The sequence below is a fragment of the Emys orbicularis genome, chromosome 7 (genome assembly GCF_028017835.1).
Source record: "Emys orbicularis isolate rEmyOrb1 chromosome 7, rEmyOrb1.hap1, whole genome shotgun sequence".
Taxonomy (NCBI): Eukaryota; Metazoa; Chordata; order Testudines; family Emydidae; genus Emys; species Emys orbicularis.
The window spans coordinates 3,725,057-3,797,145 of record NC_088689.1 but is presented as its reverse complement, the minus strand read 5'-3'; the positions used below and the strand labels follow the sequence as shown (position 1 = coordinate 3,797,145).

Genomic DNA, 72,089 nt, shown 5'->3' with positions numbered 1-72,089 from the left:
CGAACTCGGAAGAAACGCAAACCAAAAGCATAGTTTCTTAGGTTACAGCCCTAAGCCTTTTTAAACAGAACCAAAAAACTCTCTCTGGCTTCTTCCAGGTTGTACACCATGCTTAAAGGCTGCGGCTTGGCTGTCTTGCTTTTTGTCTCTGGGGCAGGTCTACACTACAGCTTAAGTTGATCTAGCTTACCTTGCTCAGGGGTGTGAAAAAGACATCCCCTTGAGTGACGCAAGTTACAGTGACTTAAGCGCTGTCTGCACTGGCGCTATGTTGGTGGGAGATGCTCTCCCACTGATACAGCTTCCACCTTGCACAGAGGTAGAGTAATTATGCTGAGAGGAGAGTGCTCTCCCATCAGCATAGTGTCTTCACCAGACGCACTACAGTGGCGCAGCTGCGCTGATGTAGCACTTTTAGTGTAGACCTGCCCTAAGTCTGTCTCTGTCAGTCGGCCTTCCCTTCCCACACATACGCTTTATCCAAAACAATGCACAGCGAAAGCTCCTCCGTCCACTCCGTCTAAAACTCATGGGTGGATTCACAACCCCTTTTGTGGAGCTGGGGTCTTGTGATTAACTTGTACTGACCGTTTCATTAATTGTGACACCCAATCTTAGAGATTCGTGATCCATACAGGCACCAGTATTGCTTAGCATAACTGTATTAACTGCAATAAAATCTACTTTCCTGGACTATGGAAGAGGGTGTATTTACTGCTGTCTGCCCTCCCTGTAACAATTACTAAGGAGATACTAATAGTCTCTTGAGATCTTAAACAAACAAACTTAATCACCTGCTGCTCTGGGGTGAGCTTACCTTTCTATGTGGAAACTTGTTCCTGCAAATAGGAATTGGAGGAACCTTTTGGCCTAGGTGAATGAGGTATAACCTAGTTCTAGGTTTTCCCACTCTTGTGTATTTTACTTCTGGCCTAACCAAAAAAGCATTTAACATGTCACATTTTTATATGGCTCAACTCTTCTAACTTGGATATTTCTTAACAAGGGAAATGTTCTTTGGATGTTGTGCATATATTACATTACACAGATACAGAATTTGAATTCACTCAAGCTGCTACCTGAAAATAAAACTTTCATAATGGAACAAAGACTGATGACTAATGACTTAAAACATGATCTGTAAACTATGTGAACCATTTTTACTGAATCTGTCTTAAAACACAAAACTGTTTAGAAATTGGGGTGCGCTCTCTTTTACTTACACACACACACACACACGCACACAGAGAAAAGCATAATTGGACTTTAACATGCTCAGTAATTAGAGCTGAGATGGAGCTACATTCCTTAGTCATTGAAATAAATTTAACAAACTTGTTAAGTATTAATCTTGTACATGAAAACTGAGCTTCTAAAAGTTGCATATTATTCAGCATGTAGTTTAGAGTCTCACTCAAATGTACAAAGGTTTATTTTGGAACTGTACCAGTTCCAATCAGCTCAGTATTTGAACTATGGATTGGGTGGATCAGAACAAGAATGCTATCTGAATAGTGATATCAGAGTCTGTAGTTCATTATCAGTTTTAGATAAGTAACAAAGAAAACATCGCAGGCATCCTCACGGGTTCTCACAACAAAATTTTTGGTGGCCTCAGAGTGCGGCCACTGCTGCTATGACAATTTTTCCTAAAATACTTTAACTTTAGGAAAAACAAATAAATATGCACATAAACATGTCCAAACCAGTGTAATTTATTTATGTAGGGTTTTTTGCAGAATCAATAATAACATACAGTTGTCTCTATTCTTTACTGGACCTAAACAGAATAGAAACACAAATAAGGTGCTTTGCATGTTCTTCTCTTTTTGTTGGTTTTTTTTGCTTGCTAGGTAGTAAGCCGCTTCTGTGAAAAGTGATATTAACAATCATACAAGAATCACTTTTCACAGCATCAGACTTGCTAGCTAGCTGGGAGGCAGTGAAAAATGATATTAACAAACATACACATCACTTTTCATAGCAGACTTACTCAGCCCTGGCAAGCCAAGGCTTAATTTGTTCCCTGGATGGCAGAGGTGGGTATGGAGGCAGCAGGGGCTAGGGGTGATCAGGTGAATGGGTGAGGGGCCAGGGGTGGTAGTAGGGGCCAGGGGCGATGAGGGGGTGGTGAGCCCAAAGTCCAGAGGCCGGGGTCTGGAGCCCATCGTTGTGCAGCCAAAGCCCGGAGCCTAAAACCCATGGTCGGAGCCTGCCACCACATGGCTGGAGCCTGCTGCCTGCCACCCCAGAGCTGAAGCCAGAAGCCTGAGCCCCACCACCCTCGGGAAGGTGGGGAACTCACACTGGCTGTTTGTGCCTCTGTCTTTTGTGGCTCCAGAGGGGGCAGGGCCCAACCTCTCCTTGCAGACCCAGGGGAGGGGCCATGGGTGGCGGGTATCATAGGCCAGGGGAATCTAAGCCTCCCCTAACCCAGACCATGTCCCTGCCCACGCTCTGCCCCGAGGCCCCACCCTTGCTCCCCCTCTCCCATGAAGCCAATGAGTGCTCAGCTCGGGCCAGCATCCTGGAGCTCGGGGTTCATCCAGCTGGGAGTCAGGCCAGTGCTGGGGCCAGCCAGTGGCCAGGGGTTGGCCTGGGTGTCGGCGTGGCCGGCAGCTCGGGACTCAGGGCGGCTGGGGCTGTTTGGCCAGAGCTCCTCTGGCCATGGGGGGGCGAGGGCACCTCAGTGCTCCGGGGGGGAGGGGGGGGCAGAAGGGTAGGGGCAGGACCTCAGGGGGGAGTGGGGGGCTAGCCTCCCTGAAGTGGGGGGTTACATGCTGCCCATAGGAAGGGCCGCTGCTTTGCAATTTCTTCTCTCTCCTTCCACCCCCCCCCCCCGCCCCGAATCACTGTCCAGGAGGCTATGGCTGCAAGAACAGCCTCTGGTGGCTGTGTTTGAGAAATACTGCCCAGTAACCCTTTACTGCAACCCTGTGTCTCAAAAGATGACTGCCAAAGAAATTGATGCGAGATCCTGACATGAGTGGAAGTGGGGAGGACAAAGGGGCCCAAGCCAGCTTCCCCTTACAAACACGAAATGCAACATTACGCATTCCTGTTCTCTCCGTTCTGCTCACTGGCAAGGGTGGAGTACAGTGAGACTGCAGGGGAGGCAAAAGGCAAATGCCAATCAAAGCCATTACTGTACCATACGAAGACATTGTACACCAGCTGTTTTCATGCAGTAGTGCTTGCATTGTTGGCCTTAGTCACTTGTTTTGGATATATACATACCTCGTAACTGGTTTCGTTTTATTACAGTTACCATAGGAGTAACCCAGTCATGGTTACTGAATCTATTCAGTAAAATCTAACTTTTACCATCCAATGAAGTTCAGGTTTTACTGAACCTCTGTGTTAAAGGGACTCCGTATCCATGTAATGGATGAATTAAGGATACAATACCAGTCCATTAAACACCCCATCGTATGCTTTAAGAATCTTTCTGTTGCGTCTTGGTTTAGTCGATAAGCTATACTGTACATAGATGATTTGCATTTATAGGCTACTCTTCCACACAAGCACACACTGGACTTCCTGTTCAGTTATTTCAAACTCTACCCAGTGGCATTTGTCCTTATGCAAATATGCCAGTGTGGCTTTGCCACATACACTCATGTTGGGATCGTTCTATAATACTTTTGTGTGTGTTTGCTGTTATCCTTTTGCACTCAGTTGCAGTATCCATTTTGAAATTCACTTTTTTTCATTTATTTCCAGTGTTACAACTTGATCTGAGACTCAAAGATATATATTTTTTGGTGTCCTGAGAGATTTCTCCTTAAGATGTTTAATTACTGTATTTTGCTTTCATATGTCTTTGCAGTTTGTGAAGACTGATAGGCTTTTGCAAAACACATCAATTAAAAGCAACCCTGACTCGACACCCTTCATGCTGGACACCTTTGTGTTGCAATTATCTCCATATTCACTGCAAATAAATCTGGTCTTCATGTGCCCTTCTATCTTTGCCTTTTTAATTAGATGTACTTCTGGTTCTTCACTGATTGCTAACACTTTCATTAGGGAAATATGGTTTTCACTAGTCCTACAAATATCCACTGTTAGCACAATTAGTTTCTTGCAATAATGTTGCTTTGACTTGTTATGAATTTATCACATAACCTGGTTTCTAATTAGTCTATATGATCAAATTCACATCTTATTTTACTTTATTTCATTGCATAGATTTTGTTTGCATCTTGTAAAGCAAACAGTCCAAATCCTCTAAAGTGTGGGAGTTAGATGCAAAAATAGCATTGATAATCTGGGACAATGAGCCTTTTCCCAGTGGAATCCTTTCACGGATGAGTGTTCTTAAAAATTCTCAGTGACTATCTAGCTGTCTCCCTCCACATTCCAATAGAATGTATTGTAGATCTCATGTGTCTCTAGGCCAGGGGTAGGCAACCTATGGCACGTGTGCCAAAGGCGGCACGTGAGCTGATTTTCAGTGGCACTCACACTGCCTGGATCCTAGCCACTGGTCTGGGGGGCTCTGCATTTTAATTTAATTTTAAATTAAGCTTCTTAAACATTTTAAAAACCTTATTTACTTTACATACAACAATAGTTTAGTTATATATTATAGACTCATAGAAAGAGACCTTCTAAAAAAAGTTAGAATGTATTACTGGCACGCAAAACCTTAAATCAGAGTGAATAAATGAAGACTTGGCACACCACTTCTGAAAGGTTGCTGACCCCTGCTCTAGGCCTTCCACATGTAAGAGTATGGAGGAGTTCACCCCATACTCCCACAGCTTCTCTTCAATATCGCCATTCTTCCAGGGAAAACTTGGAAGCATTGCAATCACTTCCTCTAGCTCTCTGACAGGTTCCCTTCCATACTGAAAGAGTTGAGTGACTTTATTTGCCTCACTTTTGCCATAAGTCATTTTTCTTCAGACACCACATAAGAATATGACACACACCAGTGCTAGGACAAGACTGATCTTTGTTTCTTGGCCCCAGTCATGTGACATGGTTTTACTTGTCACATGGCAAAGAATAACCACAAGCTGCAGTGGTTACTGTTTTACCTGATGAAGGGCCTATTAGGATTTAGGGTTGGCAACTTTCTAATCGCACAAAACCGAACATCCTAGCCCTGCTCCTTCCCCGAGGCCCCGCCCCAGCTCACTACATTCCTCCTCCCTCGGTGGCTCACTCTTCCCCACCCTCACTCACTTTCACTGGGCTGGGGCAGGGGGTTGGGGTGCAGGAGGGGGTGAGGGTTCTAACTGGGGGTGGGGCCAGAAATTAGGGGTTCTGGGGGTGGGAGGGGGCTCTGGGCTGGAGCAGGGAGTTGGGGTGAGGGCTGGGGCTGTGGGCTCTGGGGTGGGGTCAGGAATGAGGGGTTTGGGGTACAGGAGCAGGCTCCAGGCTGGAAGGTGAGGCCAAGGGATTTGGCGTGGGGGAGGGGGCTGTGGGTTGAGGCAGGGGATTGGGTGTGGGAGAAGGTATGGGCTCTGGGATGGGGGTGTGGGCTCTAGGGTGGGGCTAGGGATGAGGGGTTTGGGATGCAGGAGGGGGCTCTGGGTTTGGGGGCGGCCCCGGGGTGGGGCATGGGGTTGGGGCTCAGGCTTACCTCAGGCAGCTCCCAGTCAGTGGCACAGCAAGGCTAAGGCAGGCTCCCTGCCTGTCCTGGCACTGTGCTGCGCCCTGGAGGCGGCCAGCAGGTCCAGCTTCTAGGCGGGAGGTCTAGGAGGCTCCACACACTGCTCTGGTCCACAGGTATCGCCCCCCGCAGCTCCCATTGGCCGTGGTTCTTGGCCAATGGAGTGCAGATCCAGTGCTAGGGGCAGCATGCAGAGCCCCGTGGCCCCCCTGCCTAGGAGCCAGACCCGCTGACCTCTTCTGGGGCACAGCACGGTGCCAGGACAGGTAGAGACTAGCCTGCCTTAGACCGAACTTTTAATGGCCTAGTCGGCAGTACTGACTGGAACAGCCAGGGTCCCTTTTCGACCGGGCGTTCTGGTGGAAAACTGGACACCGGGCAACGCTAACTTAGGATAGTAGTGATTGCATACAAGGGCGAAGGTAGCTATCTTTCAGGTATTCTCTGTGGAAGTCTTCCACCTGCACCCTCATTCCTCTATCACTGGTTCTGTCCTTTTGTCTTTTTAAAAAAAATTTGCTTTTTCCATCTCAGACCTAAACATTCTGTGAGTTTCCTGTTCCTCTTCAGGTTAACAAAAGTATCTGCTCTCATTTTGTCTGATTTCCTTGTTGAAATAGCGGGTGGTCTCTTCTGGATGCCAGGTCCCTCTCTTGATCTGTGATGGCTTTGGTGTTGTAGTTCACATCAAAACCAGGCTTATTAATGATACAAACAACCCTTGGAATAACAAAGAGTATGATTTAAAAGCAAATCTTCTTGTGTACTCGGGGATATAAACCAACACTGTCTTAAATTCAAAATACAGTTGGAGAGGAGGTTTGCATTAATGGCTGAGTGGGAACAATGAGTGCAGAAGTGGGGAGGGTTGGTGAGTAGCATGCAGGACAATAAAAATTACACATTGTAGATGACAAGCATCTCAACCATCTCTGTGCTGCGAGTTCCATAAAGGGAAAGGAAGGCAATGTCACACTTCTATAAATGGAGTTTCAGAATGAACAGGTTTCACTGTATTTTGAAATTGAAAGCAAATAGAAACTGTCCGGGAAACTGAGGTTCCTTCTTTCTTTGTGATTTCTGACGCAGCTCTAATATTGGGAATTTCAAATGCATAAACGGTTAATGTGGTGGTATTTTAGGGTTATTGACTGGGTTTTTTTTCCCAGATGTGGCGGAAGCAAGAAGTGCATTAATGTAATTCACTTGTACTGAATCACTGTGGAATTCAACTATACTTTCTGGAGCCTGAAGCAGATTTCCTCCCAGATTGACAATGGTGTTTTGCTTTCTCTTTGTTTTGATTTTTTGCCTGGGAGTATTTTTGCCCTTCTCAGAATCAGTTTTTTTAAAATAGCTTTATCTAAAAGCTTAAATTTTGAGAAATTATGTAACAGACTGCAGGATTATGGCCAATCCATTCCAGATGTTAAAGGCCCTTGGGCAGTGTCTAGTTATTCACTATGATTTATCTGTATTGTGACTAGTCCATCTGGGGCTTCTTGTGGAATATTAGCCAGAACAATAGCATCTTGGTTTTGCTGAACAGCAAAAGCATAAGTAATTCTGGAGACAGAAATTTAAACTTATTGCTATAAATGTCTTTTGTAACATGTACTGTATAGTGCTGATTCCACTCCAAAATCTTAATAGTTTTCCAGGTATTTAACTTTCTTGGTTTTTGACTGTTTGCTTTTTTGGGGAGCAAAATGCAGAAATACATGTTTTAAGACTGAACCGTCAGAGAATACAGGGAACATTAATGAAAACAGAAAGCAAGGGGATTGGACAAGAAGTTTTAAACTCATCTAACTCCTAAAATGCAACACATTATGAGGTAAGCTTCTTTTAACTGTTTTGCTTAATCCAGAGGAAAGGAATGTGAAAGTGCAGAGACACGTCTTAAAATAAGTAAGTCAATTTAGTGCTCTGGTTGGAAGAGACTGGGAACACGAGATTCCTCATTCTCCAGTGTAGTAAGTGAAGGCCCTAATAAAGGCCCAGTATGAGGCCTGAACTAAAGTAATGGTCAAGACTTTGCTAACATAAAGCAAAGTTAAGCTGTGAGCCAGAGGCAGGCCCTGCTCGCAGAAGCTGGCAAGGAAAGGGCTGATGCTGCAAAAAGAGACATACCTAAAAGGTACTGGACACCAGATATCCGAACATTCACATACTTGTACATTCCACACACAACAAGGAACAGGCTGACCCATCCCAATGACAGGGCCAAAAGGGGAATATGATGGATAGTGATAGAAAAGGCCTAAAGATCTAAATAGAACCAAGGACGTGCATTTAACCATGTCAGCTATTTGTTAACCAATTTAATTGGCTCACTTGGCTCACAAGTATATGCAGCTTAATTGGCTCACTTGGCTCACAAGTATATGCAGCTGTTTCCCCATATATCCCCAAGGTATTTAGTGCGCCCCCTCAATAGAGAACTCCTAATGACACGGAGACAAGACGGTACCAGAAGAAGGGGAAGGTCCAACTGCCGGACGCGGCCACTCCGGGCGGTAAGTGCGTTTACCTCTTGGGTTTGAGGGATAACGCCCCCGCAGTGTAGGTTGGACCCTTTAGGTAATCCCTGTGTGGGAAGGTATTGTAGGTGGACAAATGTTTTGTGGTCATGATAACTAAACCAGGCAATGGCTAATGAATAATTTCACTAACTTCACTAGTCCGTGGGCCGTACTGGACAATTACTGGGATGTAGAAAAGCCCCAGGGCTTGCTTTTATTCCAGGTAGGGATACTGTTCTTTTTTCATTCTAATGATATGCTGGAAGCCAAAATTGTAATAACCAGGTCTAGGACTTAAACCGACTCTAGCCGCACCGAGACTCCTGCGAGGGGAAACCCCGTGACCAGGATATCTTGATCGCAAGGGGGGTCGGTCGAACCCGTGACCAGGTTTAATTAAACACGAGCATAATGGGGTCCAGACAAAGCACATATGCTGGGACACCCTTGGAATGTATGTTAAATAATTGGAAGGCGTTTAAACGCCAGGCTGATTATGGAATGGTATTATGTAAAGATGATCTGATAATGGAGACGTTAATTATTATTATGACCATGAGCTGTCTTTGGAAATGAAACGTCAAAAGATTCAGAGAGAACTCATGAAGCTGGAACAGGAAAAATATAGAGGAGCTCTTGGAGATTGCGTTAAAGGTTTATGATCACAGAGACGATGAGGAACGGAAAAAGGGGGCCCGCATGCTGGCGATGGCCCTGAGGGAGGGAAGTGAGGAAAAGGGGGGCAAGACTAAGGGGCGAATAGGACCACAGGGGAAGGGAAAGGGCCCCCGTTTGGGACGAAATCAATGTGCTATCTGTAAAGAGGAGGGACACTGGAAGAACGAATGCCCCCAGCGACACACCATGGGGGAAGGATACAGAAACAAAATCCCACCCGCGCCCACTGGTGACCCCGACGTGTTGTCAGATGCTACCGGTGTGGTGCTCTGCTTTCTCCTATGTTGATATCACTCGGCTGCGTGCGTGTGTTCCCTCTGTGTGCTGCCCCAGCTCTGCGCAGATAGTGACCCAGCAGACCCGAAGAGAACCCCCAATAACCACAGAGTCTAGTAAGATGCAAAGTCACGTCGACTAGGTTTATTGCGACCTTGGACACAATGGCAGTTCCCCGTAGATTACTTAGTCTACCGGGCATACTACGAGAAAGTGCCTCTTGGCAATGGACCCGGCTCAGTCAGTGGCGGGACTTTCCACTGCCCCCTCGGCCGGACAAAGATATCCACTCAGGGATGCATTCTTATACACAGATACAAACAAGTTACACATCACTCCTGACGTATTGAGGTGCAACCCCTCTACGCAGCAAGGTACAATCCCTCTACGTAGTAAGGTGCCGCCTCTCACCTTGTACATGTTGGTTTGAACAAAACAACACTATCCATCATATTCCCCTTTTGGCCCTGTCATTGGGATGGGTCAGCCTGTTTCTTGTTGTGTGTGGAATGTACAAGTATGCGAATGTTCTGATATCTGGTGTCCAGTACCTTTTTAGGTATGTCTCTTTTTGCAGCATCAGCCCTTTCCTTGCCAGCTTCTGTGAGCAGGGCCTGCCTCTGGCTCACAGCTTAACTTTTGCTTTATGTTACTAAAGTCTTGACCATTACTTTAGTTCAGGCCTCATACTGGGCCTTTATTAGGGCCTTCACTTACTACATCCAGTAGTAAATAATGTTTAGGGTGATCTTAATAGCTACTCTAGTTAAAATGAGAATTAATTAACATAAAGAAGACTAGCAAGTGTTGTATTAAATCCTATTTATACCTGTATCTGTGCCTCTAAAGAGTGATGCCTACATCTTTAGGGTTAAACCTGCTGTTGTATAGGCATGTTAAATGGCATGCATCTCTAGTGTTTATTCTTTGCAGCTCTCCCACAGAAAATACTTGACTGATACAATAGTAGACAAATGTTTCCTATCTTCATGTTCCTCTCCCTCACTCTTTGCCATGACTATCTTCTCTTTTCAGTTACTCTGATTCAATACTAGCCCAAAGATATCACATATCTAGTCTGTTCAATAAAACAATTGCTGTTTTTGTATTTTCATTATCTTCTCCTTCAGATGCCCCTATGACTAACATGACGTCCTAACCTCCTGCTGCCATTAACCTCTGCTTGAATCTATTTGGCCTTTGCAAGACAGCAGTGCTCGCTCTGCAGTTTTCTTCAAACAGATTGGTGTACGGCATGCCTCGCTTTGGCTGGTTATTTGACAGCTTATTTACATACTGCCCCCAAATCCGTTTCAAAATACTGCCAGTTGTTCAAGGCTGAGAATTCTAAACTGAAAGGAAACGGCAAACTTCATATTATAATTTGCCCTCATCTCCTCAAGAGAATTGCAGAAATAATCCCTAATACTTCAATTCATAGCCTTGGGCAGGAAGCTTTTTGTAAACTTTTAGTTAAAAACGAATTCAGATACGTGCTGTCACTTTTGTTCAAGCAAATCTATACAGTAAGACCAGAGGCACCAACTTAATCCTAAAATATCCCTCAAGAGTGTTGAGTGTCAACATGGATACAAATATTCTATTAAGCACCTGTTTAATATGGTAGTACCTAAGGATCAACCATACTGTGTCAGGCATTGTACAAACAGTAGTAGACAGTTCTTGCCCCAGAGTGTGTATATCTAAATAGACAAGACAGACCCAGGATTAGCGAAAGGGAACCAGGGGTGCTGGAAGTGGGGGAGCAGGAGGCTATGTCCCTGCAACTTTTCACTGGCTGTAAGGGTAATCAACAGGGGTTAGGGGAGGAGAGGAGTGAGCAGGGGGCGGAGACTTGGGGGCAGGGAGAAAGGCAGGGCCAGGCCTCAGGGAGAAGGGGCAGTGCAGGGACGGGGCCTTGGTTTGGGTGTAGATGGCCCCCCGTCATTTTTAGGAAGCATCTGACGCTCCTGGATTGAACACATAAGCAGAGTGTACTATAATGGCAGCAGATGTCATGTTAGTTCCACAATATTTTTTGGGTGTGGTCTCCAGTAGAAGGAGGTAAATTAAATGGAAAGAAAAGTGAAGGAAGGGACATGGAAGGAAAGGGGAATAAGTGGGATGGGACAGAAGTGGAATGAAGCTGAGGTGAAGAGACTGTAATGGAGGGAGAGGGTTGGAGCAAACAACTGATCAGCACAGGGCAGACAGTCTTAAAAAAAAAAAAAAAAAAAAAAAAAAAAAATCTGTTCTCATACTGTTCTCAACACCATAGTATCTAAGCACCTTCCAGTAACTTCTGCCTTAAATAACAAGACAATACATCTGTCATGTTGTGGGGGATCTCTAATCCTCTCCTCAGAGAGAGAAGCATGTACAACAAAGTGTGTTGTTTTAGTAGGGTTGTAGGTTGGTTTGTTTTTTGTTGGAGAAGACATGGTCAAAGAAATGTGTCTTGCACTTGAAGCAGAAGGTCCTTCGTTGCTGAAGGAGTTCATTCCACAGGCTTGGCGTAGCCCCTGAGAAAGTTCTCTCTCTTGCACAGACAAGCTTTACCCATAGTGTAGAGAGTTCCATTGTGCCAGAAAAGTGTAGTTGTCAAACAGTCTTCACCTCTGATCATCTTTAGATCTTTCAGATATCCTGGGCCCAGGCCATAGAGCTCCTAAAGATAAGGATTAAGAGCTTGAACTTGATTGAAAAGTCTATGGGAAGCCAGTAGAGGGTGTAGAATAGGGAAGATGTGCTTGCTGTAGCCGTTGTTGATGAGATGTGCTTCACCATCTGTACTAGCTGGAGTTTATTAAGCGCTGAAGGCTTCATGCCCAGCTACACTGCATTGCTGTACTCCCACCAAAAAGTGACAAAAGGTGTGAACAGGCCAAGTCACCACGATGGGATGTAGTCTCTTAGCCAACCAGAGATGATAGCCGCTTCTGCAAGTAATGCTTTCTATATGAGAGCTTAGTGTTGGCGAAGAATCCAAGCGTGCTCCTAAACTGCAGCCCAAATTGATTGATTGTAGGTACTGTATATATCCTCAACCAAAGGAGAATGCACTTTACCTGCAAACTGTTCAAGTCCAGTCAAAACTGTAGAAAGTTTTCTAGATGTCTGCTTTGGTTGCTCTTGTAGCTGCTCTTACCAGCTAGAGTCTCTAGTTGGATCTTCTGCAGTTTCCCCCCAAGGCCCCATGGCAAGGGTTCACCACCTGGTCCTAGTTTCTCCACAATGGAGGGTGGGTCTCCACTGCAGTTTTGGTTCTTGGAGGATCCTGGCTGTTTCCATTTTATCCCCTCATCCCCAGTGCAACATCCTTGCTGCTATGTTAATGCTTGGCTTACCTCCTGTTACATCAAACCCCAGTCTTTATGCTGTATGTCTTGGTGGTGGTGAACTTTTTGAAGATAGTACTTTTAGACAAAATAATTTCAATATAAAGTGTAACTTGCCAGTTTCCTTTCTATGGCACTGTTCTGAGGAGGGAAATCACAACCTCTTGTGCACTCTAGTCTTTTATATGCAATGTCTCTACTTGCTCCTGATTGTACCAACCCTCAAAGGCAATGGTCTTCTGATACTCCGTGTCCCAACTACATGTGCTAAGACTCAATTCATTTAGTCGTTAGACTATTTTACTGACAATTTTTGGAGAGATTATAAACAAACTTGCCTAGAGGAATGTTATAGACAGCACCACTGGGCTTCCCTAAACCGAATTATGGTACTGGCATATGTAGCTGGTGCTATAGCTTGCTGCTTACTCTATTGATTTCTCTGAGCCTTTGGCCAAGGCTTGAGGTCTTTGTCTATGTCCCACATGGAACCATTAGTGTTACCCATTCAGTGAATCAGACTAATATAAACCCCTGGCCTAGAAAGGCACCATTTGTTCCAGGCAGGGGTAACTGGGAGGAAAGGGTAAGGGTTGGATGCTCCTCTAGGATTTCGGCGAGAGGGGTTTGAGTCCAGCTTTGTCAGAGGCTTGCTGTATGACCTTGGCCAAGTCCTTTATTCGGTTTTCCAGCTGTGAAACTGGGATAACAGCACTTCTCTGCCTCAGCGGGGTGTTGTGACCCTCTGAGGATAAATGTATTAAAGACACCCCGCTACTATGGTAATGGGAACCACACAAGCACCTTAAACAGGCACGGGTGGACTTTGCAGTGGTGGCTGGCTCCCAAAGCCCCTATTTACACTAGGTCTGTGCACCCCACATTTGAAGACCCTTGCTCACAGGAGCTTTGTTTGCACAAGGGGACCCCACTACATTGTTCCCTTACTACAGCTGAAAGCACAGGGCTGGCTCTGTTTAAATTTGCTTGCGGCCCTACATGGAGGGTGGGTAGCCGTGTACAGCGATGGACCGCGGTGGGAGAGAATGAGGCTGCTCATGGGACGGGGCAGTCTGAGGGAATGGGGCACTGCGTCTGGGCCCCTCAGAACGAGGAGGGGGGGGGCTGACTGGAAAAGGCAGTAGGCTGGGCTGTCAGGGCAGGGCCCAAGCAGCGACTGAGCTGGCGCGGGGGTAACTCCCCTCACACAAGGACGGAGCCTCGCCTCGCCCCCGCCCCAATCGCTTTGTGATGCACAGACGACGCTTCGCGCGCGCAACAAAGAGAGCGGGGCGAACTTTTCCCGCGCGCCGTGCACGGACCAATGGGAAAGGGGGAGGCAGCACGAGGCGGGGTCGCCAGACCTCTTCCCTCCCCCCGCCTCCATCCGTCGAGAGGCGGAGCCGGGTAAGGAGGCTCTCGCTCAACGCCGCTCCCCCGCTCTTACAGCCTAGCAGCCAATCGGTCTCTTGTCCCCCCCCCCATGCATCATGAGAGCCAATTGGAGAGTTCGCGCTTGCCCATGAAGCCAATCAGAGGTCCGGACGCAGGAGGGGCGGTGCCGGCAGCGGCGTCGCTAACGGCTGGGCGGTGCTATGGCGAAGGGCGCGGGCGCGGCCCTGGTTTCCTCTCGCGCCTGGACGGAGGCCTCCGTGCAGCCGGAGATATGACCCGGCACCTCGGCGCTGGCTCCTCCGCACAGGGCTCGCCCGGCCGCCATTTTAAGCCGGCGGCCACAGGGAGAGAGGGCGCCCGAGACTGCAGGTACCGGCGGGCAGGAACATGGCTCTGGGGCGCGGAAGCAGGTGTCAGCAAATGTCCTGGCCCGTCCCCTCCCGGTGGGGGGTGACACCCCCCGGGAGACCGCAGCGCCCAGCGTGCCCGGGTGTGTGTGTGTGTCCCCGTCCCCCCAGGAGACCGCAGCGCCCAGCGTGCCCGGGGGTGTGTCCCCGTCCCCCCAGGAGACCGCAGCGCCCAGCGTGCCCGGGGGGGGTGCCCCCCCCAAGGAGACCGCAGCGCCCAGCGTGCTCGGGGGGGGGTGTCGTCCCCCCCCCAAGGAGACCGTAGCGCCCCCCCCTCCATCCCCTAGGGAGACACCAGAACTCAGCATGTGCTGTTGCATCTCAGTTTTTCTAGGAGGATTCGCCCGTATATACATTTGCAAGTGCCCAACTCAGAGGAAAATAAGTACTGTAGTGTGCTACTCTCCCAAGTTCCACCCACTTGAGACTGTCGGACAGGTGCCTTCTGGGCTTGGTTTGGCCTTCATGGGGTGCAAAGTACTTCTTGTGGTTTAGGAGGGTTGTTGGACTCGCCTCTGTGGAGCTCCGGGTTGTTGCTTATGCAATTCCTGTGTTCATGTGGGTGTTGGTGCTGCTGTTTGTTTTTCTCACAAGCAGGTGAAGAATTGATAGTGTTGTGTTGCTTAATAACAGGTGCTGATGGCAAATTGATCTCTCCGCTCTTTGGAGGGTTGTAGGTCAGTGGTAGGCAACTTATGGCACACGTGCCGAAGGCGGCACCTGAGCTGATTTTCAGTGGCACTCTCACTGCCCGGGTCCTGGCCTGGGGGGCTCTGCATTTTAATTTAATTTTAAATGAAGCTTCTTAAACATTTTAAAAACCTTATTTACTTTACATACAACAATAGTTTAGTTATATATTATAGACTTATAGAAAGAGACCTTCTAAAAACATTAAAATGTATTACTGGCACGTGAAACCTTAAATCAGAGTGAATAAATGAAGACTCGGCACACCACTTCTGAAAGAAGAACAGGAGTACTTGTGGCACCTTAGAGACTAACAAATTTATTAGAGCATAAGCTTTCGTGGGCTACAACCCACTTCTTTGGATGCATATAGAGTAAAACATATTGAGGAGATATATATACAGAGAGCATGAACAGGTGGGAGTTGTCTTACCAACTCTGAGAGGCCAATTAAGTAAGAGAAAAAAAACTTTTGAAGTGATAATCAAGATGGCTCAGTACAGACAGTTTGATAAGAAGCAAGTGTGAAAATACTTACAAGGGGAGATAGATTCAATGTTTGTAATGGCTCAGCCATTCCCAGTCTTTATTTAATCCTGTGTTGATTGTGTCTAGTTTGCATATCAATTCCAGCTCAGCAGTCTCTCCTTGGAGTCTGTTTTTGAAGTTTTTCTGTTTTAAGAAACTTCTGAAAGGTTGCTGACCCCTGTTGTAGGTGATGGGCTAGCTCTTCCTTTACTTTTATTTGGTGCCAGTGGTTCTGATAACAGTAGATGGCTGAATGGCAGACTTGGGAGCAAATTGAAAATGGTGGCTGACCCAAAAAGTACTAATTCAGCAAGTCAGTCATACTGGAGTCCTTACCCATGTGTGCAGAGGTTGCAGCTTTCAACATGTACTAGTCTGTTTTGAGTCCAGCAAGAATTGTAGCTAATTGAGAGAACTGGTCTTAAGAGCTCAGCTCAAAAGAGAGAACTTCTGTTTATCTTTAACTCTAGTTGGCCTGTCCCAGATATGACTAATACCAGCTCATGATATTGAAATCAAAGCAACGTGAGGGTGGCACTAAATGAATTTTTTTTATACCATCTGGGTTCATCTGTCCAGCTGTTCGTGTAACCCATGCTTGCTTGGTGTGGTGCTGTGTCCTTCTCCAGTGGCACCTAGCCCAGCTAGATATTGATGAGTCGGCTACAGTCTTAGGTAAGAGCCATATGGCTTTTAGCTCATGCAGTAGAGTCTCGTACACTAAGCTTGAGGTCTCGGGTTCAATCCTGACCACCGATGACCAGATTCTATTGGTGTTACACTTGCAATCAGATGAATTCTGCTGATGACTTGGTCAGCTCCATCCCAAACTTTCTGTATGTGACAGGAGGCTTTCTCCTACATAATGGAACACCTTATTTTGCCCTTCTATTTCCTTTGTTTTTCCTCCATCTTAATATTACCTGTTCTGGAGGGGAAACCCGTGTGGTTTCATTTTCCTCTCTGTATGACTTCCTATTTGGGAAAGTGAAACTGATCTGTGTGGCTTTTGTTCTTTGTGAAGCGTTCAGATGAAAGTGGTTACTTTGAAAATGTCTGTTGGCCAACTTGCATCCTGGTACTTTGCAGACTTTGAAAAGACTGTCATGAGATGGTAGATGTTAAAAAGCTTCCAGAGGGACAAAACAAAGTCATTACTCCTATAGATATATTAGTTTGAGATGCTATTGTGGCAAGGGCAGATATGTTTGGTACCCTGCTCCCATTTTGTGTAACTGCTTTGTTTGATGGACTAGCAATATTGGTGCTGCTGCAGATTTCTTTAAAGATTAAACATGGATCTGAAGAAGATGGATATAGATAATAAACACTTTGGAAGGACTGTGGGTCCTTATGTTCTTAGGGTATTAAACAGATTAGTTTCAGTGGTTAAAAGTACTTTATAAGGAGCTTTTATTAAAAATAGGCTTGTACTGTTATTTCCTGTTTTATGAGATACAAAGAAAGCTTGAAAAGTGTGTTAGATGGGTTGTTTGCTTTTTTTATTTTAATTGAAGAATTTTGTTTGCTGCTTGTCTTATTATCAGGAATGTCGAGTAAGATCATCCCAGTTGTCTGTGGGGTCCCCCTGAGTCCTTTTTGGTGGTCTCGGATGTATTGTGTACTCACACATTATTTGAAAACGTAAATTGAGGAAGATGTTGACAAAAACATTTTAAAGTCTGACTGAAAATCTTTCCCCTCTCAATTACTTACTTTCATTCTTTTAATTGTTGTGACACTGTCACTTCACTAGTTCTCCATCTTCCAGGGCTGATGGCCTGGATTTTCAATTATCAGGGGGTAGCCGTGTTAGTCTGTATCCACAAAAACAACAAGGAGTCCGGTGGCACCTTAAAGACTAACAGATTTATTTGGGCATAAGCTTTCGAGGGTAAAAAAGGTGCCACCGGACTCTTTGTTGTTTTTGTGGATTTTCAATGTATGTTTGTTTGTTTGTTTGTTTTTTAAAGGGGAGGCAAAAATGCACTGCTTCCCAAAATACACACAAACCTATGCATCCTTTTAGGTTTTTACCCCTACTGAGTTATTTGTCTTTGTCGTGTTTGCCTTTATCTGAAGTATCTAATATACTCCATTGTCTGAGAGAGGATATTAGTCTTGAATGATCATTGACCTATTAATAGGACAGATACTATCGCCCATGGTTACAAAAGGCAATGTGTCTTTAGGGTCTATCCTTCTACCCTTTCTGTTCTAAATTTTACAGTGACATTAAAAAAACAAAAATTGATGGAAAGAGCAAATATCAAATAAAATTGCATACCATTTACTATTTTAACCCTGAAAGAAAGGCATATATACTCAGGTTTTTCTATCCCTTCTTTTGGACTGGAGTTTCTGACCACTGTTGCTTCAGAGTGCAAGGGCTGGGAAGATCCTACTGCTGTGGGCCTGCTGGGAGAAGGCTGGAGAATAGAGCTTCCTCCAAGAGCCTTTCTTCTCCTACTGGGTGAGGCAAAGGTGGAAGATATTTAATTATCACAATAATGATGATCAGGGCTTTTTATGTACTATTCATGACTTGTCTATCTTGATAATATGTAAAATGATTTTCTCCTAAGTATGGATTTTCCCCCAAGTGTGGCTGTGATGTTACATCTACCCTAGATGTTAACAAGAATACATAGTTAGTTTTTGTATGGTCATATAGTCTGGTCACAGCACACGTTTGTTGCAATTGTGAGTATACTATGAAATTCAAATTTTAATTTAACCCATTTAAATTAACATTAGGTGCAGGAAATTTCCTATGTGTGTGCGCCTTAAAAGCAAGGCAATCAAAACTTAGTGTTATTTTTTTTAAAGATAAGGTTTCTCCTCCAGTCTTTTTTTTTTAAAATCAAATGTAAAAATTAATATATTAGTACTCTTAAAAGGTGACTGAAAAGTGCTACAAACTCAAGCCTCAGTTCAGCAGGGTACTTAAGTATGTTCCTAACTCTAAATATGTGAGTACTGTAGTCCCACTGACTTTCTGGAGGTATGTGCTTAAGTCCCTGAATTGAGGCGTTTGCTGGACTTCTAGATACAGCGCTAACTGTCCTTTTCAGGCTCAGAGCTAAAGACAGTTTTGTAACATCTCTCATAGCTTGTTTTATTGGAATTAATCACTTTAATCTGTAAAAGCATAACCAAAATATGGGTAATTGGAGATCTTAGACAGTCCTCAACAAATAAAGCTGGTCTTTGTAATCTTCTACTTTCCATCTGCATACTAATTCAGTTTGACTAGAGTGTTAGAAAGTACACTCTGGTTACATCACCCTTAGGAAACTATTTTAATTAACATGCATCCGACGAAGTGGGCATTCACCCACGAAAGCTTATGCTCCAATACATCTGTTAGTCTTAAAGGTGCCACAGGACTCTCTGTTTGTTTTAATAAAGACCATTCGCCGTACATCAGACTCCTCCTTTCAACATCATCTCTTTGGAACCTAAAGAAACTTCCACAAATAAAAATAGGAACCATCATGCGAGTCAGCAATAATTTCCTTCTCTTCTGGGAAGAGAGTGTAGATGGTGCTCATTCCATTACTTTTGAGTTAGACTGTTATGGGTTCTGCCTCCAGTGGCAGGACTTCAGGAGACCGGCTGTGGGGCTTCTGGCCCCCCAGCTCTGGCTGCTGGTCCCTGGCTCTGGTCCCAGGCTCCTGCTGCTATGTGGCAGGAACTGTCCCTGGGTGCTGACTTCCTGGTCCCGGCTGCATAGCAGTGGGCTCCAACCCCCGGCTTCAGCTGTGCAGACCCTGCTCTGACGATGCAGCAGTGTGCGCTGACCCCCGGCTCCGGCCATTCAGGCTCAACCCTGCCCTTGCCCCCATTGCCCTGGGCCCTCACTGCCTTTCCCCTCTGACCTCCCCATCCAGGGCTTAATTTTCCTGGGGCTTGCTGAGAAAAGTAATATTAACAAACACTTTTCACAGCAGACTTACTAACTAGCTGGGAGGCTGTGGTAAGTGGTACTTGTATGTTGTTAGTATCACGTATCATTTATCACAGCCTCCCAGCTAGCTACTAAGTGTGTTGTGAAAAGTGATATTAACAAACATACAGATATCAGCAAAAACAACGAGGAGTCCTTATGGCACCTTTATTTGGGCATAAGCTTTTGTGGGCTATAACCCACGTCATCAGATGCATGGAGTGGAAAATACAGTGGGCAGGTATAAATACACAGCACATGAAAAGATCGGAGTTGCCTTACTGAGTGTGGGGGGGTCAATGCTAATGAGGCCAATTCAATTAGGATGTGGATGTGACCCATTTCCAACAGTTGACAAAAAGGGGTGAATATCAACAGAGGGAAAATTACTTTTTGTAGTGCTGACGAGGCCAATTCAATCATGGTAGATGTGGCCCATTCTCAACAGTTGACAAGAAGGTGTGAGTATCAACAGAGGGAAAATTATTTTTTGTAGTGACCCAGCCACTCCCAATCTTTATTCAGGCCTAATTTGATGGTGTCAAGTTTGCAAATTAATTCTAGTTCTGCAGTTTCTCGTTGAAGTCTGCTTTTGAAGTTTTTGTTGTTGAAGAATTGCCACTTTTAAGTCTGTTGTTGTGTCCAAGGAGATTGAAGTGCTCTCCTACTGGTTTTTGAATGTTACAATTCTTGATGTCTGATTTGTGTCCATTTATTCTTTTGCGTAGAGACTGTCCGGTTTGGCCAATGTACATGGCAGAGGGGCATTGCTGGCACATGATGGCATATATCACATGGGTAGATATGCAGCTGAACGAGCCCCTGATGGTGTGGCTGATGTGGTTAGGTCCTATGATGGTGTTCTTTGAATAGATATGCGGACAGAGTTGGCAATGCAGTTTGTTGCAGGGATTGGTTCCTGGGTTAGTGTTTCAGTTGTGTGGTGTGTAGTTGCTGGTGAGTATTTGCTTCAGGTTGGGGGGCTGTCTGTAAGCGAGGACTGGCCTGTCTCCCAAGGTCTGTGAGAGTGAGGGGTCGTCCTCCATGATAGGTTGTAGATCCTTGATGATGCGCTGGAGAGGTTTTAGTTGGGGACTGTAGGTGATGGCTAGTGGCGTTCTGTTACTTTCTTTGCTGGGCCTGTTCTGTAGTAGGTGACTTCTAACCCAGGAACCAATCCCTGTAACAGACCGCGTTGCCAACTCTATCCGCATATCTATTCAAGGGACACCATCATAGGACCTAACCACATCAGCCACAGCATCAGGGGCTCATTCACCTGCACATCTACCAAGAGTTGGTGGCCATACTCTGAGGCCACCAAAATCTTTGTTGTGAGGACCCCTCCACTAAGGGCAGGTCTACACTTAAAACAGTGCGACGGCGCAGCTGCAGCGCTTAAGTAAAGATGCTTCTACGCCAGTCAGTGTAGTTAATCCACCTCCTTGAGAGGCAGTGGCTATGTTGACGCAAGAAGCTCTCCTTCCAACGGAGCACTGTTTACACTGCGGGTTTGGTCGATATAACTATGTTGCTCAGGGGTGTGGGTTTTTCGCACCCCTGTGTGACCTAGTTATACTTATATAAGTGTAGTGTAGACCTTGCCTAACAGTAATATGTCACCAATTTTTATATCCTGCTTTACAAGACACTCTTTGGCTAAATGTTCTGACAAGTGTGTTGGGTGCGCCCTATGCCAGTTGGCACAAAGGGGCTATTAGGGTCAGAGGTCTCAGTCCAAATGGAGGCCCCATTGAGCTAGGTTCTGTACAATGACATGTTAAGAGAAAGTCCCTGCTCCAAAAGGTTACAATTTAGGTAGACGAAGGAAGGGGTAGAATGCAAAACAGACAGTATGTGACTTGTCTAAGATCACAGAGCAGGTCACTATCAGGGCTGGGATAGGAACTCAGTTCTCCTGAATCTAATCCATTGTTTTATCCATTAGACCACACTGCTTCTCGTTTTACTATCATATTTTTTTTTCCTGGTTAGTGGCTGAGATTTCTGTTTCAATTAAAGGATTTAATCCTTGATCAGGGTAGAAAGCATTGCTTGACTGGCTCCTTTCTGAAAGGACGCAGAAGTTAGAGCTGGCCAACTTGCCTATCTTGAGTCTCTCTTGTGTGGGTTTTCACAAGATTTAATTGTCACCCCTTTTGATAGATAGGTATTTGGGTGATGAATGCAGCCAAAGCAACACTCTCTCATCACTGCACTGACATTGAGTTTTGTCATCTGATCCAAAAGGGGAGTCTTTCTGCTTCTGTACTGTCTAACTGAGGTTGGGGTCTGAAAAAGGGCTACCTGGCTAAAGCACAATCCACAGAAGATGGAGGTGATACTGGTTGATTTGGAGTGACCTCTAGAGAAAATGGTAGAGTTTTTATCTATCCTCTTGAAGGTGGTTTGTTTTTGGTTTTGCCAGCTTCTTATAGTAAGATATACAACATATAGTTCATGTTGGATTGCAGTTGCTGCACATAAATGTCAAATAGCAGCAGTGCCCAAAAGTTTGCTTTTGAGGGAAAGGGTGCGTACGTTTGGCAAAGAGATTCCCCTTGAATGTGTACCTGGTCAGATAGAGACAAGGTGGGTGAGGTAATATCTTTTATAGGACCAGCTTCTGTTGGTGAAAGTGATTAGTTTTGGAGGTTATTCAGAGCTCTTCTTCAGGTCTAGGAAACTTACTCAGGCCAGGACTACACTATAGACCTATATTGGTATAACTACGTTGCTCAGGGGTCTGAAAAATCCACACCCCATAGCGATGTAGTTATACCAACCTAACCCCCTGTGTAGATAGCGCTATGTCAGTGGGAGAGCTTCTCCTATCAACATAGCTACCGCCTGTTGGAGAGGTGGATTAACTACACTGATGGGAGACGCTCTCCCATCAATGTAGTAGTGTCTTCAGTAAAGTGGTGCAGCTAAGCTGTAGTGCTGTACATGAAGGCAAGCCCTCAGGGCGGGTCTACACTTAAAATGCTGCATCTGATACAGTTCTACATGGGAAATTATTGATGATGGGAATTAATATGAAAATTGAAAGGTGGATAAGGAACTGGCTGAAGGTAAGACTACAGTGAGTCATACTGAAAGGTGAACTGTCAAGCTGGAGGGAAGTTACTAATGGAGTTCCTCAGGGATTGGTCTTGGGACAAATCTTCATTAACATTTTTATTAATGACCGTGGCACAAAAAGTGGGAGTGTGCTAATAATTTGCAAATGAGACAAAGTTGGGAGGTATTGTCGGTACGGAAGAGGACCAGAATATCCTACAAGAAGATCTGGAGGACTTTGAAAAGTCTAAAAACAAGAATTTTTGCTGTAAACTGGGGACTTATCATTTGGAAGAGACAGAGGAGGAGAAAGACCTGGGTGTATTGGTTGATCACAGGATGACTATGCCAATGTGATACAGCCATGAAAAAGGCTAATGCAGTCCTAGGATGCATCAGGCGAGGTATTCCAGTAGAGAGAGAGAAGTATTAGTACCATTATACAAGGCACTGGTGAGACCTCATCTGGACTATTCTGTGCAATTCTGGTCTCCCATGTTGAAGAAAGATGAATTCAAACTGGAACAGGTGCAGAGAAGGGCTACTAGGATGAACTGAGGAATGGAAAACCGACCTTATGAAAGGAGACTCAAAGAGCTTGGCTTGATTAGCTTAACCAAAAGAAGGCTGAGGGGAGGTATGATTGTCGTCTATAAATACATCCGAGGGATAAATACCAGGGGGGAGAGGAGTTATATAAGTTAAGTCGCCAATGTAGACACAAGAACAAATGAATATAAACTGGCCATCAATAAGTTTAGGCTTGACATTAGGCAAAGGTTTCTAACCATCAGAGGAGTGAAGTTCTGGAACAGCCTCCCAAGGGGAGCAGTGGGGGGCAAAAAACCTAACTGGCTTCCAGACTGACCTTGATAAGTTTATGAAGGGGATGTTCTGTTGAGACTGCCTACAGTGGCATGTGACCCATCTGCGACTGCTAGCAGCAGATATCTCCAATGGCCAGTGCTGGGACACAAGATGGGGAGGGCTCTGAGTTGTGACCGAGAATTCTTTCCCATGTGTCTGGCTGGTGGGTCTTGTCCACATGTTCAGGGTCTATCTGATTGCCATATTTGGGATTGGGAAGGAATTTTCCCTCGGGTCAGATTGGGAGAGACCCTAGGGGTTTTTCTCCTTCCTGTTTAGCATGGGGCATGGATCAATTGCAGGTTTAAACTAGTGTACATGGTGGATTCTTTGTCACTTGAAGTCTTTAAATCATGGCTTGAGGACTTCAGTAGCTCAGCCAGAGGTTAGTGGTCTATGACAGAAATAGGTGTGTGAGGCTTTATGGCCTGCAATGTGCAGGAGGTCGGATTAGATGATCACGATGGTCCCTTCTGGCCTTAAAGTCTGAGTCTGAGAAGCGTCGCTGTAGCGCTTAAGTGAAGATGCTCCTATGCCGATGGGAGAGACCTCTCTGGTCGGTGTAGTTAATCCACCTCCCTGAGAGGCAGTAGCTACGTCGATGGGAGACGCTCTCCTGTACATGGTTTTGTGTGTGTATATTCAAGGTGAAGTGGCCCATTACCACCGCTCCAGTTATAGGGAGGAAAAGAAGGCGGGGGGGGGGGAAGCAACTGGGGGGGGGGGGGTTGTTAGTGGATTATAGATTGTTGTAATAAGCCATAAATCCAGTGTGTCTATTGAGTCCATGATTTTTAGTGTATAGCAAAAATTTTAATTTATGCTCCCAGGCTATCTTTTGAAAGTGTTGTGCTGGTTTCCTTTGACGATTAAGACTGATAGGTCAGAGATAGTGATCGCTTTGTGAAAAGCGTTCACCCACGTGTGATGTAATGTTTTTTTGTCTCTTATCACTTTCCTGTGTGAGTACATTTGACAGCGTAGTGATTGTCTGGTTTCACCCACATAGTTGCTATTGGGGCATTTAGTGCATTGGATGAGGAACACCACATATTGTGCTAGGCATGTGTAGGAACAGTGGATCTTGAAAGGTGTGTTGTGCGGGGTGTTGATCATTTTACAGTAGAAATAGATTATTGGATAACAAAGAGCAAAGGCAGTGTGTTCAGAGAGGAGGAGGTTGCAATTGTAAATCAGGGATGTTTTAAAAACTATACCTAAGTATCTCTAGAGCTTGATCAGCAAGACTGGTTGATTGAGATTTTCAGAGTCGAATGCAGGGGTTTTAGCCACACAGATTCAGTCAAAATTAATGGAAGCAGTGTGGCTAAATCCCCTAATCAGCTTTGAAAATCTCATCCTTAAAAAATGACCACTTAGTACCAGTGTTCCCTCTAATTTTTCCCACCCATGTGCGGAATGAATTTTGTTATGTGCACCATTATGGACGTGATGTGTGGCACATCACCTTCATATCGGTGCACATAACAAAATCCATATTGTGGGGTGGGGCCAAGAGGTTCGGAGTGTGCGAGGGAGCTCGGCTGGGGCAGAGGGATGGGGTGCAGGGGAGTGAGGGCTCCGGCTGGGGGTGCAGGCTCTGGGGTGGGGCCAGGGATGAGGGGCTCAGGGCTGGGGCAGAGGGTTGGGGTCCAGGGATGTGAGGGCTCTGGTGGTGCAGACTCTGAGGTGGAGCTGGGTATGAGGGGTTTGGGGTGCAAGAGGGGGCTACGGTGGGGAGAGAGAGGACTCCCTCCCCCCCCAGCTCTTTCTCCCCACAGCAGCACCTGGGCTGGGCGGGGGTACCTCTCCCTGCCGCGGCAGCTCCGGGGCTGGGGCCACAGGATAGGTGCCCCTCCCCTGGCCCCCACAGGTCCGGCTGGGACTGGGTTTGGGGAGGGGTTCCCCACGACAAGTCCAGACTGGGGCCAGGCCGTGCTGTGCTTCCCTGGCCGCAGCTGGACCCCAGCTGGGTCTGGGCTGGGGCCGGGCCGTGCTGCCCCGCCCAGGCCCCGGCATAGTTGGGGCTGGGGGGCCACCCGGGCCACGGCAGGTCTGGGCCTGTGGCATAGTTGGGGCGGGGGGCTGCCCTGGCTGTGGTAGGTTGGGTGCCGGGCTAGGTTGGGGCGCCCCCTCCCCCGGTCGTGGCAGGTCAGTGAGTAGGTTCCCCGAGTGCCTGCGCAGCGCTAAATAGGCTGCTGCGCGGCCGCACAGCTTACAGAGAACTTAGCTTAGTACTTTTTATAGTTTCTCATACCATTCGGAGTAGGAAAAGGAATTCTGTCATCTGCTTGTTTTTTCAAGGCTTTATACTGGACAGAATGCTATTGGAACTTAGTTTTAACACTTACAGAAAATTTTGTAACAAATGGGTAAAATATTACAGGATTTCAGTTTTATTTGTATTTCCTACAGCAGCATTGATATCGTGAAAACTGTATATTTAGGCTATAATACTTCTGTTTCCTTTTCAGAAATCAGTCTATTACCGATTTCTTCAAACCAGCTCCAAAACAAGGTAAGTTAATCATTGTTATGAAAGATCTTTCATACATGAGTTTTCCTAAATTATACAAGTGCAGAAATCTAACTAAACTTATTTCCAGTTGTGAAACTTCTAACCTATAGAAGACCTTAGCTGTATAACCAGATGTTTAAGAAATGTTGCTGATCAGTTTCATTTTTATGTTTTGGGCATGAAAATACTGTTTGAAATAATTTACATAGTGCAAGTGAACATTGAATTGCTTAATAGTCTGTTCAGCTGGTGAGAGAGAAAGATGGAGTAACAAAAGGTGTGTTCTTAATTCGGGTTAGTTAACTAAACTAGCAGTAAAGAGACAGCAACTCAGTTTTTAACTCTGGTTAGCAGGTTGGGTTAGTCTCTAGGGGCATGATGTTAAACTCAAGCTGCTAATCCAAATTAGTTTTTAACTTGGGTTAACAGCTTGAGTTCAACCCCACATTCCCATAGAGGCTTTAACTCAAGCTGCTAAAGAGAGTTAAAAGCTGAGTTGCTGTGTCTTCACTGCCATATTACCCAGAGTTGGCTAACTCTGGTTAGTTAACCTGAATTAAGGACATACCTTTTCTTTATTTGACAGTAGGTTCTGCATTGTTACTTCATATTTTGTGTCTAAAAGCTTCTTTATTTCTCTTTGTAATAGTGTGGTGACTAAATTATGCATAATTAATTTTTATATTTTGTATCTCTTTAAATTTGGCAATAAAGACAGAATTGTATTGTGTTCTCCGGACAAAAGAAATGTAAAAAATGGGGATGTTGAACTGTCGGTCATACGTACAGAACGATTTGAAAAGAAAATATCATCTCAGAAGAAAACTAGAAGGGAAAAGATTCCAGTCCAATCACCAAACAAGAGTCCTGTAATGGATGACTTATTGAGAGGAGCTAACAGAGAGAAAAAGGACAGTCCAAAAGTTTTAGAGAACAATAGAGCATGCCTGGTGCTAAGCACAAAGTATCCGAAGGTTGTGGTTCGAAAACTCCTTATGTCTGCAGGCCCTCCCAACTATTCCTTGACAAAAAAGGATACGACCAGTAAGAGAGAACAGGGGAGGAATGAAAAGTGTCCAATTAAAACAAGAACACCGTTTTATGAAAATGGTAGGGAACAGCGGATTGACTGTATGGATCTAGAGGAGGCCAGTTCAGATGCCAGCAAATGGGTTTCAACATCAGAAGCTGACGTCTTAAAAAACTATGCCAGAAGTAATGGTAATGTGAACAATAAGCCTTTGTGCCAAAAAGCTGGGCATTCCACAAAGCTCCAGTACAGCCCTGCTGAGTCTCAATATTGGTTACCACTGGAAACTTACTGCAAAGAAGGAGAGCAGAAGAGACACAGAATGGAACAGTCTAAACTGCAGCCCTTCAGTCCAGTAAAGGTATTCTTGGGAACAGGTATATCAAACCAGGTATGTCTGCAAGTGTCAATAAGGGCCAAACCTCTGACCAATATTTTAGGTGAATGTGATTACATACAGCATATATTACATAGTATTGTCTTTTTAAGCAAAGCATTGCTAAACTGATTAATAGCTATTTTTAGGTTAGTCAGAAATAACTAGCTTAAAAGTTACCTGCTCAAAACACAAGACTACCCAAGCTAGGTATAAGTTTACTTGAACACACCAAATCTTGAGGACCCATCTGATAATTCATAACCTTAAGTCATAACCATTGAGCAATAGGAAGGGACATTAGCTCGCTTCCTGGCAGCAGTGGTCTGCTTTCATTCTCAATTTTCAGTGTAAACAGTGCTTTGATGGAAATTGCAGTCCCCCTCCCAGTGGTAAACTTAAATGCAAAGGCAGATGTACTGATGCTGGAAACCAGTACAAGTATGCAAAAATAATATAAAGTGAAGTATATTGATTTAACTGATGGCATTTTATTTTTAAAAAAAGCTTTTTTTGACAAGGTAATTTTAGGTGAAGCAGTGATCCTCTCTCCCTGTATGCCACTTTTTAGGTATTTACAACTTTAGAATTAAGGCAGCAGTTCTCAGACTGGGTGGGGACCAAAGTGGTCATGACCCCATTTTAATAGGGTCACCAGTGCTGGCGTTAGACTTGCTGGGGCCTGGGGCTTCATCCCTGGGCGGTGCGGCTCTGGCTTCGGCTTTAGTCCTGGGCGGCGGGGCTCAGGTTACAGGCCTCCTGCCCAGGGCTGAAGCCCTTGGGCTTTGTCCCCCCACCTGGGGTGGCAGGGCTCGTGCGCGCCCAGGCTTTGGTTCCCCCTCCTGGGGTCATGTAGTAATTTTTGTTGTCAGAAGGGGGTCGCGATGCAATGAGGTTTGAGAACCCCAAGTTAGATGTGAACCTTACAGTCAACAGAAACAAAAAATAGTTTTAAATAAATGGAAACGGCATTGGTGTTTTTTTTCTAAAATTTAATACGGCATTTATTTCACCAACCAACGAGCCCTGTTTAAAAACACTGTCAGGCTCAAACAAGTAACTTCTTTTTCATCTTATTAACAGGGCAATGGATGTCTCTTAAGAAAAAGATCAAGCTCTGCTTCATGGGAGACTGCCTCAGGTAGAAACCACAGTGCTAATGATGTAGAATTAGTTGGAGCAAACAGGTTACCTCATTTTAATGATTAATAAATGACAATGGCTAGATTCCTTTTGAAGTTTGAATACTGCTTGTATGTGCATGGAGATGAATTGAGACTCATAATTTCATAGAGGCTCATCAGTAACTAAGAAACTAAACCTGAAACTTTACCACAAATATATATATATTTTTAAGTAATATCAATTAAACAAACCTAACTGTTTCAGTATTGCAATAGTTTGGTCTGTTGTGGCAAAGTTTAAAAATGACTTGGAGCTGATGAAAATATTAAAATACAGTATATAATTAAATGGTGCTGTAGCCATGTTGGTCCCAGGATATTAGAGAGATGAGGGCTTTTGTAAACTCGAAAGCTTGTCTCTCTCTCCAACAGAACTTGGTCCAATAAAAGATATTACCTAACCCACCTGGTCTTTCTCTAGTAGATAATTAAATCAGGCTATGATGTTGCAGAAATGACCTGTGTTATCAGTTTGCTATAAAAGGATTAAGCGTGAATTCCTAAAACTTTTAAACATAGAAACCACAATACTGATTCAAGACTAATTTGGAAATGCCACCTTTACTGTTGTAGTTTTACAACTTTTGTCTTTTCAATATTTAGGGGGAAAAAAAAGTTTTACTTTTTAATTAGGGCTGTCGATTAATCGCAGTTAACTCACGCATTTAACTCAAAAAAATTAACTGGGATTAAAAAAACTAATCGTGATTCATTGCACTATTAAACAATAGAAGAATACCAATTGAAATTTATTAAATAGTTTTGGATGTTTTTCTACATTTTCTAATATATTGATTCTATTACAACACAAAATACAAAGTATACAGTGCTCACTTTATATTTTTTATTACAAATATTTGCACTGTAAAAATGATAAACAAAAAATAGTATTTTTCAGTTAACCTCATACAAGTACTGTAGTGCAGTCTCTTTATCGTAAAAGTGTAACTTACAAATGTAGATTGTTTTGTTTTTAGTAAAAAAAAAAAAAAAAAAATGTAAAACTTTAGGACCAAGTTTGTCTACGTTTACGGGAGATACTTCTGACTGCTTCTTATTTACAATGTCACCTGAAAGTGAGAACGGGCCTTCACATGGCACTTTTGTAGCCGGCATTGCAAGGTATTTATATGCCTGATATGTTAAACATTCATATGCCCCTTCATGCTTCGGCCACCAGTCCAGAGGACATGCTTCCATGCTGATAATGCTCGTTAAAAAAATAGTGCATTAATTACATTTGTGACTGAACTCCTTGGGGGAGAATTGCATGTCTACAGAACCCGAACCACCAAAAAAAGAAAATCAGCCTTCTGCTGGTGGCATCTGACTCAAATGATGAAAGTGAACATGCGTTGGTCTGCTCTGCTTTGGATCATTATTGAGCAGAATCCGTCATCCGCATGTCTTCTGGAATGGTGGTTGAAGCATGAAGGGACATATGAATCTTTAGCGCATCTGGCATGTAAATATCTTGCGATGCCAGCTACAACAGTGCCATGGGAATGCCTGTTCTCACTTTCAGGTGACATAACCAAGAAGTGGGCACCATTATCTTCTGCAAATTGCAACCAAACTTGTTTGTCTGAGCGATTGGCTGATCAAGAAGTAGGACTTAGTGGACTTGCAGGTTCTAAAGTTTTACATTGTTTTATTTTTGAATGCAGTTATTTTTTGTACATAATTCTACATTTGTAAGTTCAACTTTCATTATAAAGAGATTGCACTACAGTACTTGTATTAGGTGAAATGAAATACTATTTCTTTTGTTTTTTACAGTGCAAACATTTGTCATAAAAATAAATATAAAGTGAGCACTGTACACTTTGTATTCTGGGTTGTAACCGAAATCAATATATTTGAAAATGTAGAAAACATCCAAAATATTTAAATGGTATTCTATTATTGTTTAACAGTGCGATTAATTGCGATAATTTTTTTAATATATTGCTTTCCTTTTAAATCATAATTTTGTACTATTCAGTATATAGAAGTTGCATAAACTGAATAAAAAAAGATGATTAAACCAAATCAGTAAATCCTAAAGTGATTCCATTGAAATCAGTGGAATTATTTTGAGTTTACGTTAGAATTAAGGCTGTGAGTCTGTCACAGGTCACGAAGTCACAGATTCCATGACCTACGTGACTTCTGCAACCTGTGCTACAGTTTGAGTGTGTGGGAGGGGGCTAAGGGCAAGGGGGTTGGGTGGTGTGGGGGCCACTTACCTTGGGGTGGGGTGGGGTGCTCCCCGGCTCCCACTGGCGTGGCCCTGCAGCTCCTAGGCAGAGGAGGGGCCAGGCACCAGGCGGCTCTGCTTGATGCGCATGCCCGCAGGCCCCGCCTCCGCAGCTCCCATTGGCTGTGGTTTCTGGCCAACGGGAGCTACGCAGCCAGCTCTTGTGGCAGGACTGGGATCAGCACGCGGCGCCCTCTGCTGCCTAGGAGCTGCAGGGACTCACGGAGCTGGGTAGGGAGCCCCTGCCAGCCCTGCAAAAAACCCCAGCACCCCCCCCCCCCATGAATTTTTGTTGACTGCCTTTGACCTGTCCATGACTTTTACTAAAAATACCCAAGACTAAAATGTAGCCTTAATTAGAATAAATAAGAGCATAATTTCGTTCACTTTGTGCATAGGTCACATCACTTGATCTGTGTTTTAAAATGCACAGATTCATACTTACCTAAAAAGTGAACATCACAAAATTAATTCATAGTTGACCATGTGAGATATTGTCTGTTTACTAAATATCAAAATATAGCAAAATACACAGTGCATGTTAGAGCACCAGTTTACAAAATAACAGTGCTTTTGCCCAGCTCTCTGTCTCAGGTGTCAAACTTAGCTTTAGAAGAAGACATCCTTGGGTCTCTTTTGAAGTTGGATGGACTTACCGCCAATAGCTTTATATATGGTAGCATTTTCTAATCTCTTCCCCTGCGCGCGCCCCCCCCCCCGGCTGCCAGAGGTGATAATGCTTAATTAGAAAGTTGGAATTGGACCAGGACCCAGAAGATCAGTACCTATATTTTAAGAGAATCTTTATCCAAAAGGGAATGGGATCTGTTAAGTGTGTATGTTACTGTCATACTTTTAATTCTGTTGTTTTCAAAATCAGTTTTCAGAAACCCAGATATAAATAAATGTATTTAAAATAAACTACTTCAGACTTATGGAAACTTTCCTCTGTTCTCAGACATGATCCCTCTTCCCTTAGTCTGGGTTACTATCAGTCCAACATATTTTAATTCTAGCATATGGAGCAGGTGCCCCAATATGATACTGAGCTCCTTTCTTAAAAGAAACTGTTCTTATTTCATTGCCAAATTAGTTACAAGTAGTAATGCACCTGTATAATCTCAACTAAAGATAACTGATCTTAGCCTGAATACTGTGCACTAAGTGAGAGAGTTGCTCTTTGTGCCCAAACATTTTGTCAGTTATGTCATTAATGAGGAACTAACAGCTGTCTTAGTACTTTTTAAAAGAATGTTGAGACAGTTTCACGTGATGCACTGAAATTTTTACAAAATATGAAACTTTTTTCAAACTTTTTCCACAGATGATTCATCTCAATCAAAGCAGGTTTCAAAACCTGAAGTTTCTTCTCCAGGTCTATCAAGATGGTCATCTGAAAAGGCTGTTAATATATGGAAAAATCAGTCATTCCGCCTTAACTCAAAAATTTCTTCAGCACTGTCCAAACAAAAAGACTTTACTGGAAAAAGAAAAAGGATATCTATGAATATGGATTTGAAAAGTTCAGGAAAACCTGTGGTACAAACTTTGAATGAACCTCATTTCAGCAGGTCATCTGAAAAATGCAAAAATAGAAAGTCTGAATTCATTAAACATGTTGTACTAGTCTCTCCAGGTGATGGTGTTCTGCAACTAAAGGATGCTGCTATGTTGCGTAGAGAAGACTTGTCTCTTTCACAGGAATATTTTGACATAAGCCACAAAAAGGAAAAAGATAAACCCACATATGAGGAATTATCACCTTTATATTCTGGACACTGTGCTAATAAAAATGACCAAATCTATGTTGCAGATACTAAAGAAAATCCATTGCAAGCAACCCGCTCACATTTCCTCTTAGAAAAGCCAACATCTCTTTCTCAGGAAAAAGCTACTGTAAAGACTAAAACTCAGTCAAACACAGTGTGCACAGAAGAAATGAAATGCTTACATTCTTCTTCCCACATTCAAAGTGCTAGTTTATCTCAGGTATTGGAAACTAAGAAAGCGCAAAAGAGAGTGAGACAGACTGAACCTATCCTTTGTAAAGATGATAATGTACAGCTTCCCTCAGATTCTCACAAGAATTTTACTAAATCAAAAGAGAACACTGTAAAGACTTCAGAAGATAATTCTAACTTGCCTTCAGTGGAAATTTTTGAGAAGCCTGTATTTTCAGTAAAGATTGGCAAAGTTGTTGCACGTTCACTGTATTTTGAAGATGGATGTTCAGCTAATAGCACTAGTTCTTCACAGATTTCAGATGAGTTGAACATTGAAAGCGCCAACATAACTTCCGTGTTGAATAGAAAATTAAGCAACAGTTCTGATAGTGAAGATGAGAGTTTTGACTGTAATCTGGACAGCGATGAAGAAGAAATGCTCTTGCCACTGCAAGATATCCTGTCCTCAAGTTCAAAATCACATGTTGGAACTCCAGAGGGAGCTTGTCTTGAGGATCTTTCGCAGGACACCTTGACTCCATCACCCAAACTTCCTGTAAGTGGCTAAAATTTTTTTCATCTGAGTCAAATTTGTCAGTGTTTGTTTCTTCTGACACTTCAGTGTTTCCTATAAAAGAAGAATCTCTTCTAAAGTCTTGTGTCTGGCTTTAAAACTGGGTAGTCAGTTCTGATCCTATAACTTCCTTCTATTGTGTATTATACCACACTCGTACCTATGCTATCTGAGCATTTGCGGAGATTACATAAAGTAAATAAGCTCCTTTGGCTCTCTTCCACTTGAGCATATTAGAGGTTTCAGGAACTTTGTTTTCCACTTACCCTTCCCGTTAAAACAGAAATAGGCTTTACATTTTCATATTGTCTTGAATGTGGCAAGATCCTTCCTTGGTCAACTTCAATTCTTTTGGGAGTTGAGTATTTGTTGGGCTGGCTGCTGAGTAAGATGTTCCCCAGTCTCAAGAAGTTCATCCACCTTGATGAATTTAAAAGTAGTTGCGGTGTTCCCTCTAATTTTTCCCACGCATGTGCGGAATTAATTTTATGTGCACCAATTTGGAGGTGATGTGTGCCCTATTGGTGCACATAACAAAATTCATGCGGCGGGAGTGGGGCCGAGGGGTTTGGAGTGTGGGAGGGGGCTCAGGGCTGGAGCAGAGGGTTGGGGTGTGGGGGGTGAAGGCTCTGGCTGGGGGGTGGGGCTTGGGATGAGGGGCTTGGGGTGCAGTCTGCCCTGGGCTACAGTGGGAAGAGGACTCCCCGCAGCTTGCTCTCCCTGCAGCAGCGCCTGGGTTGGGTGGAAGAGGCACCTCTCCCCTTCCCGGCTGTGGCAGGTCCGGGGCTGGGTTGGGGCCGGGGAGGGGGCGGGGTTGGGGCCTGGGGAGGGGCACCTATCCCCTGGCCATGGCAGGTCTGGGACTGGGGGAGAGGCATCTCTCCCCACCGCAGGCCTGAGCACCTGCGCAGTGCTTAATAGGCTGCTGAGCGGCCACGCAGCTTAGAGGGAACTTGGTTAGTGAGCTTGAAGGCTCAGGTGGTTGACCTGTGAGCATGAAGTGTTCTTTGAAGTGTATCAGACCATCCTATTGAGGGAGCCTAAATTTCAAGGAAGCTGAGAATACTTGGCAACTTGCAAGAGGGGCCAGGACTCGTCCTGCAGTCACTTCTCCTTTTTTCCTCAGTCTGTCCGTTAGGATGAATCCCATCTTACAATTTCCATGGGTATAATGGGGATAACTTAAGGTTAGCACTTTACAAATTATTTGTTCAGTAGCACAGCCTGGCAAAAAAGCTGCTTTTTTTAAATTTAAAATTTTATAATAAAATATAAAGGAGGGTTAACTTTAAGCACTTCTAGCCTAAGACTTTCCTAATGTAGTGCTCCTAACAGAAGGCTAATTACCTTGAAAACAGCTGATTTTTTTTTTTAAAACCTTATTTATAAGGCAACTTTGACTATCATGACTACATAAAAATTTTATTCTGTTTCTAACTCTTGAAATAATGGGAGTGGGGGAGTGGGGGTGCTGTTTGCCTTGTTTCCTGAAAAAACACAAATATAATACATGTAATGACCATTAATTAGAGGCACATACTAGATCAGATGTTTGGTCGCATACATTTACTGCAAACATTTTTCCTAGTATGTGTCTGTAGAATTAAATGGACACTACAGATAAATAGTATGTTACTCAAGAATTGCCATGACCATATCTTTTGTGGGATAGTCTCCTGTTTTTTGTTTTGTTTTGTTTTTTAAAAAGGGTGCGCACACAATACAGAACAAAAATCAGAAGGGGGGGGGGGGGGGGGGAAGGCTCCTGAATTGTGCTAAAGCTATCTCAGGCCAAATTTCTAAATGCTAATCAAATGCAGGATCTGGTAAAAATGCTTCTTCGTTCCCCACCAAAATGTTCCTTTGAGCTTCTGTGATAGGACCCACCTGGCTCTGAACCCTGTGCCCAGTGTTTTAGACTCCTCTATTCTATTGACTAGCCTTAATTCTCTTCGGCCCTTATTTGGTAAAACCTGGCATCGCTTCCTTAAGAAGTGAGCAAGTGTATTTGCTTAACTTTTATATGGTGCTTTTCACTGCAGTATCTGACATGCATTTTACATATCGGTTAAATGAGGCTTAGAGAGGTTGTGATTTTTTTGCCCAGTGTCACCGTAGGAAGCTTGTAGTAGAGCTGAAAACAGAACTAAGATCTGAGATGGTAAGACCAATGTTTCATCTGCTGGTCGGTGCTGTCTGTCAGAGAGAAAATGTTTCTGCTCTTTGCAATTAGTTGTGTAATCTGTCAAATGGGGCTCTTTGGCTTAGATTTTATTTTTCAGGATCTCCTGTATGTTTCTAAGTGCAAATTCATATAATATGTCTTCTTGAGCAGAAGGATTAAATTATGTCTAGCCGTGAATCCTCTTAAGAAGACTGTTTTCCCCTTTTATTAAAAAAAAACTTCATACTACTTCATTACAGCTTTCTAAGATTCCTGTTGTGAGTCAAGTGTCTTATGTGAACAGCCTAGAGCATCTCTTGAAGGAGAAGGAAGAATCCAAAAGGTTAGCATGTTTATTATTTTAAGGTAAATCTAATAATACTTGTGAAAAATGCTAAACTTGCTTGTGGAATCATAGGTTCTTTATTCCTCCCAGAACTGGCACAGCATGAGCAGTGGCAAGTTAAGATTTGACTACTGCTGCCAATGTGCCTCAGTCTGTACCTAGAGGGACCACCTGAATGTGTGTTAATGAGACTGTCAGTAAAGGGACATAGTGTTAGTTGTGGCTTTTGTGATTTTTACTTGTCCTTAGTCTCATTCACGTTCCTATCAACTCCCTTATTGTAGGCCATCAAACAGCTGCTAGGCAGGCATGAAATAAAATTACTTGCATAGACTTTTTACTGTAGCTGCTTCTGAGCTGGTTGCTGTTATAGAGGTAGGCCTATCAGACTCTAAAATCTTTCTTGCTGCCTACTAAGATCACAGCAGCCAGTTTGGTGGGTGCAGTCAATTCGCATCCTTCCAAGATGTCCTTAAGGCAAAGGTATAGGCTGGATGTGTAGTGATGCTAGTTTGTAATGATGGGAGGGGGTACTATTGAAAGTCTAGCTAGTAACGAACATGATCCTAGAAGTAAATTCAAAAGCTGATTAAAGTAATAGAGTATTCTTCCCATTGATCTTTTACTTGTCAGTAATAATTTCTTGATATTATTTACAAATAGGATCATACAGCTATAGTAGTCTTCATCAAATTTTTGTTTTAAACTGATATACTCAGAAGAGTATATTCAGCAAATTTTATCACATTATAATGTGCTTCACATGATGCTTTAATCCAAGATCTGAACTCTAATCTACAACGGAACATACTTGTTTGTTGTAAAAATGGACTAGCAATAATATAGTGTTCTGCTCTTGCCTCCACTGCAGGGTAGATGAACTAGAGAAGCAACTACAGGAAGACATACAGGAAATTAGACTAAATTCGTCAACTGGAGAGGAAGAGCAAGAAAACTCTGATGAAGATAGAGATCTGTCAGAAGAACACAGGTTTTTCCTCTTTAATATCACCTAAATCTGTTCTTTAGTTTCTTTAGTCTCCCACATGGGCACGCATACTCAGTGTAATGTTATTTATGTCAGTGGTTCTCAACCTGGGGTCTGGGCCTCCCGGGGGGCCGCAAGCAGGTTTTGGGGGGTCCACCAAGCAGGGCCGACATTAGACTCACTGGGGCCCAGGACAGAAAGCCAAAGCCCTGGGCTCTGAGCCCCGACATCCAGGGCTAAAGCCGAAGCCTCAGCAACTTAGCTTTGTGGGGCCCCCTGTGGCGTGGGGCCCTGGGCAGTTGCCCTGCTTTTTATATGCAAAAAAACAGTTGTGTGGCACAGGGGGGCCGTGGAGTTTTTATAGCATGTTGGGGGTGACTCAGAAAGAAAAAGGTTGAGAACCCCTGATTTATGTGGCTGCTGTCACCTTATCCCTGTTACCTCTTTGTTTTTTAAAATGCAAGCTCCTCCTTTTTCTTCAGGGTCCTACATAATTACTTGGCAATAACTGTATTGAATCTAGGCTAAAGAGGCTTTTCAGTTTAAGGCTGAAATGTTCATCAGCCAAGGATTAAACTTTCTTAGACAGGAAGTACCAATTATCTAAGTTCGCAAGAATAATTGTGTGTATTACAGGGCATTTATAAAGAGGTTTTCGGTAGTATCTGATGCCATTCCTGATTATCATCCTGGAGAAGAAATATTTCACTTATCAAATTCTGGGGAAATCTTCAATCAGCATAACCTTGATTTGAGGAATTCTGGTTTCATCCCTCAAAATCCTATAGAAAAACTTCTTCTTAGGTAAGGATATCTTTTTTTCTATGTTGTTGCCCTTTATTTGGAAGGCTGTCATAATGGCTAACTCTTTCTGAAGAGAAAAAAAAAATATTTGGATGGAAGTGAGTTCTGCTTTAACTTGGAAAACAGTGCTAACCCCTTTATTTGGAACTGAGGTTTTCCCAGAGGGCTTTACAAAACAATTGTACCACTGCTTGAAAGGAGGCTTTGCTGTTTCCTCCTGTAGGTGGGAACCTGGGTCTCCTGCCTAGTGGTTAGGGCTCCAGGTGGCAGCTCCACCTCGTGGGCACAGTTCCCGAGTGGCAGCCCTACCTTGGTGCAGTTCTCAGATAGGGAAGGGAACCCCGGGCCCTCCCACTTCACTGGGTTCTGATCCAGGGCCCAGGCGGTTGGTTTGGCTTCACTCACCTGGTAGTGCCTTGCATCAACCTCAAGCCAGCTTCCCTGGGTCACTTCCTATCTCCTTCTGCATCCTCGCTGGCTGTCCCTGGGGAGTGCTGCCTTCTGGGCTTCCTGCTCTAGTCCGAGTCTATGGGTGCTAGGGTGCTGTGGCTCCTCTGTTCCTTGACTTGGTGCGGTATTGGGTCACCACCTTCCCTGGAGCTCCTAGAGTATATCCTTCTCCGTGGCCTGCCAGCCCCAACTATGCTGTCTGGCTGCCTTTTCAATCCCATCTCCGACCCAAGAATGCTGGGCACAGGCGGAGGTGCAGGGCCTCCTGAGCCCAGAGTTGCTCCTTAACCCCCGCCTGTCTAGTGAGGGGTTTATAAACCCAGTCACACCTCCTCAAGGCTCATTGAACAACCTACTTCCATTTTTCATTAGCATGGATGAAGAAGGATTCAAGATGGAGGGCTTCCCCCTGTTTTTGTTGGCTCTTGGAATCCTTGGCCCATGGAATCCTTCACAAGCTTGACAGTTTGCTAAGGCAGAACTGAAAAATACAATACAATGAATGAAGAAAGTTAGCTGCTTGGGTATGGGAAGACCAAGAAGATAGGGTCTCATAAAATGGACTCTGAGCTGTAGTACTTGTTGCACACGTTTGTAGAAAGATTTCCATGCTAAGGAGGAGTTAAACAAAAGTTTTTACAACTTAATCATTATGTTCTGGGATGACATGAAACCTAGAATCCTTCGTGTATCTAATCACGCAGCCCATCAGAACTAGTTGAGCCTCATTGACAAAAACCCTAGGACTGATTTAAGCCTATGGCTGTCTTGTCATGAGAAAATTTGGAAGAAATGGTAAGTCAGTCATGGCAAACTTCTTTCATTCTCTTTCCCTTACAGGGAGGTGGCACTTGATTCTTTATTTGTTTTCCATTAGCGTTTAGAGGCCCCAACTGGATCTGAAACCTAGGTGTGTCACGCACTGCACAAAGATCTAATGGGGACAGTCCATGCCAAGAAGAGCTTGACATCTCGATAGACAAAACAAACCATGTTGTAAGGGAAATAGAGGCGTGAAGTGGCCTGTCTTAGGTCACATAACACCAGCTGCAAAAAGAACCCAATTCTTCTGACTCCTAATCCAGTTCCCTATCCACTGGACCATACTGCCTTCCAGAGGAAGGGGAGGGAAACCAAGGCTCCAGCAGCTTCTCTTCATTCCCTTTTGGGGAAATAAACAGAAGTGGTTTCTCTTCACCTACCATCAGAGGATAAAATTAATAGGGACCTAAAAAAGTTACAATCTGTGGCATCCCTACCCCTATTTATCAAGGCTTAATCATAGAACTAAGATCCTTTGTATGCCTGTGTAACCCACGAGAGCAAAATTTCCTCATACTTTAAATACACATCACAAAAGCCACAGCTGACACTATGCCCCTTTGATAGTTCAATAAAGATCAAAACTCAATTTTAAAATTCTAACGTTTCACTATTCAGTTTTTAATTTTCCTTTTGCATTTCTCTTAGCTTGGGCGGGAAATTAGACTATGCTGCTGTCTTTTTATTCTTTTTTAAAGTTAGTCAGTTTCATCTCCAGAATCTCTTGTTTTATGATGCTGTGGTATGTGGCTTTTAACCACTGTAGGAAAATATTGGAATGCAAGTAGTTGTCAATCTTTTCTGTGTGGTTTTTTTAATTTTATGAAACCATTTCCAGAATAGAGACTGAGGTGATTGGCACTTTCAGTTTAGAGAAGGGATATGGATATATATCTATCCATATATATATATATCCATATCCATATCCCTTCTCTAAACTGAAAGTGCCAATCACTTATATAATATATATATAAAATGATAGAGGTATACAAAATGATGATTTGGACATAAGATAAATAAGAGCATCTAGTTTTCCTTCTTTCTCATAATATAGGAACAAAAGATTCAATAGGATTGTAATTCCACAAGTATAAAACTGATGAAAGGAAATACTACTATGCATAATTAACCTGTGAAACTCTTACCACAAGTTGTTATAATTGAGGCCAGTGATTCAGCAAATTAGACACTGATGATAAAAAATACATGGTTATATTAGATGGTTGCTTAGAAGGGGTAAAAACACACATGCTTCAAGGTATAAGCCAGTATCTAATTAGGAAGACACTTCATCTATGGGCTTATTTCACAAGTGTTCACTATAAAGTTTCTTCTGTTTTTCCACTAAAGGAACTGGTAGCACCTACTTTCAGAGGCAGGATACTGGACTAGAGGGGCCACTGGTTTGATCCAGATTAGCAGTGCATATATTTGGTTATAAAAATAGAATCCAAATTAGTCTTAGAATTTGTTTCTTTATTAATAGAGCTAGTACACTGTTTAAAAAGTAGTGCTTTAAAACAGCCATATCTTAACAATTATGCCTTTTAATGAAGACAAGTGAATATTTGAAAGCAAATTATTCTTTGTTAATCTTAAAATTTTCAATGTATATTATGACAATTGAGAGAAGACTAATTGCTTTAACATTTGCCAACTGCATTTGAAAAGTTTTTTTATGAATAAGGCCTTGTCTAAACTGCACAGTTTTGTCAACAAAAGTCAGCAAAACAGTAGCGGTATACACACTGAAATGTTTCTCCTGCTGATGTAATTCCCCTGCTATGCTGACATAATAAAACCACCTTGAGGAGCGACATAGAATTTATTGCGATGTAGTTAGAGAGATGCAGGGTCACTTGATTATGTCTCCCTAATTTGCCTCCAGGAGGTGTTTCACAATACCCCTCGTGACTGCTCGGGTCACCAGTTTGAAGGTACACAGGTATGCACCCCTCCCCTGTTTAAAGGCCCAGGAATTTTTGATATCCCTCATTTACTGGGTGTGCATCATCCCAGCTGACCATGCTGGCTTTATGCAGCAGATGCGTTCCTGCGTGGAGCACGCAGGAGCTGTTAAATCTGCTGAATATAGGGAGAGGAGGTTGTGCAGTCGCAGCTTTGCACCAGCCGTAGGAATTTCAATACCTATGGGCTGATTGCTAATGACATGCAGGAGAAGGGGCACGAAAGGGACACGCAGCAGTGTCATGCTAAAATAAAGTGCCTGAAGCAGGCGTACCAGAAGGCAAGGGAGGCTACCCGTAGCTCTGGTGCAGCACTGAAGACATGCCACTTCTATAAGGAGCTGAATGCCATCCTCGGTGGCGACCCCACCTCCACCACCAAGAGTCTCGTGGATGCTTCGGGGGGACTGGAGGCAGCTGACTCAACCCTGATGAGGAGGTGGAGCTGGAGGATGCTGTGGAGCACACGGCAGCCAGTGCCGTAGCAATTCAGGACCTCTCTTCCACTCTGGAGGGGTCTAGCCAGTCCCAGCACTCTGGCTCTGCACAGCACTCTGGCTGCTCAGAATCAGTCATCCACACCTGAGGAAACTTTCCCCCTTTTGATTCGCAAATATTATGGAGAGTACAGCAGCCGTAATGACCATTGGAATATTTTCCTCATTGAGGTCTAACCAGCCAAAAAGACAGCACCAGTGACCTTCTAATTGGCCAAAGGAACGTTCAGCAGTCATTTGGCACCAGCTGAACCTGTTGTTGAAGTGCTCCTTTCTGCTGTCACGGTTCCTGGTGTAAGGCTTCATGAGCCATGGGAGCGAAGGGGTATGCGGAGTCTCCAAGGATCACTATGGGCATTTGCACCTCCCTCATTGGAATCTTCTGGAAAGAAAGTCCCAGCCTGCAGCTGTCGGTTCAGTCCAGTGTTCCGAAAGATCCATGCATCATGCACCTTCTCTGACCTCTCCAGGTTGATGTCAGTGAAACAGCCCGTGTGATGCACCAGTGCCTGCAAGACCATGGAGAAGTCGCCCTTTTGGTTGATGTACTCTGTTGCAAGCTGGTCAGGGATCAAAATTGGGATATGCGTTCCATCCATTGCCCCATCGCAGCTAGGGAATCTCATTGCCTCAAAGCCATCAATTATTTCCTGGACATTACCGATAGTCACAGTTCTTCATAGCTGGAGGCAATTAATGGCCCTGCACACTTGCAGCACCTATGGTGGACTTTTCAACTCCAAACTGATTTGCGACTGACCGGTTGCAGTCTGGAGTTGCCAGCTTCCACACAGCAATTGCCACTCATTTTTTCCACAGTGAGGGCAGCTCTCATTCTGGTGTCCTTGTGTCTCTGTCTGGGGCGAGCTCCGCACAAGGTTCCAAGAAGGTGGCTTTACGCATCTGAAAGTTCTGCAGCCACTGCTTGTCATCCCATACATGCATCACGAGGCGATCCCACTACTCAGTGCTTGTTTCCTGAGCCCAGTACCGACAGTCCACCGTGGCAAACTGTTCCGTGAATGCCAGCAGCAATCTTGAATAATTTGTTTCCATGGCAGATTGCAGGGCAGGCATCACCGATTCACTCTGTTCTGCAGCTCATGAAATACTGCAGGACCAGCTGCATTGTGTTCGTAATGCTCATCACCACAATGGTCAACAGCTGAGGATCTATGCTGTCAGGAACAGGTGGTGGGCACACCGTTTACAAGGGCTATTGAAAAATCATGGGAAACGAAGTAGGAAGTCCATGGAATGATGGGACGGAAAGAATTGCATCACAGGATGGCGAGCACATCCCCATGATGCACTACGATCCATTTCCAGAGCTCCCAGCAGCAGAGGGTGACAAAGGGTGGTGAGTTGCATTGTGGATAGCTATTCCACTGTGCAATGACTGTGGACATGCTCAGCTGACACAAGTAATGTTGCATGGACATGCTCCACCAATGTTATTAAAGCAACTTATGATCGTTGACAAAACTTAAGGTGACTTAACTCTGTAGCGTAGACATGGCCTACAACTTGTATTCATCAGGAATGTAGTGAAAAGAATATCTGTAATGGATGTTTCATAAACTCAAATTCTTGTTAAGTGAGATCTTGGGAAAAAATATTGTTTTTTATGGTTTTGGAGATATCAATTTTATCACCACATTGATTCCTGTTCTCTTTCTTATTATTTTCTCAGATCAGAAGTAACACAGCAGCTTTCTTTAACAACTCAGGGTTTCCTCAGTTGTGCTTACAGTTGTACACCGTGCCCCATACCAGTTTTAAAGTGGCTGTTTCAGGTAAGATCATTACTATTTTCCACTTCTCCTAGGTTAGATTATACAATTATAGTCATGATTAGTTTATTTGGGGACCAAATGTGATGCAAACGTCATACAGTTAGAACACCCAAGATTCTGAATCTACTAGATCAGTTTCTAATTTTAAACCTAAATCACCCTCTTTCTGGATCCTGATCTGTCCTCCAATCTGAAATATTTCAGCTGCACCGCTCTTCCTGCAAACACCAGAGACATTTCAGACATTGTGGGGTTCCGGGGCTTGGCCATGCCACTTCTGTCTTTTCATCTTCCTGGCATTACAAACAGAATAGGACTTCGGCAATCCTGCCTTATTCTTTAGAATCCTAGTGCCTTAAATCTTATTTTAGGGGCAACAGAAAGCTCTCTTCCGTTTTCCCATCCCTGCTATCCCTTTTAGGAGATCAAATTTCTTGTACCCAGTCTGTCTAGTAGGACCACCTGCCAAACTTCTTTTTTCTCCTCTTCCCTCCCCAATCAAGGCAGAGCAGGCCAAACAGAGCAAGTGGAAGACCAGTAGATGCTCTTTCTGTCAGGAGTCATAGAAGGGTTAGGGAGCTCTGGCACACCTGCTCCCATTCCATAGAACCTTATGCTGGGGAAGGGGCTCTGACTCTGGACAGCAAATCAGGGTTTCCATTCCCTTGTGACCTTTCCACCATTACCAGCAGGCTTCTGTCGAGACCCTCAACAGGGGTGGTTCTGTCCTGAAACAGGCCTAAGGGTGGAATATCTCAGCTATCATGTGGCTACTATTGACTTCAGACATGTGGGTACAGGAGTCTGTACAGCCTAGATGTTCTCTGGAGCTCCTCCACGCCCTTCATTCCCTCTTTAGATCCAGAGAAATATTAAACCGACTGAAGGAGACCTTTCACTTCTATAGTTAAGGGCCTTAAAGCCTGTCTTTCGTGATAAAAGATGCTCAAGGCTGTAGTGTATATTCTCCACAGTAAAGAACAGATTATGAAGAGTTTGAGCTGTCTTAGACCTCAGGAGAATGAACAGGTAGATGAAGGCAAAGTTCAAGATTCCAGAAGGCAGGAGCCCACTTACCACATTCCACAGTGGCCTTAGGAAAAGACGTGAACCACCATTTAGGAAATCTTCAGGGTTGTCTTTATACCTTTTAAAAAATAAAAACTTACTCCCCAGTTCTCAGCAACAATATTCAGAAAGATGGTCCCCAAATGGATTAATACAGTACTGCTGGTTTTAGGAAATGCTGCTCTCCCACCTTACCAATTTTTCTTTACTGTTTGCTACATCTCAAATGTTTCTGAGGGAAGAGGTCAAGATTCAGAGAGCAGATCTTACTACTGCATTTCCTTTCTTTCCCCCAATCTGCCTGACTCAAAATAAGTTCTTGCTCTACAATCGCCTCTTCAAGGGTCATGTATATAGTTAATACATTTGAATAAGGTCTTAAGAGTTTATCTACTGAGAATTCAGTGTTTCAGTACGGTCTTATGGATGCTTATCTGGCCAAGAGTTGAAGTCAAGTCACAACTGCCTTCACTACTGGTTAGAAGAGAGACTCTGTCCAGGTGGCTTGGCTGGGGGAGAAGTCCGTTCCAGAAGGAAAATCCTCATGTGACATATCTCACATTGAGGTTGCCGCTACTAGAATGAATCTTCTCATGGACTGTTGAGACATTGGGATGTAGGATTCTGACCTTATCCTTTGCAAGAATGTAACTTTTTATTAAACATTCACAAGATAAGAACTCTGTTTGAATGACGCAAATAGCCTGAATATCTTGTGGTATCATGCCTCACACTGTTCCTTGCTTGGGAGGCTTTGGCATTTATTTATTTTCTGTTACCTGTTTCTTCTCTTAACAAGGATTCAGATTATTTTATTAATAAAACCTCAGTGTAACTAATATGTAACTTAGTTTGTAATGCTTCTTTCAACAGATGATGTCAGTTCATTCAGACTACTATGTTTCAATGCAGATTTTGGATACTCTGATGGAAATAACAATTAAAAATGGTGAGTCTTTAAACAAGAGACAGTTGTGATTGACTGAGGATAATGGTCATTAGGCCCAAATCTAGAAAGAGGAAAAACAGAGAATACTCTGGTTCTCTTTGATTACATTGCCACTGTAGATCCGCATTGTGAGTTTAGGTCCCTTCACTGGGTGATACGGCGCACATTTCATAGCCACTAGTCTTTCAGTGTTTGTGTGCAAGCCATGTAGCTGGTCATGATCTCAGTGTACAGAGGCAATACACCCAATACAAAGATTACTCTGGTCAATTACCTTCCATCCTTGCCCAAATAGCATTAAAACTAGGACATCTGTCCAGTAGATCAAATAGATCAGAAGTCTTTACCTTTTCCTCTGCATTTATTTTGTGAGGTATAGGCAAACAGTCCATAGACTAAAAACTAGAAGGAAGTGTTGTTTTCAAACGGTTATAACCAGGACCCTAAACAGAAAACGCTGCATGGTTTTCCTTCAGGATGAATTGCAGAAGTGGTAACAGAGGGCCCCATATATGGAAATTGCCTTCAAGCATCTGCCTCTGCTCTCATTTCCTGCTTATCCTCCCCTCTCTCATTTGCAGTCTCAAGGACTTCTGTCTGACCACTCCATATATTCTCCAGCTTTTTTGATCATTCAAATCCCTCAAAACTTGCTACTAATTGAAGCCTACCAGCTAATTCTTTTAATTAAAAATGCAGTCACTAACCCATTTCATATAAACTTTTAAAAAGCTGGTATGGGTTTAGAGTTTCTCTGAACCATCCTATTTATTTTGTACTTGATTTCTGTTGTCTGTTTAGATTGTAAGCTTCCGGGACAGGGAACGTGTCCTCCTTTGTCTTGTACATCACTGTGTGTATCTCTGTCTCAAATGTTGTTCAATAGGAGTAGGGTTTGATCCTGCCTGGTGCACTCAGTTCCCACTGTTTTCAGTATTCCTCGCAGTAGCATCAACTCCCAGTTTACAAAAACTTAACCCAATTCAGAGTTATAATTCTGATTCTTTTTGTTGTCTGAAAAATTTTGCATCCAGTTTCTATCGTCCCTTCTTAACTTAGCTACCCCTAGACTCTAAAGCATCTTCTACAATTACTGTGTGCGTGTCGGATGGTAATGCATGCTATAAACCAATATCCCCTAGGCTTTGAGCATCATCTCTTGGTTAACTTACTCCTGCTTGATGGCAGTTATACTTGTACAATGCTTTCTGGTTTAGAAATTGTGTCCGTTCTTAGAGCCAGGCATAACCCTTCCAGTGTTGTTATAGTAGGCCCACTGGCAGTTTATCTGATCCTCTGAAAGTAACTCTCACTCCACATATCATGCCCTGGATTGGGCAGCAACTTCAAAAACTCACCTAAATCATAAACTGCTCTCAACTGGACAACCAATACCACCTTTCAGTGTCAAGCTCCACACCTTGGTGCTACAAAATTATCCTGGTGGCTTTGAGGATAACAGGCCTCCACTTTGATGTACAGAAGATCCTCATGTTAGTAGCGCTTAGCACTGGCATCGCATAGGGCCATCACACATACTCAGTTTCTTTAAAAGCAACAAACTAAAATTAACTTTTTAAACATTAATTTCTTGTTTTGTACTTGTAGCTTCCATCAGTGATGCACAGTCTAAAGTGTGGATTCCCTCACTGTCTGATATCTCGGCTGTATTTATCAATATGGGAGTGCCTTTTAGATCTTTATTTCCTCTGCAGCATCTACAGCCCACCTTTAGTGAAGATGATATTTTGTAAGTATTTTGCTCTTGCTTTCTTTGCTCTAAACAATAAATATCCTCTCTCGTGCTGGAATGTAGACTAGAAGCTGCTTCCTTGGTTTTCTTCTGTCATGCCCACTCTTTTAACAGTGTACAACAGCCTGTTAACCGTATAGTACATGGCACACATACCATTATAACAATTTCTGCCAGTTAAATGTTCAACAAACCAGAGGGTTTATCGGTCCTTGGCTCTTCCTGCTTTAACTTGAGTTTTGCAAAAAGCACAACCTAGGAAATTGGGCCAAACCATTAAGAGTGCTTTAGAACAGTGGTTCTCAACCAGGGACCCGGGGTCCCCTAGGGGGCCTCGAGCAGGTTTCAGGGGGACCTCCAAGCAGGGCCAGCATTAGACTCGCTGGAGCCCAGGGCAGAAAACCGAAGCCCCACTGCATGGGGCTGAAGCCCAGGTCCCTGAGCCCTGCCACCTGGGGCTGAAGCCTGAGCAATGTAGCTTCGTGAGGGCCCCTGTGGCATGGGGCCCCAGGCAATTGTCCTGCTTGCTACCCCGTAACGCCTGCCCTGGCTTTTATTTGCAGAAAACCAGTTATTGGGGCACAGGTGGGCCATGGAGTTTTTATAGCATGTTGGGGGGGCCTCCGAAAGAAAAAGGTTGAGAACCCCTGTTTAGAGAGACCCAGAGCTTGTTCCCTATGACACTTTCTAAGAAACCATGCAATATTTTCTTAAATTGAATCAAAATGGCTCTGGAATAGCTTCCTCTTTTTTTCTTTTTTCTGTTAGATCTGAAATGCAAATAACAGTGGGAAAACAAACAAGTGGAGACACCTCTGCAGGTCCTGCTTTTTCTTGTCTGCCAGAAACCAACCTAATGAATGTGGTCAAGGTGAGATTTCCCAGTGCTGTTTTTTTAAGGGAGATCTATGTCCGAGTGTAGTACTGGGTATGTCTTGTGAAGGGAATACTATCCTGAGAGAGCTCTTCTGAGTAAAAATTTAAATACAAAATTTTTAACTGGCTTCAAAAATATCTTGTGGAAATACTTTAATTGTCGTAACATATCATTTGTGTAGGGAAAGCGACAACTTTATTGATAGCATTACTGTTTATAGGAAATATTTAGAGCAATATTCCTGAGAAATCCAGAATAATGTGTGTCTCAGGATGTCGGTTAAGGAATACATATATTTTCAGAAGAAAATAAAGTGAGATTAACCCATACAGTAATACCTGAAAAGTCTATAATTTTGACTAGATGCTCTCAAGTATTGTTTGTTTAGCTGGGACGGTTGTCAGCAACTCACCACCATATATAAACAGGATGTGTTTTCCATGGGGGATCACCACCACTGCTACAGCACCTTTTCCCAGCCTCTCAAGGGAATATTGTATTGGAATCAGCTGAAAAGACACTCTGTCTGAATGACAGAAAGGAGGGAGTGAATAGCTTAAGAAAAATGTGCGACTGTAAATGAAAGAATTCTCCCTTTCAGTCCCCTTGTATGATAGATGTTGCAAAGGAAATCAGTCAGTTAATACACATTTAATATGCCTGCTGACAAATTTAAGCTCCTACAATATATTTTAAAATACAGCAGAGCCCTGTTTATCTGGTCTCATTGGGACCCCTTGCCAGATCCGATAAAGAATGGGAAAATGCAATGCTGCATCGCCATCTAGTGGCCACAGGCAAGATCACCTGCTTCTGGAGTCCTGGTTGTTCTGTAAATGCAGAGAGCCGGTTAAGGAGGGGGTCGGATAAATGGGGTTCTACTGTAGTAATTTAACTAAAATCTCATAATTTAATGTTTGTTTTTTCCCCCAAAAGTTTCTTGGTTTTTGTACAACTATGTATCCGGATGGTTATGCGGACCAAGAAATATTGCTGCTGCTGTTACTGCTATTTAAAATTAGCCTGGAAAAACTATTGAAGCAAATTCCATTGATAGATTTTCAGTGCCTACTGTTAAAACTACTGAAAAATATCAGAGACTGGGATGCCAAGGTAACTTCATAACTAATTGTGTAGTGCTAGGTATACAAAGTTACAGCTGGAGTCCAAGGGAATCCTCTCTTGTTTAAACCTTGGCCCATATTTAAGTACATTCACATGGTCATCCTGATTTGTGTTTTTGACTTAGCAAAACATTTCTTAACGTACATAACAAAATCGCTGTTGGAAAATTCAATATAAGCAAGATGAGTTTTGGATCTCTCCATGATTCCAGGGGGCAGTGACTGAGTATGTGGGGGAGCGGGATAAGTGTAAATGTTTCTTTGCCATTGTGCTTGTCTGTCTTGTTTGTAAGTGAGCAGTATATTGAAATGTACAAGAATCTGACTCAACAGAATTCTTGTAAATTTAGAATGTCTGCTTGAAAGAATGAAGCAAAGCATTATCCTAAATGTCGCTGGCAAGCGAGTTTTTTGGCATACGACCTTGACTGTCCTACTGTAAATTAATAAACCTGGAATATCCATGGCTGACTAGCTACAAATGCAATGCAGAAAATATCATTTTCTACTCTCCCTTCTTTCTGCACGGCTCCAGGGAGGGAATAATCTTCTGACTGTAGATATGTGGATTTTCTGACAACTTTTCATACATGTGACAGGTGACCATTGTAATATAATCCATTCTTAGTAAATCTTTTCTTTCCTTTTTAAGATGCCTCAGCTCTGTCTGACAATAAGTGAACTTTCCAGTCATCACCATGATCTCCTTTGGTTAGTTCAACTGGTCCCTAGCTGGGTAAAGCGTGGAAGGTAATAACAGTGTTGCATTTATTTGATGATAATTTAACAGTTTATGTAATATCAAAATTGTGCTAAGCACATTAGACATATCTTGAAATACACACAGGTTTAAGGAAAGAATCCTACAGAAAGTGGAAACATTGGAAGAAATTGCTAAGAGGAGTATACATGCTTATGCTATTCTTTTAGGTACTAAATCAAAAAGGCCAAGGCACAAAATGTGTTGCTTCTAGTAAGGGACATAAAAGGCAATACAAAGAGATTCTTTAATTACATTAAGAGCAAGAGAAAGACTGCGGAAAAGTGTAGGTCCTTTGCTTAGTGTGCAGGAAAAGATAACTGATGACATCAAGAAGACTGAGGTAGTTTTGCTTCAGTCTTCACTAAAAAGGTACTCAACATAATATCAAGAACAAGGGGGAAGGAAAACAAACCGAAATAGGGAAAATAACAAGTTAAAGAATATTTGGGTAAGTTCGATATATTCAGGTCAACAGGGCCTGATCAAATTCATCCTCAGTTACTTAAGGAACTAGCTGAAGCAATCTCTGAACGGTTAGCAATGATCTTTGAGAATTCATGAAGGACGGTTGAGGGAAAAGATTGGAGAAGGGCAAACATAGTGCCTGGCGTTTTAAAAAGTGGAACAAAGAGGACCTTGGGAATTATAGACCTGTCAGCCTAACTTCAATACCTGGAAAGATTCAGGAACAAATTATTAAACAATCAAAATTAAATTTATTAAACAGTTTGTAAGCACCTAGAAGATAATAGGATTATAAGGAATAGCCAGCATGGATTTGTCAAGAACAAATCATGCCAAACCAACCTGATTTCCTTATTTGACAGGGTTATTGGCCTAGTGGATATGGGGGAAGCACTACAACTTTTGACACAGTACCACATGACTTTTTTTCATAAGCAAACTAGGGAAGTGTGGTTTAGATGAAATTCCTGTAAGGTGGGTGCACAACTGGTTGAAAGACCATACTCGCAGTAACTACCAGTGGCTCTCTGTCAAACGGTGAGGATGTTTCATGGGGGGTCCGGCAGGCATCCATTCTGGGTCTGGGGTGTGTGTGTATGTACGTACACACACACACACACACACACACACACAATTTTCATTAATGACTTGGATGATGGAATGGAGAGTGTATGTATAAAATTTGCAAATGATGCCCAGCTGAGAGGCATTGCAAGCACTTTGGAGGGCAGGATTAGAATTCAAAATGATCTTGACAAATTGGAGAATTGGTCTGAAATCAACAAGATAGAATTCACTAAAGACAAGTGCAAAGTACTTCACTAAGAAAAGAAAAATCAAATGCACAACTGCAAAATGGGGAATAACTGGCTAGGTGATGCTGCTGAAAAGGATTTGGGGGTTATAATGGATCACAAATTGAATGAGTTAACAATGTGATGCAGTCCCAAAAAGGGCTAATATTCTGGGGTGTATTAACAGGATTGTTGTGTGTAAGACATGGGAAGTAATTGGGTCCCACAGTACTTGGCATTGGTGAGGCCCCAGCTGGAGTACTGTGTCCAGCTTTAGGAAAGATGTGGACAAATTAGAGAGTCCAGAGGAGAGCAACAAAAATGAGAAAAGATTTAGAAAACATCACCTATGAGGAAAGATTTAAAAAAAGCTGGGCATGTTTTAATCTTGAGAAAAGAAGACTGAGGGGGCACCTAATAAATCTTCAAATATGTTGAAGACTGTGATTAATTGTTCTCTGTGTCCACTGGAGGTAGAACAAGAAGTGTATGCAGCAAGGGAGATTTAGGTTAGATGTTAGGAAAAACTAGCTAACTATAAATGTAGTTAAGCTCTGGAATAAGCTTTCCAGGTTTTTAAAAACAGGTTGGACAAACTCCTGTCTCAAGGATGGTCTAGGTTTACTTGGTCCTGGTTCAGCACATGGGGCTAGACTTGATGACTTCTCGAGGTCCCTTCCAGCCCTACATTTCTATGATTCAATAATTATATATGTAATTTGTGATTAACTCTTAAACCACAAGCTTAGTTTTAGTACATAGGCTTAAGTACTTGGGCTTGAAACACACTTTAGCTCTATTGCAAGAACTTAACTACTTGAGATTCTTTCTGACATCAATTTTTCAATCACTCTGATGTCTGAATGCTCTCAGAAAGTAGTAATGTCAGTTTTTTCCCTATTTATTTTTTTAGGAAGTATTAATAGGTTTACAAATCCTTGCCATATAAATATTGGAAACAAAACAATTATTACAACAGTGTTTTTGTTTAGAGAGAGATTTATACAGTAACAGTGTTACCATATTGTAGAGTGAGCATCATTACAACGCTCATGACTAAGGCTATGTTTTAGTCATGTGTATTTTTAGTAAGTCATGGACAGGTCACAGGCAGTAAACAAAAATTCACGGGCCGTGAATTGTCCATTACTTGTACAATATACCCCTGATTAAACCTTGGGGAGGGGGGCGGCCTGGGGGGTGCCACAGGGGCAGGGAGGCGGTGGCCTGTGACCCCCACTGGTGCTGGGTGGGGGGGGGTGTTGGCGGTGCTGGCAGGCTCCCTCCCCGGAAGTGACAACATCCCTCAGCTCCTAGGCAGAGGTGTGAGCGCACAGCTCTGTGTACTGCCTCCTCCCCGAGCGCCGGCTCCGCAGCTCTTATTGGCCAGGAACTGTGGCCAATGAGAGCTGAAGGGGCAGTGCCTGCAGGCGCAGGCAGTGCGCAGAGACCCCGGCTGTGCCTCCCCTAGGAGCCGAGCGATGTTGCCACTTCTGGGGAGACCCCCCGGAGGTAGGCACCACCCAGAGCCCTCATCCCCTCCTGTGCCCCAGCCATGAGCCCTCCACCCAAACTCCTGCTGCTGGGAGGGGGAGGGGAGGTTGTGGCTGCTGCAGAAGCCTCAGAGGTCACGGAAAGTCACGGAATCCGTGACCTCTGTGACAAACTCACAGCCTTACTCATGACATATCGTATTTAGTGATTTCATTAAATTGAGTCAAGTATCGGGGGTAGCCGTGTTAGTCTGTATCCACAAAAACAACAAGGAGTCCGGTGGCACCTTAAAGACTAACAGATTTATTTGGGCATAAGCTTTCGTGGGTAAAAAACCACTTCTTCAGATGCATGAAGTGAAAATTACAGATGCAGGCATTATATAATGACACATGAAGAGACGGGAGTTACCTCACAAGTGGAGAACCAGTGTTGACAGGGCCAATTCGATCAGGGTGGATGTAGTCCACTCCCAATAATAGATGAGGAGGTGTCAATTCCAGGAGAGGCAAAGCTGCTTTTGTAATGAGCCAGCCACTCCCAGTCTCTATTCAAGCCCAAATTAATGGGGTTAAATTTGCAAATGAATTTTAGTTCTGCTGTTTCTCTTTGAAGTCTGTTTCTGAAGTTTTTTTATTCAAGTATAGCTACTTTTAAATCTGTTATAGAATGTCCAGGAAGATTGAAGTGTTCTCCTACTGGCTTTTGTATGTTACCATTCCTGATGTCCGATTTGTGTCCATTTATTCTTTTATGTAGGGACTGTCCAGTTTGGCCAATGTACATGGCAAAGGGGCATTGCTGGCACATTATGGCATATATAACATTAGTAGACGTGCAGGTGAATGAGCCTCTGATGGTTTGGCTGATGTGGTTGGGTGTCGTTAGAGTAGATATGGGGACAGAGTAGGCAACGAAGTTTGCTACAGGGATTGGTTCCTGGGTTAGTGTTTCTGTGGTGTGGTGTGTAGTTGCTGGTGAGTGTTTGTTTCAGGTTGGGGGGCTGTCTGTAAGCGAGGACTGGTCTGCCTTTCGAGATCTGTGAGAGTGAGGGATCATTTTCCAAGATAGGTTGTAGATCGTTGATAATGCGCTGGAGAGGTTTTAGCTGGGGGCTGTACGTGATGGCCAGTGGTGTTCTGTTGTTTTCCTTGTTGGGCCTGTCCTGTAGTAGGTGATTTCTGGGTACCCGTCTCGCTCTGTCAATCTGTTTCCTCACTTCACCAGGTGGGTATTGTAGTTTTAAGAATGCTTGATAAAGATCTTGTAGGTGTGTCTCTGTCTGAGGGATTGGAGCAAATTCGGTTGTATCTTATTGAATTGAGTGAGATCTGTCAGTATTTTAATGTCTCAACTAGCCAAGGATCCATAAATAGAAGCTGGTATAACATTCCTGGAGAGAGAGGGCCTGTGTCCTGCACTGTGGGCTTAGAGGCAAGCCTCTGAGATGACCTCGACATGTGCATGAGAAGGATTGCAGCAGCAGGAGGGAAACTCCTGACAGATGTTTACCCACTTGTTTATTTTGGGGCCTTTTACCCTTATTTAGTGAAGCTGGAAGATCTGCACTAGCTATGCAAAAAAGCACATGCTAAAATACTTTAGGGAAATCATATTTTGCCCAATATGCAATGTAAAAAGCACTTATTTGAGATGTTCATTTTTTTTAAAAACAAACTTCTCTTTCAGACAAATAAGACGACACCTTAGCCTAACGATAATTTCAAAGCTTCTTAACAAAAAGTATACAAGTTTACCTGTTACCAGTGACCTGCAGGTACGGTATACATACCTTTTGTTAAAATTGTGTGTGTGTGTGTGTATGTTTGTGGGTTTTGTTTCATTTTGCCATTTAGTGATTAACTGTGTTTAATTTACATCTTGGTCTTGACTCTCTGAGGCTGATATTTGCTATGGTTTAGGAGCTCTGCAAGATGACAGATTAGATTTCTAAAATTCTGTAAATCACTAGTGATGTATGCTGTTAAATATAGCTTTTCAATTCCCTGACTTATTCCACAGCTATCATTGCTTTATTCTGTAATATGTGATTTTTTTTTTTTAATGTTAACTCCTTGAGATCCATTTTCCTGACAAAAATGGTACCCTGCCCTTTGCAAATTTCTCCTGCTTATTGCTTCTCATGCAAAAATCAGCCCTTGGTTACTAACATAGTGTTGGCTTAATGGTGGAAACACACAAGAATTAACTTGTTGTTTTGTGAATAGAGTAAAATTACCTACTATTTTAGATGTTGTTTTCATTTCAGTGGACAAAATAATCTCCGACTGGTGGCGGTTTGTTGTTTATACTGTATTGAGCTGTGCAATGTCAGTAAACTATACTAATTCCTAGAATGTTTGTTTGCTCTTATATAGATGTCTCTTCTATATCAGTATCTGGTGCAGATGAAGCCTTCTAACTTGTTAAAGAAAAAGATAGAAGCAAGAAAGGAGCAGCAGGATGACCTCAATGGAGAGTGCGATCATACAGAACTAGAGCAGCAGGTATATGTGTAGGGCTAGTGATTTGCATTCCTCCTACACATTTATTTTGTAATTTGGAACATGCTGACTTTCATAATTTTAGAGTTAAGTGCTTGAGGGGTTCTGTGTATGGAATGCCTTGCAGCATCTTGCCCGTAGTATTTTTATCCATTCATTTGTGCTGAGATATTTATTTATTTATTATTCAAGTTATGGTAGTGCTTAGAGGCCAGATGAGATTGGGTTTGTATTTGCATGAAAAATGCTTAGCACATAATAAGGCACTTTGCACCCCAAAGAGCTTACAGTCTAAATAGAAGTTGACTACTCTGCATTAATATTATTCTTTGCCTATATTGGAAGACTGGAGATTGCATAGGATGGCTTTGTCTGAAAGCCATTCCTTCAGGATCTTGGTATACGTGTTTGTTGTTGTTGGGGGGGGGTAAGAGGAGAGAAAAACATAGCTACCCATTTTATGCATCCAGTTTGTTTTAATTATAATTGGAAATACAGAAGACCTTTCAGGTCATGTAGGGACCCCTGTAAAATTGTTCCTAAATTGTATTTTCCAGTGCTCCTGCCCATACTGTTTCAAATTATTTATTTAGGCAAACGTTCAGATATACATGTTTGATGATCTGGCTTTCTTGGGGGCTTAAAACTAGATATTATAGCACTAAAATGAAATGATCCTAAAATCAGTTATCAGTGGTGTAGTTTCAGAGGAGGGTGGCTGCACTCTGACTTTAACGAAGATTCAAGTTCATACTTGTAATATTAAAAGTATTAATTATGTTGGCTTCTTTCTAGGCATACTACCTGACCTACAGTCTTCTTCACTTGGTCAGTGAAGTTAGTTGTTTTGACGTTGTGAATTCTAATCAAAGGGTAAGTAACTGGCTCATGTGATTTGCTGCTTATGATGGTGCCTTTTTGTATAGGGACACAGTTTAAATTCTGTTAAATATTAGAGGAAAACATTTCTTACTTGTGTAAGAGATCAGTGGAGCTGGCTGGAGGACAATTGTGTTTTTTCATTCCAAAGTAGAACAGAGGCAATACGACTTTGGAATTGGTGCATCACCAACAACCTAGAGATATCTGCATCCTATCTTCCTGGATGTCAGAATACAATAGCGGACATACTAAGCAGGGATTTCTCACAAACCCACGAATGGGAGATGGATCCTGGAATTCTCAAGTCCATATTCAAACTATGGGGGTTCTCCACCATAGAACTATCCAGATGTGCTACCAAAACAAAAATGTACAATCTCCAGCGGGAGTTCGTACACACTCCACCAGAGCACTGGCAGCATCTGTGACCTTTCTCAATAATGTCCCTATCACTGACATTTGTAGAGCAGCTACCTGGGCATCAGTCCATACGCTCGCTAAAAACTATGCTTTAGAACAACATCAGCAACAGATGCTCACTTTGGATTTAAGATGTTATCCAGCATCAATAGACCAACTCTGAAGCCTCTCCCCTCCACTGAGGGGCACTGCTCAACAGTCACCTAAAGTGAAGCACCCATAGGGACACTCGGAGGAGGAGGTTGTTGCTCACCTTGTGCAGTAATGGAGGTTCTTCGAGATGGTTGTCCCTGTGGATGCTCCACTACCCTCCCTCCTCCCCTCTACTTCGGAGTTTCATGCGGATTCTCAGGGGTAGAAAAGAAACAGAGGGACGGTTGGCTACGCACCGCTATGTAACCACTCGGAACAGCGTGAGACGGCTACAGCACGTGTGCGGCCCAGCCAGGCACTGCTACCACAAATCTCCAATTCCAAGCGCAGAGCATCAAGACACCTAAAGTGGAGCATGCATAGGGACAACCTTCTCGAAAATCCTCAGTTACTGCACAAGGTGACAGGTTTCAGTGGTAGCCGTGTTAGTCTGTATCAGCAAAAAAACCGAGGAGTCCTTGTGGCACCTTACAGACTAACAAATTTATTTGGGCATAAGCTTTTGTGGGCTAGAACCCACTTCATCAGATGCATGAAGTAAAAAATACAGGAGCAGGTATAAATACATGAAAGGATGGGGGTGCTTTACCAAGTGTTAGGTCAGTCTAACAAGATAAATCAATTAACAGCAGGATACCAAGGGAGGAATAACCCTCTCTTTCACACACTTTCATGAAACATAATTGTGTATGTCCGTTTTCGGATGAAAAAGGTTAGATTTTTGTTTCATGTCTCTGTAAGTGACGTGACAGTCCACCTGGACCTCAGAAACCTTCGCACCAAACCCTTTTTGAAATCGATACATCTCAGCAAAAGTTTCAGCTCTGAAACAGCATATTTTGACAAATAAATATTTAGTCAAAAATGTTTTGACCCACTCTAGATATTGCAAAGTATTTAACAGAGCAGAGTTAAGACGGGAGTGCAGCAACTGCAGGCTAATATAGCAGCCATTATAGGCTCAGTAGCAATAGCTCTTTTGGCCTAGGAGGTTAGAATCCACTTATTGGGATATTGACCAGGAGACATCAGTTATCCTATACAGTAATTTGGTCTTTCTTTGTTCCTGCCCATTGAATTGCTTACTGTAAAGTAGCTGAACAGTCTTACTGCTGATGCCGTTGCCACTCCGTGGATCTTCCACATGGTTGCTAAAGAAATCTGACTATCACGTGACTCCCTTAAGATGGAGAATGTCATTCTTGTCTGCTCCAATCTGTTGCTAATATTTGTATGACTGTACCAACTACATAGGATTGTGTGATATCTTTGTGATACTAGTGGATGTCCCTGAGCAGTGGTTCTTTACTGTGGATCAGCAGTGGTCCACAGAATGAAACCTTTTGATAGCTATGCACTGGGAGATTGAGGACAGAAGTCTCTTATGAAGTGGTCCACAAAATGGAAAAAAGGTCGGGGTACTACTGCTGTGGAGAATAGGATGTTGTCAGCCTGCTTCACTTCTGATGACCTTAAGTCAGAGATTGGAATATGCGGTTTCTAGAAGTGAAAGGCCTGTGCATAACCCACTAGTATGTTTTGCATTTAAATTATCTACCTTGAGATTCAGACCTTTCTTGGTTTTTCCATTTTTATTAATCAAAAATAAAAGGTCCATGCTTCAAGGTGCAAGCTTCCCTCCTCCAAGCACACAATTCCAGCCTCCACAGAGGAAAGTCAAGCTCTGTTGTTTTTTTTGAAGACTTGTTTAGGAAGGAAACAGAATTCTCCAGTGAAGCATCTGTTGGATATGGGAACCAGCTCTCATTGTCCAAAACTCCTGTAAAATAGGATCCTAGTTCATATTTAAGCAAAAGGATGTTGCCAGAAGATTAATCATCTTCTAGGAGAGCTGCCACAAACATGAAAAGACCATTAATTCCTCCAGGAAATGCTCCATGATTATCTGACTTGTCTGCTGAAAAATTATATTTTGACTATTGTAGTTTCAATGCTTTCCATGAAAATTTGATCTGAGTGGCACCTTTGGTCTTATTACTTCTAGGGCATTGAAGACTCAAAAAACTAGCCAGTTAGAATTAATTTTCCATTGCATAATTCTGCTAAATGAATATAACTTTGGAACTACTATTTTAAAAAATGTTTAGTCATGAGTTAAGTGGTGTTAATGGTGCCTAACAGCAGTGGCCTTATGGTTCTATTAGTAGTACTCCTGGGTCATCCAAATGTGTGTATTGGAGAAAATGCTTCAAATAAAAAAAAAACAAAAAACACTACAAAAAACAAAATTTAAAAAGCCCTGCAAAAACTGTATGTGCTTTTCCTGTGTTTGCAATTTTTCTGTTTAGGATTTAGATAAAGTTTTTAATTTTGAAGTGATGAACTTAAACAGTTTTGAATTTGTGTTTATTTAGAAGTGCTTACTGAGGCTCTGTGGTGCCTTAGAAAAACATGTGAAGTGTGATATTAGGGAAGATGCAAGACTATTTTATAGAACTAAGGTAAGCAGACGTGTGTCTTTGAAATGTGTTCCATTTCCCTGCTCCAGCTTAGGAGGTTCTAGAAGTTCTGATGATTCCCTTACATTTCCTTGCTGGCTTTATATACGTAGGCCCTAATCCTGCCAAGACTTGCACATGTTGCTTAACTCTGTGCACTTGCAAATAGTCTCGTTTGCTGTCAGAAGGACTCTTTAGTACATAGAGTCAAGCATGTGAGTAAGTCACTGCAAGATCAGGGCCATATTGCAGCTATCTTTGTTTCTGGCCAAGGATCTCTGGATACTGCTGCGTTTTCCTGCCTAGAGACGTCACTGATTGTTGATGGGGGAAGCACTCTTTTGGACTAAGGGAACTATCCAAGCAGCACTTACAGAGAAATCGAGGACTGGGAAAGTAATCTGATTCTTTTGCACAGTGATCCATCGCTTTTATTTGAATTAACAAGTAACTTACATACATAATTAATTAAGACACCAAAAAACCCAAGGTGATGCAGAATTATGCCTAGCTCACCTATTTTAGAATATTTTGTGGTGCTTTACTTATGAGGGTCTCAAGTTTGTTACTTGAGTACTTGCATGTGCTTTAGTAGCAAGCCACATCAGAGCAGATGGACGGCATGGCAGTCCTTACCTTTCAAAAGCCTTTTGTTCAGTTAAGTCAAACCTTTATATTTTTATGCTGTTTTACACCAGCTTAGAGACTTCACTAAATTCCTATCCTTCAAAAAGCCTCTTTATTGACAATTGATTCTATATAGAGGTGTCATTTGGTGCAGTTAATACTGCAGACCCACTTGAAATATATTTCAAGTTTAAACTGCATCCCCACCACCATACATATCTTTTTGTGTGCTGCTTTCGCTTACCCTTGAGGTGGGAAGGGGTTATTGTGTTCCTGTTTGACTGCTTCTCCCCACCACTTCTGCGTGTATGTAGTGTCGTGAAGTAGCTCTTGGGGGGTACCAGTGTGTTGGGTGTGCTGTACAAGCAGAGTAAGAAATAATGTAAGCTCTTCAGAGCAGAAATTTAAGTGCATACTCAAGATTGGTAGCCATGAAATATGGCCTTATGTATGAGGAACACCTTTTAGAAGCTGTCTGTGCTGCTGCTTATTGGCCTGAGTAATCACTGTAATAAGACAGTCAATCCAGTGGCAAACTGCAAGACTTGCATTTTACACCCTGCTAACCCAAAAAGAGTGAGACACCGGTATTATCAGGCAAATGCTTTCACGCTGATCTCTAGCACTGATATTATCCATGTGTTAAATTGAGATAATTAAGTTCATCTTGCTTGTAAAATTGTCTATCACTACAGTATCTGCATATGGAGTATAAGCATTAGATTGAGCTCAAATGCCGTCACCCTAAAGCCCTGCTGTATCACAGCTTTAAAAGGGAGCTTCATATGCTGTCTTTATAAGTCTCACATTTGTTTTTATTTCTATTAAATTGTTAAATGAATTAATTTTTGTTTATAGGTCAAAGACTTAGTTGCTAGGATATATGGCAAGTGGCAGGAAATGATACAAAATTCTCGGCCTACTCAGGTACAGTTAAACCAATTTTTCTTATTGCTAAGTGCATTTTACTAATTTCTGTGTTACTTGAAAGTATAATGTAGCAATTTTAAAAAGCAATTTCTAATTAGTAAATGAGTCAGTAGTAAAGTACACTATCTACTAGTTGTGCTGCTATAATCCTTGGGTGAAATCCTGCCTATGACTTCAGTAGGATTTCAACCTTGTTTTTAACACATGGCTTGAGTGACCAAGTAAACTATAGTATACTTGGATTGCACTTTGTAAGTGATATGCCTTCAAGATATGTAGGTGATCTTGTGTGGAATGTACAAATATCCACGTTGGATATCCAAGATTTGGGGCTATTTCTATCAATCTCTAGGTTAGTATCTCAGTAGGATGCCATGGTATCAGAGTACCTGTTTTTACTATTTTAATACTAACCAGGGATATAAAAATTATCTTAAAGGGATGTTTGTTTAACTTAAACCAGTAATCTGAAAGAGGCTTCTTGGATTGAGTTTTAAGCATGTATAAACACTTAAATCTATTTGAAATAATTATTGAATAATTAAACATTGGCATTGTTAGCATATTGATAGCTCTTGCAATCTTGCTGAAAAGTCGACACAATTGTAACATTGGTAAAATGAATGGAATCCCTATGTGTGAGAGAAAATGCCATGAAAGGAAAGGAACTAGAAGGTGATGCACTGAAAAAACTTTCTATAAATCAGTTTGTGGAAATTGCTGATGATGCAATTCTCAAATTGTTTTTTTAATTAGATATGTTTGCGCCTGTTGCCTAGGAAACTTGCTTTTCCTTGGTAGGCTTATTGCTTAAAATAAGAAGATTATATGGATTTACAGGTTTAGTTGCAATACAGGTAGCTCAAGCTAACTCATTTATCTACTCACTTTATTACTCTCTCAAAAATAAAATGTGTGTTTCTCAATTTTTTCCTGTGTTCTTTTTTCTTTTAAGGGGAAGCTGCATGATTTCTGGGAGCCGGATTTGTGAAACATAAGCCAGGTCAGAGAAAACAACAACGAAAGAAATTGAACAAGAACTTCTTTTGCAACTGCGAAAGACTTTCCAAGAGGATTGAAACTCTAGCCTGGTCAAAGAACAGACTGAATCAAAACTTCAGCTTGGTGCAGGCAACTAGAAAAAACATAACCTCTGCAATTGATTTCTGACTTTTTGATAGATGATAGATATACACAATTTTTCAGGAATGTTATTGTATGTATGTGCAAGATTTTAAAAAAATCTTCTCCAGTATGTCTCTCTGAATTGGCCACTAGTGTTATATCCTATTGAAAGCTGAGAGAGTTTTCTCATTTCCCTTCCCTTGCTAATCACGACAATGTAAAACTGTGGTAATATACTTCTTCTTTTGGTCTGTTGCCCAAATGCATCCATACGTATTGCTATTGCACAGCTAGCAAATGAATAACCATGAATTGAGTGCGCGAAGTAGGGAATGGTGGCCCCTCAACGAAAGGGATGCGGGCTGCAGTGTAAATAGTTGTCGCGGCAGATTGATGGCTGAACTTCTCTTTGCTCCATGGCTGCGCTGTACCAATAAACAAAGGAGAATTTAAGAGGTCATTACGGTGATGTATTAGCTTCAATTTAAACTTAATTTTCCTCCTTGATGCTTTACCAAGTCTGTTTAATTTATATATAGTGACAGTGTGCAGAAAATTAAGTTGTATGTAAGACGAATATTACAAAGAGAAATCTTGCTGCAACGTTGGTATCTGCTGTCACAGTATCCAAAACACAAATTTCACCTGTTTATGTATGTAGTCTGACTTCAGCACCTTTCTGTAAATGGCCAAAATATCAACTTAAAAATATCAATTTAAAAATGTCCGCTGCGATTTGGGAAAATGAGAACTTACTTGACTTTGCCAGCATGGAAGTAGCTGTGAAAGTCATATTAGACTTGTCCAAAATCATTTGTGCTAAATTTTGCCCTTAGAGGTGTGCTCAGAACTCTTGTTGAAATCTTTGCACTGTATGTAATATTCTAAGGACAAAATACCTTTGTTTTGTGAGCAAATGTTGGCACTCACTACTTACAGTGTGCTTAGCATACCACTTCATCTATGAAATACATGTGCTTAAATAGATACGTTCAAGTATTTGGTAGAAACATCAACAAAGAATCTTTAGCTAATAAAGACTTAGGCTATGTCTATATGGGCTTCCAGTTCAGACTACCAGAGTGTGAACTGCAGTATGCACTGCCACACGTGGATGCTGCTGGTGCAAACTAAAAGATGTACCTAGTTGGTGTGAACGTAGTCCTCTTTTAAACAGGACTGCATTAATGTGAACTAAGTACCTTTTCGTTCACGCTCCCAGGGTCTATATGAGGAAGTTATAGCATAGCCTACTAGTGTGGGCTGCACGGTTGTGTAGGCAAGCCCAGAGATTCTAGTGATATCAACATAGAATACACACGTCCTCTTTTTTTCTTTGGTTTGCAAGTATGAATTGTACTTATGGTTGTATAATAAAATTCATATGCCAAACTCTTTCCCAGAAAAAATAGGCAAAAAAGACTCAATTTTAAGAAAAGCTCCCACATGTAAATATGTAGAAGAAACTAATATAAAATTGTGGAGTGACCTATAAGGAGGAGAAAAGTATCCTTACCTGATTTTATTTGCTTTTGACGCTCGCTGCTAAATTGCTTTTAAGTGACTGTTCCTTGTCCTCCATTTCAAGCGTTGTTGTGTGAATTTATTAATAAAGTTGAAAGCCACAGCATCTTTGTGCCTTTCACAAGGCGAAACAGTCTGCATATGTTAGAACAAGATTCATGCTGATGGCACTATTAAAAAAAAAAAAAAAAGACACAAAAAATCTTAACCTGTCACCAGGAATTGGAGAAAACTACCTCAAGGGTATTTTTTTGTTTGGGTACAGAACTATTTAAGCCTAAACATTACAGTGGTAATGTAGGGTAGGGGACTGCTCTCTCTCTACAGTTTGTCCTATATAAATGCTTCCTTTAGTGTCAATTATTATTCTGTGAATATATTATTGTACATAATTTTATTAGTGTTTATATTTTTCTCACATTGTGTAAAGTTTAAAAAAAGTGCCGAATATATTGGTTTTTATTTACTGTAATTAATGTGTATATATTTTCTTACTATGTGAAGAGGAGGCTACTGTCTTGTACGTTTGAGGAATGGTAGGTGAGGGTTTGGACAGCCAGTCTCGTTTGTATTGCAGTTCAAAGCCCATTGAAACTACTGATTTTTTCAGATTAAATAGCCACTTTGATATTTGCTTTTTTATTTAATAGCTCCAATGGAAAATAAAGCTAGAATTGTTTTTTAATTAAATGTCTCTGCACATAAAACAGGCAGTCATGCAAATATCAACTTTCACTTGGTGAAAAATTTCTGCACATCATATTTCTGTCTTACTGCAATGCCTTACAAGAAGTTTTGAAGTAACAGCACGTGTACTCCTGCACTTTTTTCACTTAATTCCTTTTGCCTTTTTTGTAAACCCTGGGATTTTTCCTTTCTTTTAATTTGTACACAATCACTTTCAACTCTCCCGTGTTTGAAGGAACTGCTTACCGGACAGTGGTTCTGTGGGAACCCAACAGTCATTACAGAGATAGTCCTGAAGCTTTGCTTGAGTGTCATGCCAGGGATTCCTTCCATTCCCGTCATCTGTTCTGAGCTCAGTACTGCCTCCAGTACTGCTGCCTGTTGCCAACTTTGACCAAACCCGGGGCTGTTGTGCTTTGCTAGCCCCCTAGAATGCTAATGCTCCTGTGGAGAAAGGCCAATTGCACAATCAATGTCACACAGCTTCTGCTGTCTTCAAATAAGCACTTCGCACTGAGGCTTATCTTTCAAAATGATGCTAGCTGCACCAAGAGCCACTTTATCTCATTCCCTGGGTAATTAGGTACACGTTGCTACAATATAACAGACAGGAAATGAAAGGATGGCTACCCGATGTACATTCATGCTTCTACACAACAAATTTATTTTACTGACAAGCATTGTTTGGTTTACAAAACTAGATCAATGAAATGTTTTTAAATTAAGAAAATCTGATCGCACAGTGGCAACAAACATTTGTACTCTACTGTCTTGTCCCTACTATTGTGCTTTGGTCTTAGGTATGTGCGTTGGGCTTTTCAACAGTGCCGAAATGATTTGAGTTCAAGTCCCATTGAAAAGTCAATGGGGACTTACACTCCACAGGTGCACTTGAAAACCTCATTCAAGGTGACAGTTGTGAGAACTTTTTGAAGCCTATGAAGGGAATTCAGCTGGGTTGTTGAGCTTAGTGGATCTCAGGTGAATAGAACATCAGGGACATATGGCGCATGTATAACTTGTTGGTTGCATATCTATCAAGATCAGTACAATAGGTGGGTCGTGAAGTAAACATGTTTTTAACAGAAAATGCTTTTTGATAAAATTATTAATGGGTAGTGCAATTTTAGCTATTCAAGCTCTTATACACTTGGAGTATGGAACTAATGTATCTAGATACTATGTTCTATAGAGGTTCTTATACCATGCTTGTTACTGTAGTATCTGAATGCTTTCATTACTGCATTAAGCAAGGTGACTACAAATCTGCAACATGTGATTTGTTCTCTCCTTGCAAGGAGAGAAATATGTATGCAGTACAGTGCTTGTGTTTGATAGGGTTTTTTTTAAATGTACATACTGCTCTGTCAGAAGGCAGCTCTAAGTTGTCTTGCACCGTAAGTCGGAAGGTGCTGAGGTTCGTGATGGTCCTTAGTTCTGTGGGAGTTTATTCCACAGTCTTAGACCAGTCCTACTGCACAGATGAGCTTTACCCTTCTGGTAGAAAATTCTGTTGTACCAGAGGAATAGAGCTCTTTACCACTGTCTTTATTGAAGAGCATTAACAATCTTCTAGGAGCGCTGGGCCCAGGCCACTGAGTACCTTGAAGAGAAGGACTGAGACCTTGAACTTAGTATTCTATGGGAAGTCAGTGTAGAGGATGGAGATTAGGCTTGATGTGATTGCAGTAGCCCATGGTGCCGAGGTGACATGCTGCAGAGTTCTGTACTAGCTGGAGTTTCCTAAGAGCTGAGGGTTTCGTGCTCTGGTGTATTGCATTGCTGCAGTGTGGATAGGCGGTGAAAATAGAGGGTATAACCAAGGGCCCTGCCACTGTCAGGTGGGATGAGAGCGTCTCCTAGACAATTTATATGGTTCCTCCCATCTGCCAAGTAGTTAAAAATAGAAATAAAAAGAAGTCTCCCATCTTGCCCAGCCTGGTTAGTTTATAAATTGGTGATTGTTTCTCATTGTGAGAAGAATTTGGGTGAGGGGCAGGGTTTGCAGGATCTAAATGCAAAATCTTCCTCTGACTTAATGTAGCTGATTTCTGTTGTCGCTTCCATGGTCTAGGCCTAGCTCCTGAGAATCTTCTGCCTCCAGCACTCATGAGCCTATTGTTTACCACTTTATTTTTCAGTGAAATGTAGTAATTGGGGGAGATTCTGGTTGCAGAGGGAGTAGCAACCTCTCAGGAAGCCAAGGCCGATCCCATGGAGGATTTCAAGAACTGCTTGAACTGAAATCCCTTTCTATGGTGAAGGAGTGCAGAGAGCAGAGCGTAGGGGTGATGTGTTCAGTGACGTGTGTTGCTGAACAGATGGGCTCCTGTGTTTTGTATCAGTGGGAGCTTTTTTAGGCTCTGTGGCTGCATGTCTAGCTAAAAGTTTTTCAATCAAGCCTGGAGGTTATTGTGGCCAGATGTGTGCCCAACGTAATGGGATATAAATCTGGTTGGTCACAAATGGAAGTAGGCATGTTCTGCCCCCATGACTCTTGGAGCACCCAGGAGCATCCCAGGAGCTCTGTGGCGGTGAAATAATTTGAAGGCTGGTGCCCTTGAAAATGGGGGCTGTTAAAGTTCTCCAAAGTGCTTCCCTCTTCCTACCAGCATTGCTTTAGTCTTGCCTGAGTTCAGCTTTGGGCATCTCCTCTTCGTCCTCATGGTGAGAAAGTTGAGGGGTGATGCAGAGCTGGGTGTCTGCAAGTTGTTTGGCACTTTGCCCCAATTCGTCTCACTGATTCTTTCATGACAGGTGTTGAATAGGGACCAATGGAATCTTCGGGATTCTGCAGGTGACTGCTCTGGGGATGAAAAATTCTCCCACACTGAACCCCTGGGTTCAGTGTGGGAGAATAGAATTGAGGCATTTCAAGGTGGTTACATTCACCCCTGTCGCATCTAAGAGGTGGGTAACCTAATTGCATATCCATGCTGCAGAGAGATCCAGCAGGATGATTGTGGCTGTACTTTCTTTGTCTATGAATGGGAGGAGGTCAGTCACCAGATCTACAAGTGTTTCATCCCAGGTCCTGGTCTGAAGCTTTACTGAGGAATCCCAGGGGAGGGTTTTTTTGGTTTACTAGTTTCTCTATTTAGCTTGCTTAGAAGTGAAAAACTGACTTTTGTGCTCTTGGATTAATGGCAGGTGTTCCAGCTTCTCACCTCAATATATAAACACCATGTTTAGGATGGCAAAAAAAGAACTAAGTAGCAGGTGGTTGAGTAGTCAGGCTTTTGGGGGCAGGTAGAGGGAAAGGGTCAGCAAGCATTGATTTTTCCTGTGTTGGTCAAACTGCAGATTTTGTAAAAGCAGTGTTATTTGTGTTAGAGCTGTGAGCTTTTCACAGAGGGCACTGTTCACCATGGTCTTTCTGCCGCTATTCTGGTCTATGCACTGAAAGAACAATGTCATTCATATGCTTTGTCTTATGCAAGCTGCGGGGAAGAAAATGTCAAGGATTTATTTTGTGACTTTGTACCTTTCGTTTGAATGTCTAGGTCTGTCTATTAAACTTGTTTCCGTATTGTGGGCTTTGGTGTTCCGTTTTTTATAAACTTCAGTATGATGTGTTTCATTCCAATTGACTTTTATATCGCACACTCTTTGGCTCTGCTTTTCCCTACAGGACGTTAGCCTCCCCTGCTTGCTGAGAACTGCTCGAATCTAATTCCTAGCGTAACTCTTTGGCAGGAGCAGTGAAGGCAGGCACACTCTCTAGAGTCTTCATTTGTTGAGTCAAAACTACAAAGACTCATTAAAATGGAGTTTGTTGCAGCCTAGATTGGCATTGGTGGGTCAATAGGTGGTGGTCTTCCTATTGAATCAGCACAGTATGAATGAGACATAAAACAGGTGGTTCATTAGAGCCCATGGAGGTGGATGTTAACCCTGGTGTCGTGCCTAAATTCCAGTTATTGATTTGTACTGTAGTGCCTAGGAGCGCCAGTCATGGACCAGACCCCATTGTTCTAGGTGCTGTACAGACACGGCAAAGAGCAGTCCTCATCGACTCGTAGACTAAGGTCCGCAGGGACCATCATGATCGTCTAGTCTGACCTGCACATTGCAGGCCACAGAACCTCACCCCCCCCCCCCCCACTCCTGTCATAGACCCCTAACCTTTGGCTGAGTTACTGAAGTCCTAAAATGATGTAAAGACTTCAAGTTACAGAGAATCCACCATTTACACTAGTTTAGACTGGCAAATTATCCATGCCCCATGCTGCAGAGAGGCAAAAAAAACCTCCAGGGTCTCTGCTAATCTGACCTGTGGGGAAATTCCTTCCTGACCCCAAATATGGTGATTAGTTAGACCCACCTGGGCAAGAATTCTCTGTAGTAACTCAGAGCCCTCCCCATCTAGTGTCCCATCCCTGGCCGTTGATGCTTTCCTTTTCAAAAGGGGTGGGCATACTTATCCCGATCTGCATCCCATCCCCTTTGTTGTCTATGATAACTTCTCTAGTTGTCTGGTCATGTTATGTTTTTGTGAGAAGACTGAAGCAAAGTAGGCACTGAGCAGCTCTGTCTTCGATCATCTTCAATTACTAGCTCGCTGCCTTCATTGAGCAGTGGACCCACACAGTCCTTGATCTTTCCTTTTTTGTCTGACATATTTGAAGAACCCCTTCCTGTTTGTAACATTTCTGGCCAGCTGTAACTCATTCTTTGAACCGATGAACCCTGAACAGATGTTTTCAGAGAACTATCGACAATTACTCCAAGATCTTTGAGTGGTAACAGCCAATTTAGAATCCATCATGGTGTGTATAGTTGGGCTTATTTTTTCCTCTGTGCATTACTTTTCATTAACCGATATTAGACTTCATTTGCTGTTTTCTTGCCCAGTCACCCTGTTCAGTGAGATCCCTTTGTAATTCTTTGCAGTCAGCTTTGGACTTAATACAAAATTACTCGATAGTTGTCTGCAGATTTTGCCACCTCAACATTCACCCCCCTTTTCCAGATCATATATGAATATGTTGAACACCACCGATCCCAATACAGATCCATGGGGGACACTTTCATTCTGAAAACTGACAATTTATTCCTACCCTTTTTTTCCTGTCTTTTAACCAGTTACTGATCCTTGAGAGGACCCTTCCCTCTTATCCTATGACTGCTTACGAGCCTTTGGTGAGGGATCTTGTCAAAGGCTTTCTGAAAGTCCACGTACTATATCCATGGGGTCAGCCTTGTCCACATGCTTGTTGATACCCTCAAAGAATTCTAACAGATTGGTGAGGCAAGATTTCCCTTTACAAAAGCCATGTTGGCTCCTCCCCAACCTATCATATTCATTTGTGTCTGATAATGCTGTTGTTTGTAATAGTTTTAAGCAGTTTGCCTTTTGCTGAAGTTAGACTTACCAGCCTGTAATTGCCAGGATCACCTTTGGAGACTATTTTAAAAATCAGCATTATATTAGCTACGCTCCAGACACTTGGTACAGAGGCTGATTTAAGCGATAGGTTGCCATGCCCCAGTTGATAGCTACAATTTCACATTTGAGTTCCTTCAGAACTCTTGGCTGAATACCATCTGGTCCTGGTGACTTATTACCATTTAATTTATCAATTTGTCCCCAAACCACCTCTACTAACACCTCAATTTGGGACCATTCTTCAGATTTGTCACCTAAATCATCTCCCCCATATCCTCTTCATTGAAGACTGATGCAAAGAATTAATTTAGCTTTCTGCAACAGCCTTGTCTTCCTTGAACACTCCTTTAGCCCCTCAATCATCCAGCTGATTATTTGGCAGGTTTCCTACTTCTGATGTATTTCACTTTTTTTCTCCCTTTGATTGAAAACTGCATGTGCACCTGTTTCCAAATCGGCTCTGTAATTCAACGACACCAATCCACTATGCTGTCATCAATTGTCATGTTAAAAAAAAAAAAAGTGGCACAGTAGGCGAGTATTTAATCACAAGCAGATTGCTGGTTGTTCTCTCAGAGCTGCAGTGACTAACTGCCTGCTTCATTCAGAGATATAAAAACAACAATCTGCAGCGTATTGGCAATGGAATTTCAAAGTGTCTTCCCCCCCCCCTCCTTTCATAAATATAACACATGGGAGGGATGTTGGATTTATAGCAAGTCTGAACTCTGTCTAGTGCCAGATCAGGTATATGGGGCATAGGTGGTTATGGGGCAAACTCCCACACACGGGCCTACTAAGGCAACTCACCGTAGAGCTGGGGCTCCACTTAAAACACTGTCCCAGTGCAGCTGTAGCCTTTTAATGAAGACGCTCGAAGCCAATGGGAGTTAATACCCGCTGGCATAGTTAATCCACCTCTTCGTGAGGCAGTAGCTATGTTGATGGGAGAAGCTCCCCCACCAACAGAGCGCTGTCTACACCCGGAGCTAGGTCAGTATAACTCCGTTATTCAGGGGCGTGTGGATTTTTCACACCCCTGAGCAACATAGTTGTTCTGATGTAGCTCTGTAGCGTAGACCAGACCTAACTCTCTGTGGTTCATTCAGGCATTGGCCTCTTTGCTGAAAGTGCCAGGGCGGGGCCTGACCGGAGTCAGCGGTGAGGGTGTGGAGACACACCCACTAGGAACACAGAAGAGAGGCTGTTCATCCCATCACCAAACAGCCAGTAGGCCGTCTCCCACAAGTCTGTCTCCATAGAAGTGATCTCTGCGATGCGCTCACCCACCGTGACTAGCAGTGAAGGGACTTGCCCAGAGTCACACAGCACCTCAGTGGCAGAGCGTACAATGCTGGACTTCCCGATGTCCAAACCCTGCTTTCCTTCCTCTAGACTGGCCCATCTTCTGTAGCCAGGCATATATATTTTAGGCCATCTTACTTCAGCTTTTCCTGGTATGCTTTAAGCTGCTCCAATTTATTTGGGGGAAATTTCCAAAATTGAGATTTTAAAATTGATCTCTTTGAAATGCTGCAAACTCCTTCACTACATGAAGATCATTTAAAAAATGCCCTGAAATAAATCCAAAATGAGGGATTCTCCCTCCAAATAAATGAGATTTGGACAATCTGCATTTTTTTTATTGTAAATTGCACTGCCAGCATGACCGTTTGCAAACCACTCAGGCTGTGCATTACAAGTTTCCTTTAAAAGAAAAATGTTGGTGATCCAATTAACTATGGTTTAATCCCTCTAGTCCTGTGATAACATAACCCTTATTGCAGGCAGAATGTGTCCTATCACCATTAATCTTATTGTATTTATTTGCCTATACTCCCTTAATCTCCTAGCAATCCGTGCATATTAAGATTGGCGTAGTCGCACATGGGAACAGAAGCTCCCTTGTAAAAATCCGACTACATGTAATTTTGCTACATCATCTTTAAGGCAAAGAGATTGTATAACTACTAAAGTCACATGAAGGTCAGGGAGACCCAATGCAATATTACACACCTGGCGCTTTACAGATGTAGTCTCACTATAGGGGAACCTTGGGAGTAAATAGATGGAAAATATTCTACGTTAATATTGATTGGTTGAGCTTTACTGCCAATAATCTCAAAGCAAGTATTTATTTGAACAGATGCAATTAGTGAGCAATTTTAATTTCAGGCTTAAAATTTTTTTCTTTTGAAGATATGTGCGCAAATGTATTGCTGATGAAGGATGCTAAATTGGTAGCCCTAGAAATGGAAGTGCGCGCTCTACAGAAGTGGTACAGCATGAGTGATATGTACAAGATTCCACATATTGCCTGGATAGCAAAGATACTCAGTGATACCTAGACCTCAAAAAGAACAGGAGTACTTGTGTCACCTTAGAGACTAACAAATGTATTTGAGCATAAGCTTTCGTGGGCTACAGCCTACTTCTCAGAGGTTCAGGAGCCATTCCCTTAAAGAGCCACCGTAGTGTGAATTCATGGATTCATTTACTAGATCTGATTCTCACAGCAAAATGACTGACCAAGTATTATTATTTTATCAAGTGCAATTGGTTAATAACATGGTAAAAGCATCCTGATTGGTTAATAACTTAGACTGGTTACTAATTAAATCACACTCGGTTTTAATATCACGTGTTGCAAAGAACCGCAGGAGGCACGGGAAGGAGCCTCAGTCTGACTATCGTTGCCGTGGCCCCACTCAGTCTTTGATCTCCCTTCTGAGTCATGCGGCCATTTAGGTGGTTGGTTTTTGTGATGGAAACACCTGTCCACTAGGAACTGGACTAAAATGTATTGACTTGTACCACAACCAGAGGTGAAAGTAAGCCGATACGCCCCGCTACGGTGTATCGGCAAGAGCCGGTGCGCCGTACGAGGGCAGATCAGCTTCCCCTGGTGGCAATTTAAAGGGCCTGGGGCTCCCAGCAGCGTCTGGAGCCCCGGGCCCTTTAAATTGCTGCCAGAGCCCTAGGGAAGCGGCGGCAGGGCTCAGGCGGCGATTTAAAGGGCTCAGCCAGAGGCCGGGGCCCCCTCCGATGGTGACTTAAAGGGCCCG

The 72,089-nt window shown here is 42.8% G+C and overlaps 1 protein-coding gene across 1 annotated transcript; it reads left to right on the top strand.

The window, feature by feature from the left end:
• The first annotated feature begins 14,046 nt into the window (after positions 1 to 14,046).
• SLF2 (SMC5-SMC6 complex localization factor 2) lies at positions 14,047 to 61,290 on the top strand. The gene is made up of 20 exons (XM_065407958.1): positions 14,047 to 14,204; positions 25,814 to 25,857; positions 26,572 to 27,278; positions 28,347 to 28,404; positions 32,011 to 33,185; positions 35,628 to 35,710; positions 36,585 to 36,704; positions 37,338 to 37,505; positions 42,935 to 43,037; positions 44,979 to 45,054; positions 46,663 to 46,804; positions 47,576 to 47,678; positions 48,621 to 48,797; positions 49,461 to 49,558; positions 54,014 to 54,101; positions 54,703 to 54,831; positions 55,624 to 55,701; positions 58,659 to 58,745; positions 60,228 to 60,296; positions 61,255 to 61,290. The coding sequence occupies exons 1-20, from the start codon at positions 14,107 to 14,109 to the stop codon at positions 61,288 to 61,290; spliced, it is 3,639 nt and encodes a 1,212-aa protein (XP_065264030.1). The 5' UTR covers positions 14,047 to 14,106.
• Positions 61,291 to 72,089: the final 10,799 nt, after the last annotated feature.

Bases quoted from the DNA above. Each gene is read 5' to 3' on its own strand.
- SLF2 (XM_065407958.1), top strand. From the start codon at position 14,107: ATGACCCGGCACCTCGGCGCTGGCTCCTCCGCACAGGGCTCGCCCGGC. The intron at 45,055-46,662 runs GTGAGTCTTTAA...TTGTACTTGTAG, and splicing joins GGAAATAACAATTAAAAATG to CTTCCATCAGTGATGCACAG. The intron at 48,798-49,460 runs GTAACTTCATAA...TTCCTTTTTAAG, and splicing joins TCAGAGACTGGGATGCCAAG to ATGCCTCAGCTCTGTCTGAC.